At 40.2% G+C, this 72089-nt stretch overlaps 2 protein-coding genes, 2 long non-coding RNA genes and 1 gene segment (V, D, J or C); 3 read left to right on the forward strand and 2 right to left on the reverse strand.

Annotated features, from left to right (window-relative positions):
• Positions 1-835: 835 nt before the first annotated feature.
• LOC100411560 (testis-specific serine/threonine-protein kinase 1-like) lies at positions 836-3308 on the reverse strand. Its single transcript, XM_009005727.5, is given in 2 exon segments — positions 836-2081; positions 2083-3308. Coding segments are annotated over 2 exon segments (1116 nt in total). The 5' UTR covers positions 3166-3308; the 3' UTR covers positions 836-2048.
• A 4031-nt stretch (positions 3309-7339) lies between these two features.
• LOC144577550 (uncharacterized) lies at positions 7340-11322 on the reverse strand. Its single transcript, XR_013521688.1, has 2 exons — positions 11074-11322; positions 7340-8732 (listed from the first exon to the last, which is right to left on the reverse strand). It is a non-coding gene; the product is annotated as an uncharacterized LOC144577550 (long non-coding RNA).
• Positions 11323-22745: 11423 nt separating this feature from the next.
• LOC100409044 (T cell receptor alpha variable 8-6) lies at positions 22746-26312 on the forward strand. The gene is made up of 2 exons (XM_009005729.5): positions 22746-23014; positions 23141-26312. Exons 1-2 carry the CDS (start codon positions 22969-22971, stop codon positions 23485-23487), a joined length of 393 nt encoding a protein of 130 aa, XP_009003977.3. The 5' UTR covers positions 22746-22968; the 3' UTR covers positions 23488-26312.
• Positions 26313-28716: 2404 nt separating this feature from the next.
• Positions 28717-38621, forward strand: LOC118144891 (uncharacterized). Its single transcript, XR_004729755.3, has 3 exons — positions 28717-28764; positions 31447-31545; positions 33663-38621. It is a non-coding gene; the product is annotated as an uncharacterized LOC118144891 (long non-coding RNA).
• A 3597-nt stretch (positions 38622-42218) lies between these two features.
• Positions 42219-43885, forward strand: LOC100409764 (T cell receptor alpha variable 13-1-like). The segment is given in 2 exon segments: positions 42219-42324; positions 42493-43885. Coding segments are annotated over 2 exon segments (375 nt in total).
• The last annotated feature ends 28204 nt before the right edge of the window (positions 43886-72089 follow it).

The following is a 72089-nucleotide window of genomic DNA, read 5'->3' on the forward strand; positions in this document are numbered from 1 at the left end:
ACTACCACAATAGAACATTCTCATAACTTCTTCACCTAGAAATAACAAGTATTACTATTTTTCCAAATTTTCTTGTGTACATATACAACTATATTTCTCTATGAATGGGGCTGATAATGTCCCCAGTATTTATTAACATGCTTGCTTCTCTCAACATTATACTATAGATACTTCCATGCCAGCGATCATATATTGAGGATATAATTTTAAATGACTGTCTAGTTTTTGTTATATAGATATATTTTAAAAAATGGATTACCTTTGGATAATATTTCTAATTATCCAGTATTAGAGACAATGTTTGTATTAATATCATTAATGTCATAGCTTTAACAGAATGGAGTTGGGTGAATAAGGGAAAACACATAACATCACATATCTAATTTCCAGGAAGATATTTTTCACCAAATTGCAATTTCAGCAATAGCATGTAATGCTTTTTGTTTTTCATACTTTCTTTACCTGTTATGAACGTTATTACTTTAAAGAACTTTCCACTTTGCCAAGTAAAATTTTTAAATGTTTTAACTCTTCTACTCTATGAAGTTATTCATTTCTTATTAAAAATAAATAAAACAGGATTAGAAAATGTACAGAGTAAGAGTGTTTCACACAACATAAATATCTTTTCATACAATAAGATATATTAAAGAAAAAGTTTGAGGGCCGGGCGCGGTGGCTCACGCCTGTAATCCCAGCACTTTGGGAGGCCGAGGCGGGTGGATCACGAGGTCAACAGATCGAGACCATCCTGATCAACATGGTGAAACCCCGTCTCTACTAAAAATACAAAAAATTAGCTGGGCATGGTGGCGCGTGCCTGTAATCCCAGCTACTCAGGAGGCTGAGGCAGGAGAATTGCCTGAACCGAGGAGGCGGAGGTTGCGGTGAGCCAAGATGGCGCCATTGCACTCCAGCCTGGGTAACAAGAGCGAAACTCCATCTCAAAAAGAAAAAGTTTGGAAAACACTGTCGCTCCCAAGCAGGGAGCGGGCCCATGATGGCGGCCGCGGCGGCGGCAGCGGCAACACGACCAGCACCGGCGAGGAGGAGAGGATGTGGCACCTCTTCCAGACGTGCGACGGCGACGGGGACGGATACATCAGCAGGTTCTTCATGCCTGAAACATGGTACCTGACAATGCAGCAACACCTGCGTGTTGATCACAAGTGTACTCCTAGGGAACCCAGCTTAAGGCCTCCCCGTCTGAAGAACCCAATCTCAAGGAAGAATTTAAGGGGAAACCTGTCTACATAGTTTGACTTTCTGTAAAGGATTGTCATGCTACTCCAGAGGATCTAATACCGAAAGAAGCACATATGCAGTTCAAGATTTCCAGCACTTTAAAGCTTAATGCTTTAAACGTATGTTTTGAGGCTTCTTTCAAAGTTTATGGATCTTGTGTGGGGCTGGAGTCGGAGCCCGAGGCTGCCGCCGAGAGTGCCAGCGAGCCCGCGGCCCAGCCCAAGCTCTTTCCCGCCGCCTCAGGTGCCTCGTCCCCGACCAGCCCCGCCCGACCCCCGGCCCGGCCCGTCCCAGTCCCCTGACCCTCAGTCTGGCCCCGTCCAGCCTCCCAGCGGGGTCACGCAGCCGCCCCGGGGATGATGAAAGGAGGATAAATGGTGCCCAAGGCCGACAGCGGTGCCTTCCTGCTGCTTTTCCTGCTCGTGCTGTCACCGGGCCGCTGCGGCCAGTGGGGCCAGTCCGCTGAGACAGGCCCTGTGTCCAGCACCTGCTCCGGCTCACGCCCGGGGGGAGTAGGAGTCGCACAACTGTCTCAGCCTTGGATTTGACTTTGGCCTCACCCACCTAGGGGCCGCTGGAGAGCCATATGGGTTACCAAGTTCAAGGGGAGAGAGAAGAAACTGATGAAAATAGCCGCTCATCTGGGCCTGCTTTCATTCCCTGGCTCGACCCTTGACTTCAGAGCTCGGCCTTGAAGCTGTGAGCTTCATCGCATTCCCTGGGCCACAAGAAGCTCACTGGGCCCGCGTCTCTGGAAGCCGTTGGGGGAGGCCCTTCCTCTGTCTCCCTGGTCTGCAAGAAGCTCACTGGGCCCGCGTCTCTGGAAGCCGTTGGGGGAGGCCCTTCCTCTGTCTCCCTGGTCGACAGCTCGCTGGGGAAACCTGGGATCTCCGACTGCCTGGACATCGGTGTTGCCGCCCCCTCGGGTTTTGTCTCAGGCTGTGCCTGGGGTTCTGCCTGGGGCTGTGTCTCTCCCTCAGGCTCCAGCTTGTTGGCAGACCTCTTGTCAGAGTCAGGTTCGGGGGTCCTCAAGGTTTCAGTTCCCCGGGAGCTCTCCCCTTCCTTGTTGGTCGTCACAGAGGGCAGTCCCCATGCCTTGGGCTGCATCCAGCAGTGGCTGAGGATCTCGTCGATGTGGAGCCGCCGGTTGACGTCTGGCTGCAGCATGCCATAGATGAGGTCCTTGCACTCGCCTGTAAGGTGCTTGGAGCGTGGAAAGTTGACGCGGTGCTCCTTCTGGATACGCAGCATCTTCCTGATGTTGGAGTCATCGTAGGGCATGGAGCCGCAGACCATGATGTAGAGGATCACGCCCAGGCTCCAGATGTCATACACCTTGGGCTGGTAGGGGATGCCCTGCAGCACCTCAGGGGCTGCATAGGCTGCTGACCCGCAGAAGGTCTTGCTTAATGTCATTCGACCATTGTCGTCCCTCAGGCAGCGCTTGGAGAAGCTAAAGTCAGACAGCTTGATGTTGAAGTCCTTGTCGAGGAGAAGGTTGTCACACTTGAGGTCCCGGTGGACAACATCCAGGTCGTGGCAGTACTTGATGGCCAAGGAGAGCTGGTGGAACTTCTTGCGAGCCTCGTCCTCGTGCAGGGCTCCCCGGGTTTTGATTAACTCGAGGAGGTCACCCTGGACCGCGAGCTCCATGACAATGTAGACCTTACCATGTGATGTCTCAAAGATCTCATAGGTCTTGATGATGGAGCAGTGGTTTAACATGGCCAGAATCTCAATTTCCCGGGGAAGGAACTTCTCCAAGAAGTCTGCGGGGGCTTTCTTGCGGTCAATGATCTTGATCGCCACGTTGAACTTCAGGCGCTCAGAGTAAGCAGATTTTACTTTTGCATAGGAGCCCTCTCCTAAATTTATCCCCAGGAGGTAACCTCGTTGCTTGAGGACTGCAGCATCCTCCATAATGCTGGGAATGCCCAGTGCCTCTGAGGCTGCCCTCTACAGCCCCAAGGGGCATGGGCCAGCAGTATGCTCATTTACATCCTGGACAGAGTCCTTTGGGCTGGCCAGGCCTGCTGTTCCTGCTTCCTAGAGCCCAAGACTCTGGGGTGGAACTTTGGCACTGTCTCCCAGGTGACTTCAGTGGGTGAAGTCACAAAGGAAGAGTGCCCTGTGGGAATGAGGCTCTGGCCTGAGGCACTTGGACTTGGAACCCTGAAGTCTGGCTGGTGGGCTGGGGGAGACAAGACAAGCAGAGAGTGGACTCGCACCTGGCTGGGACCCAAGGTAGGAGGAGTTTGTGTGGGACACATGGGTCTGCCCATGCTTCCAAACCCAGAGCCAGGACTGCTTGTGCAGAAGTAAGGCCAGTTCTCGCAAACCAGGGCATCTAAGGAGGGTTTAATAAAGGGATGATTAATAAAGGTGCGAGCAGAGTGTAGAGAACCCTGCGGGTAACACAGGCACCCGAAGGTAGTAGCAGATCCCTGGCCTGCATGGAAAAGAGTGGGAATGGTCCCTGGAACCCAGAAAGAGTAGTGTAGACAGGGCTACCTTGAAAGAGGCAGTGCCGTTCAGTGGATAGAAAGAGCCAGCTTTAGTGACCCTACAGGCTGGCAGCGGATGGGAGGAAGTCCCATCCCTGACCTCTTTTTCTTCCCTTCAGCTCTCGATGCTGTCCACACAGGCAGCCCTCAGGGGTGCAGAGCAGGGCCAAGAAGGGTGGTGTGTTAAGACGGTAGAGAGCCTCCTGAGCATGGAGTGGCACAGTTTGAGAAGCATGGATTCTGCCCTCTTCCCATACCTCTCTTCCCTCATCTGAGCCTTTGCTGGCTTCTTACAGCAGCTCTGTGGGAGGACAGCCAGCAGGAGTTCTGCTCTTGGCTGTGAGCTCCCTCCTGGGGACCTTCCCTGTCCATGGCCCTGGCTGGTCTCCCAGGGCAGATCTGGGGCTGAGGGCTGAAGGCAGGGGCTGGATGCCACCTTGAGCACTAGCAGCTGCTCAAAGGACATTATAAGCAGCAGGGGCAGCACTGGACAGCGACATCATTTCTGCTGGCCATGGAGCCTCTGCTGTGACTGGCTCTGTCTATAGCACCTGCTCCAGGCCACGTCCTGGGGGAGTAGGAGTCACATAACTGTCCTAGCCTTGGGTTTGACTTTGGCCTCATCCACCTAGAGGGAGTGAGCACTCCTTCCTCACATGAGCCAAGAGGAACTCTGGGCCCCTCAGGATTGAGTTGGTAGGGCTGGATGTTGCTCAAACTGCATTGGGTCCCCACCAGCCATGGCCTTCCTCCCTTTTCTCTGCTCTTTCACCTTCTTTCCCATCCCTGACTGCCCATTGCCAGTCCTTTGTGCGTGGTTGGTGCTCCTTCCTCCAGACAGCCTCCTTCTCCTTCCTGCTGGGGATACCCCATCTGCTGTCTCTTGGAAACCAAAAACAAAATTCTAAAATCCCCAGCCATCTGAATGGACCCCTCCTCTCACCCAAGGGCATTCCAAAGCTAGCCTGAAAAACTAGTTCAGGACATGATAGGAAGTGGGGGTCAGGCAGGCCTCATCATCCCTCCTCCCTTTAGGTTTCAGGCACAGCTGAGCAAGGATAACATCGACACAGAGATCTGAAGACAACAGACTGGTAGTAAGAAACAGCAGGACCTGAAAGAAACTCAAGTGTTTTACTATAAAACAGATTTCTCTGATGTATTTTGAAATGGCTCTGCAAAGCTGTCTCTTGTGAGGAAAATCTACATTCTGAAAAGACTCTCCTTCCCTTTCCAGGTCTTTTCTCCTGAGAGAATTAACTAAAGTCTGTTAAGAAACATTAACGGTGTGTTCTTTCTGAAGCCTGGTACCTGGAGGCTTCATCTGCCTAAGAACCTTGGTCTCCACAACCCATTTTCCCAGAGACAGTCCCTCCTATTGATCCATTCCAGGTCTTTAGATAAACTCTTTGAGCCAATTGCCAATCAGAAAATCTTTGAATCCACCTGACCTGGAAGCCCCCCTCCCACTTTCAAGTTGTTATTCCTTGTTGGGGTCCGGCACGTCTGCTGGGGGCTACTGACCTGCAGGAGTCCCCGAGACTGCCAACGTAGATGTCTCGTTCAACCTGTGGGAGAGAGTGCGCGGAAGTGAAAGAAAAAAGAAAAGTGGAGTCTGGAGGGCTGGCTTAGGCTATGTCCAAGCAGCAATTTTATTTTTGCAATATGTTCCATTATATACTTTCCTGAAGTTAATGTTGTTTACGCCAGATCAACATACTTAAGTTACAGTAAGCAAGTTACGCCTACTAAGTTATGCCCAGTAAGTAAGTTAAGCCCAGTAAGTTGGTTACGCCCAGTAAGTTACAGTAAGTAAGCCCAGCAAGTAAGTTACACCCAGTAAGTACTTAACAATTGTAAGCAAGTTACAGTTACGCCCAGTAAGTTATGGTAAGTAAGTTACAGTTACACCCAGTAAGTTACGGTAAGTAAGTTACCAAGTGTAAATACTTAAGTTAATATTTTACAATGAAGGTAACAAGGGTCCAAAATGAACACAATCAAGCAATAAACCATAAGGAGCTGAAAGTGGACACAATGCCTCCCAAGTCCTCATATCCATAAAGTAATGTCTGTTAATTATTTTGAATAGCATAGTTCCTCTCTCGGTTCCTGCTTTCCCTCAGCTCAACTCCCCCAACTGGGGATCTGTGTCCGGGCTCAAGCTCACCGTATGGCGAGGCCCATTTCCTAGGGGCCTCACACGGGAGCGATCCCCACAGATCCCTCAGTTCCTTTTCTGACTGAACCAATGTACACCTTACATGTACTGACTGATGTCTCGTGCCTGCCTAAAATGTATAAAACCAAGTTGTAGCCTTACCCCCTTGGCACTTGTTGTCAGGATCTCCTGGGGCTGTCCCAGGCCATTGGTCACATATCGGTTCAAAAGAAACCTCTTTTAAAAAAAAAGACTTATCTCTATTGCTGTCTACGATGAAAAATATCCAAAGTTATATTTATTCTTTGTAATTAAACAGCTAAAAAATAAAAAAAAGAAAAAGAAAAACACTGTCGTGGTCCCATTTACCTTCTAATGGTCTCTTTTTTCAAGGCTCTTTATTCTCCATGTCCTTCCTACTCAAAGTGTGGACCAGCACTATCTGCGCTTGTGCAGAATCTCAGGCTGACTGAATTTGAATCTGCATTTTAACAAAACAACCAGGTGAGTCTATCCTTAAAAGTTTGAGAAGGACCCATTTGATGTGGTGCCAGAATGATTTTTTTACAATATAAAGTAAAAGCTGTCTCTACTAGCTACAAAATGCTTCAGTGGCTTTCTATTCCTTCTGGAATAAAATGCAGATTTCAGGCTGTGATACACAAAGATCTGTATCATGCGGACCTCCCCTCCAATCTCACATTTTAACTCTTTTCCTGGCTCTCTGTGTGCCAATAACACTAGTTTCCTTTCGGTATTCTGAACTTGCCATGTTCTTTCCCACATTTTGTCTAATTCATCCATTTGAAATGCTGTTCTTCCAAATATGGGCAAGCCCAACTCATTTTCACACTTCAGGTCTCAGCTCAAGTACACTGCTATAGATACAGCCTTCTGACTTCTGTTCATCTTCCTGACTAATGTAGCCATCCATGGCCCTCCCCATAGCTCTATCACAAAACCATAGTTATTTCTTTTATGGTAATAATCATAATGTCTAGTTATAATATTGATTTATGTGTCAATGTGTTCATGGCCTAAACTTCCAATTATGATACAACTTCTATAAGGTCAGGGATATTGTTTGTTTAATCACATCTTTAACTTTAGTGCCTATCTTTAGTGACTGACTCATAATAGTCAGTGAAAAAATATCTACTGCATGTGGCTGGGCATGGTGGCTCACACCTGTAATTCTAGTACTTTGAGAAGCCAACGTGCAAGGATCAGTTAAGGTCAGGAGTTCGGGACCAGCCTGGGCAATGTAGTGAGACTCTCATCTCTATAAAAAACAAAAATAAAAAATAGACGAGTGTGGTGGCTTGAGCTTGCAGTCCTAGCTACTCAGGAAATTCAGACAGAAGGTGTCCGACCTACCCTCTGCGGGAAGACTGAGCTCGTTCGGAAAAAACCGGACCGCAGGCTAGAGGAAATTCCTTAAGTTCAGGCTTTATTGAGAGGAAAGAGCCTCCGGGCGGACCAGCCGGGACGAAAAGGAAAAATGGCCGCGCCGCTCAGAGGGGCAGGGTTGTTTTATAGGGGGCTGAAGGGCTGGGGGGTGGGGAAGCCAAAAGCCGAGGTGGTGGGCAACTGTTGGTCAGTTTGAACTGCTGGGCGGGAAGCTGGGCGGCGGGAGGGCTAGGGCCGGTATGTAAAGTGAGAGATAAGGGAGCCTCTTTGTGGGGGAGGGAAAGAGAGAGAGATTTTGCGGTAGGGGCAGAGTTTTCCAAACATTCCCGACTCCTTAAAGAAAAGAAAAAGAGGGGGTCAGGGGCGTCGGTTGTCTCTCTAGCTACTTCCTGCTGACAAGGGTCGACGGGGGGGGGGCGTTCTGAAGAGGTCTCTTTTCTTAACGAGCCTGGATGGTCGGGGAGAGGTCTATTTCTTGCACTCGTTCAGGGTAGGGTTGGAGCAGCATCTGGTGGATGGTGACTCCAGTCAGTTCTTGAAAGAGCCGCTGTAGGAACTGGAGAAAGCAAGGAGCAATAAGTAAGATTAGGCAAACGGCTATTAGGGGCCCAAGCAATGGTGACAAGAGGGTATACATAGAGGAAGACCACCACGCTGTGGCTTCAGCCGAGAACATCTGACTCTAGAGGTTAGTTTTGAGTTTCTGGAGGCTCTCGATTCGGGTTTCTACTAGGCCGGATTCACTGATGTAGTAACAGCACTCTTCTTGTAGGAAGATACAGGTCCCTCCTCGTTCAGCAGTGAGCAGGTCTAGGGCTCTTCGGTTCTGCAAGGCAACTTGGGCAACTGAGGTGATCTGTCGTTGGAGTGATGCTAAAGACTCAGTAGAGTCATCAATAGCTGCTTGGAATTGCGAGGTCAGTCGGGCTATAGCCAGGTGAGAGTGGACTAGTGCCCCTCCTCCTAATCCTGAGTAAAGTAGGGGAGGTAGCTGTCTAGAGGAGTAGTCTCTGGCGGTGGGGGAGTTGAAAGCAGGAAGGGGCAACCATACAGCAGCTCAAATGGGCTAAGCTGTGATGGGCCCCGGGGGCTTGCTCTTACTCTGGTGAGGGCGATAGGAAGTAAGGTTACCCAGGATTGGCGGAGCTCAAGCATGAGCTTGGTCAGATGCTCCTTTATTAGGCCATTGGCCCGTTCCACCTTACCAGAGGACTGAGGATGGTAGGCAGCATGTAGCTTCTACTGAATTCCTAGAGAGGTAGAAACGGCATTAGTGACTTTGGAGATAAAGGCTGGGCCGTTGTCTGACTGTATGGTAGCCGGGAGTCCAAAGCGTGGGATGATGTCTTGAATGAGATGAGTGGCTACTGTCCCAGCAGACTCAGAGGCTGTGGGGTAAGCTTCAATCCAGCCTGAAAAAGTGTCAACAATGGTTAGCAGATACCGGTACTGTTTGTGCTTTGGCATATGGGTGAAATCAATTTGCCAGTCTTGGCCAGGTAGGAACCTGCGTAGCTGATGAAGCTGGCGCCGGGGATGACAGGAACTCTGGGAATTAGTTTTCACGCAGACAGTACATGAGGACTGATCTTCCTATATGGTACTGAGGAGATGGTGAGGGTGAAAAAGTGGGTTGAGGAATCGGTATAAGGCTTTAGGCCCAATGTAGAGTGAATTGTGGATGTCTTGGATTATCTGGTACCTTTGCTTTTCAGGGAGGATGAGGAGGTTATGCTTGAAGGCCCAGTCATCCTTGAACCGTACCCCGGGGGTAGACTGGAGGGTCTGGAGTTCTGAGGCAGAGTATTGAGGGCTAGGAGAAAAAGGCTGTGTGGGCTGGCGGTGGGGAAGGTTATGACGGCCTTCAGCTTTGAAAGGATGTCTCACCCCAGAAGGGGAACTGGGCAGGTGGGGATTACTAAAAAGGAGTGGGTGAAGGGAGTGGAGTTATATGAGCACATGAGTGGTGGGGTTTGATAGGGGATACTCGGGGTCCCGTCGATTCCCATGACCGAGACCTGGGAAGGAGTGAGACGGCCAGAATAAGAAGGAAGTGCGGAGTAGGTAGCCCCCATGTCTTGTGACCCTAGGCTCGGCGAGGGTAACCGGAGTCGGAAAGCCAGGGCCCCGCTAGTCATCTAGCAGCCCTAGTAGACTGGGGAACGGAGCTCCCTCGGAGGTCGGCTCCTGGCAAGCAGGCTCCTCCCTACTGAGGGTGACCGCCGGCTGCGTAACGCCAGTGTGTCTGTTTTGAGGAACCGGCACCCTGGGGAAGCTGGGGCAGTCTGACTTCCAGTGTCCCGGGAGCCGACAGACAGGGCAAGGCTTAGTTGGTGGCCGTGGTTGTGGACAGGCTCGGGACCAGTGTCCTTCCTTTCCACATTTGAAACATGCCCCTGGAGGGGCATGGGTTTCGGTCTTGGGCTTCTGGTTCCCTGCCGGCCTTAGAGCCGCCACTAGGGCTTGGGTCTGGAGGGCAGCCTTCTGCTTCATGCGAGTTTGGCGGGCAGCCTCAGCCGCATCTTCCCTGGCATTGAATACTTTAAAGGCCATTTTTACCAGGTCTTGGATGGGAGTCTCTGGCCCCTCTTCTGCTTTCTTTAGTTTCTTTCTTATGTCGGGTGCTGACTGGGAGATAAAATGGGAGGCTAATACAGTGGCCCCATTTTGGGAGGCTGGGTCTAGTCGAGTATACCAGACTAGGGCTTCTTATGCTTGAGTGAGGTATTGGAATTCTTTAATATATGTGGACGGGTTGGCTGAGAAGGATCCTAAACGTGTCTCAATTTGGGACAGGTCTTGGAGTGAGAAAGGAACATGGACCCTGATTAAACCTTCTGCGCCTGCCACTTCTCGGAGTGGGGCCAGGATAGCTGGCTGGTGGGAGCGGGTGTGGGCTGCCACCGGAGAGGCAAGAGGAAGTGCGGCCTCTGAGGGAGGGGGCTCGGAGGGAGTAGAGGGAGAGCGAGGCATGGCCTCTGAGGTAGGAGGTGCAGAGGGAGTGGGGGAAGGGCGTGCCATTGATGGCGACTGGTTGCTGAGATTGGCAGGAGAGGACAGATGTTCAGGCAGATCCTCCGGTGAGGAGTAGGGAGGGGGAGAGGTAGTGGAGGAAGATTTACGGGGGGTTCGAGATAAGAGGATTTGGTAGGTGGAGCAGGAAGAACATAGGTTGGGGTGGGTACGGAGGTCCCAAAAAGCCTGGACGTAAGGAATTTCATTGTCCTTGCCCATGCGGCGACAAAAATCGTCGAGATCTCGGAGGGTGTTGAAATCAAAAGTGCCAGTCGGGGGCCAATGTGACTGGTTACTGAGTTTGTATTGGGGCCAAGCCACCTGGGACAGGAAAATAAGCTTTTTCTTTCTGAGGGTTTGGGAATATCCCAATTTGGTAAAATTCGCAGCAAGCACCCGAGGGGGGTGCTCAGAGGTATTTTGGACTCCGAATTTCCCATGGCAGGCGCAGCTACAGACTCTCCAGTGCGGATGGGCAGATGCAACGAAAAGGCGTCCCCGTTCGTTGCAAATTCCCCGGAGTACAATTAAGTACGGAAAAGGGAAGCGGTCAGAGGGGCGTCCCCCGTCTGGCGGCTGTCCCTCGGAAGGCTCCTGGAGCCGGAACGGAAGACTACCTTGGCTCGGCCGAGACTAGGCAAGGAGTCCGTGCGGAACTCCGGAGGGAGCAACTGCACCATGCCGTAGGAAGAGGAGACGGGAAGCGGGGGAAGGCAAAGCAAGAAAAACTTGGCTTACCTTAATCGGAAAGTGGAGGTGGCAGGGCCAGTGTTGGGTAGGTCGGGGAGGGGGGCCGTGGCCGGGCCAACGGCCTCAGCTCCCGTCCCGGGTTTCAGCACCATTTGTCCGACCTACCCTCTGCGGGAAGACTGAGCTCGTTCGGAAAAAACCGGACCGCAGGCTAGAGGAAATTCCTTAAGTTCAGGCTTTATTGAGAGGAAAGAGCCTCCGGGCGGACCAGCCGGGACGAAAAGGAAAAATGGCCGCGCCGCTCAGAGGGGCAGGGTTGTTTTATAGGGGGCTGAAGGGCTGGGGGGTGGGGAAGCCAAAAGCCGAGGTGGTGGGCAACTGTTGGTCAGTTTGAACTGCTGGGCGGGAAGCTGGGCGGCGGGAGGGCTAGGGCCGGTATGTAAAGTGAGAGATAAGGGAGCCTCTTTGTGGGGGAGGGAAAGAGAGAGAGATTTTGCGGTAGGGGCAGAGTTTTCCAAACAGAAGGATTTCTTGAGGCCAAGAGTTGGAGGCTGCAGTGAGCTATGATGGCACCACTGCACTCCAGCTCTGAGTGACAGAGTAAGACCCCATCTATTAAAACATAAAATAAAAAGGAAATATCTACAGAATAAATTAAATGAATGTTGCTTGGCCTTCTTTTCTTTTTGCCTTTTCCTTTCTTTTTATTCCCATCCTAGCAAATCTGAACTTTGTGTTTGTGCTCCCTGCTCAGATAGGTGGTAGATGGCTGGCACTTACCCCTTGTCTCATGCTGGCACTTACCCCTTGTCTCAGGACCAGGCCTTCCTATGCTCAGTGAGCTCTGTCAAATAACTAGATCAACTCAGGGTCTCAGCCCGTCCTCACTCAACTGACATCAGGTGTAATCGAAATGAACTGAGTAAACTCTAAACATAACCCCACTGTAAAATATCTGAAAGAAAAAAGGATAAACCTATAAGATGTTGGAAAGTATGAAGACAACCTTCCAAATCAAATTATAATGAACATATGTCAAAGTTTAATCTCAAATTAATGCAAGAGAAAAATTGCATCAGGAAACACATTTAAATAATTGGACTAGGTACAGACATTTTATAGGAGACCAGATTTTTTTAAAAAGTCAGGTCGGCCGGGCGTGGTGGCTCACGCCTGTAATCTCAGCACTTTGGGAGGCCAAGGCAGGTGGATCACAAGGTCAAGAGATTGAGACCATCCTGGTCAACATGGTGAAACCCCGTCTCTACTAAAAATACAAAAGATTAGCTGGGCATGGTGGTGCGTGCCTGTAATCCCAGCTACTCGGGAGGATGAGGCAGGAGAATTGCCTGAACCCAGGAGGCGGAGGTTGCGGTGAGCCGAGATCGCACCATTGCACTCCAGCCTGGATAACAAGAGCAAAACTCTGTCTCAAAAAAAAAAAAAAAGGTCAGGTCATAGATAATTATTATGATTAAAGTATTGGTTCATAATGACTGTACTCTGTGTATTGATTGTTAGGTTCATCATGAGATTAACAGTCATCTGAGATTATAACTCTAATATCTCAGAAAGAGTCTTTATTTTATTAAAGTATATCAGAAAATTGATCAAACATTTGGTCTGATGTGATAGTTAATTCCTATATGGGGCTATACATTTTATGCTTTAAAAAACGTTCAATGAAGACCAGTTTTGGGAAACTTATTGTTGTCAAAAGTAATTCAAACCGAGTGTTGTGGTGTGTGCCTGTAGTCCCAGCTACTCAGAAAGCTGAGGTGGGAGGATTTCTTGAGCCCAAAAGTTCAAGTCTAGCCTGGGGAGTATAGTGAAACCTCGTCTTTCTTAAAAAAAAAAAAAAAAGGTAATTCAAGTCTTTAGTCTTTACTATAATGGATAAGAGGGATTTGTCAGGTTTTGGATATTTTCCCTTCTTTTTTTTTTTTAGATGGGGTCTCGCTCTGTTGCCAAGCTGGAGTGTGGGGTGTAGTGGCACAATCTCTGCTCACTGCAACCTCCACCTCCTGGGTTCAAGTGATTCTTCTGCCTCAGCCTCCCGAGTAGCTAGGACTACAGCCATGCGCCACAATGCCCAGCTAATTTTTGTGTTTTTAGTATAGACAGAATTTTACCATGTTGGCCAGGATGGTCTTGATCTCTTGACCTTGTGATATGCCTGCCTCGGTCTCCCAAAGTGCTGGGATTATAGGCGTGAGCCACCGTGCCTGGCCAGTTTTCCCTACTTACAAGATAATAAGGTTGTTTGATTGAGGCTGTCAGTAAAGACATGAAAACTACTTAGTTAGCGATAAAGGATTTTTTTTACTTATGACACAGCAAACAGCGTAAACATTGGTATATTCACTTCAGTTGTTCTTTTTCTTAAATCTTAACAAGATGATATGTGTACTGATGCATACTTTGGTGAGGTGGTACTGTGTTACAACTGAGGAACTCTGAGCTTGGAGAATTCATTGCTTTTATAGTAAGCAGTAAACCCACTTGCCCTTTGTCTCAGAGGGAAACAGTACCTCAGCCTTCAAGGTTGCTTGCTGCAAGCATAACTCTGGAAAGTGGTCAGGCAGAGTGATCATAGTCTTACATCATTGGAAGACCTAACATGACATTTAGGAGTATAAGCAACTAATGATGGTCTGCTTTTCAATAATACCTACTCCATATTCGTACATCATATTATTTTCTAGAAATTTTTCTCATGAGTATGCCACTCCAGAAGCCATTCTAATTAATTTGACTGACAGAGGTTCTGAGACTAAGTACATTGAATTTACCTCAAACAATTTTTAATTAAGGCTACTATCTGCAGAACTCTAAACAAAAGAATGAGACCAATCTGCAATATTAACTTCACCCATTTGGCCAACTGTGACAAAGTCCCAAAGTATAGATAGCTAGGATGTAATTTCTTATCCATTATCCATGGAAGTTAAAACTGACATGCTAGTCTTTGTTTTAATTGTCAAAAAGAGGCCCAAAACAGCTATCATTCCCAATGGAAAGATGTTCTGTCCCACCTATTTGGTCCCCAGACATAATCAACAAAAAGGTAACTGCAACCTGGCAGGAGGGATTTGTGAGAGTATAACTTTCCTTTGCTCCATCTTTCCATCACTGGCTTGAAAATAGTCTTTAAATGACATCCTGCATTCTCCATGTGGGTTTCTGGGGCTGATGGAAAAAGAGTAGACCTGTTATCAAAGAATAGTGCCTGATTATATCGATCTGTTATGTGGTTTTCTGCAGGGCTAATTCAGAGGACTTTCCTGTATTCATATAACTCAAAACACGCTCAGAGTGGAGAAGTGGCTATGGAGAGGAAATGAAAAAAAATTGATAAAGGGACTCAAAAGCAGGCAGGAGAAAGAGTCTGAAATGTGAAGGTAGGCCAATTGAAATTATTTAGTCTAAGAAGCAGAAGGGAAAAGATTGAAGAGAGCTTAAGAGACCTGCAAAACATTGTATGTAAAAAGTACAGCCATAAGTATAACAGGATTCCCAGAGTAAGAGGAAAGGAAAGAGGAGGGAGACTATTTGTGAAAATAATGACTCCAAACTTCTCAAATTTGTTGGAAGGCATGAACCTATACAACTGAGAAGCTCAACAAGGACCAGGTAGAAAAAAGGCAATAAATAAATAAATCACATTGAGACACATTATAATCAAATAAACTGTTTAAAGAAAAAGACAATTTGAGAATTTTGAAAGCTGCAAGAGATAAGTGACTAATCACATGGAAGGGATCTTTCAAAATATTAGCACTCAATTGTTCATCAGAAACCATAGAAGCCAGAAGGAAGTGGGATGGCATATTTAAAGTGTTTAAATTAAAAAAAAATTGTCAACCAACAATCTTATATCAGGCAAAACTACTGTTCTAAAACAAAGAAGAAATTCGGACAGTCCCAGATAAATAAAAACCCAGAGTATATATCACTTGTAGACCTATTCTATAAGAAAACCTAAATGGAATCTTTCAGACAGAAAAGAAATAGCACTAGACAGTAACTTGGAGTCATGCAAAAATAGTGAACAATGGTAAAGGTAGTTACATAGATAAAAATAAAGCCAATTTTTTTTGTAGTTTTTGTTTGTAACTCCCATTTTTCCTAAATTAACAAGCTAATGTACAAACAATAATTATAATTATGTTGCATATAACTATACACAATAATCTCATTGTGTATAATGAGAACACAATGAGTAAAAAGGTATTTTTCCCTGTGTATAAAAATTTCCTTTGTTGTTGTTGTTGTTAATAGTACAACTTATGTATTTCAAATAGACACAAAATTAGTAGCATTTACAGTAGTATCTTAAGATACATTGACTTTGAATAAGATCTTGCTTTCAATACTTTGAGGTTCCAAGACATATCTAGAAAATTTTATGCTATGGAAAATGAAGACTGTTTAATCTAATGGGGAAGGGGACTATGATTTCTCTTTGACTGATTGCCATAACACTGCCCTTAAGGCATGTGAAGGAGTTTCATATGTTATTTTTTTTTGTTTTGTTTTTCATATGTTATTTAGAAGTTAGTAGGCACAGATGCTTTTGCAATACAACTTTGATATATAAATTCTGTCATTTTGTTAGCACTGATATTGCTTTTGGGTCCACCACAACATTTTATCTATTGGCCCATACTATTTTTTGTTACAAGTATCAAAAAAGGTGATTGCTTCCTGAAAATACTGTGTTCAAGTACCCATTCAATTTTAGATGTTGTATTTGTTTTTTATAAATTTTCCAAGACTGTAGTGGCCACATTCTTGGGTTGCTATCACTCTTCCTTTGGTTTTTACACTTACTGAGAAGTGGCTGTTGTAATTTCTGTCATGTGCAATGTATTCTTGGATAAAGGGATTTCAATATTAGCATATTCTCCTTCATTCGATATCCTGTGCAGTTGTTGGTGGAAATGGGAAGGGCCTGCCCAGGCCATCATTGATGAATACTGACTAAATGGCTCTTGAGCAGAAAAGAGCCTGCATCGTTGCTAGCCTATAGCTGCCAGCGTCTGCAAGGACATAAAACAGATTATGAACATGAGGAGTTGTGCTTGTTTCTCTGTAGATTCAATTAAGTTTCTTGCATAGTTAACCCTCCAGAGATCCGGTTTGCTTTTTAGGTTAGAATGAAAAGGCAAAGAGAAAGACAGGTTCATGAATTTTGGATTCATTCCTAAACTTAAAACCAGAAAAGAAATAAGGGGAATTAGACAAATGAACAGAACATAAAAGTCCAGGTAGTGAAGGTAAGTCAATCTCATTTGCAACAGCCCAAATAAGTACTGTTTTGACATGCATGTGTCATTGGTGTAAGACAGAATGATGAATTCCAAGCTCTAGTCCCTGGCTTTGTTAAAAAATGTTGCCTAGGCTTTGAGGTGGAACCATGTTTGTTCAGTTAGATTTTAGGCCATTATATTTTGAAAGAATTGTTTCGAGTTACAGGAAATTTCTTTAAAAATTGGAGGTAACAGAAGGCTAAGGGGATGTGTGGCCTGACATGGAGAAGAGCTATGCAATGTGAAGTGCTCCTTGAATTGCAAGAATCTCACTCAAAGTTTTGTAATAGAATGCTTCATGACTGATTGTTCAGTGTAGGAAAGTGGCTATTAGAAACAACTGCTCTTATACAAGAGTTGCCATATGATACCAACACATACACACATAAACATCCCCTGGAGACACTGACTTGGAGCATTTGCTTCTCAAAATTTTAATTAACGAATGTGTCAGAGTTTTATATTCACCCGTTCACTTAATACAGGTCTATACTTTGAGTACATCTTTGATTACTGTCATGATTCCACAAGATGGCAGTGTGTTCTTAGGGACCCTGAGGACAGCTCTCAGGTGCTCTGTGTGTGTGTGTGTGTGTGTCTGTGTGTGTGTGTGTGTGTGTGTGTGTGTGTGTGAAGGAGAGAAAGACAGAGAGATGGGGACAGGGGATAAGAGGAGGGGTTAGTGATGTATCAGGGGTTGTGAAAAGAACCTCTTTTTTCTAATTGGTAGGACAGATTATTTTTATGATTCCTAAAGTGAAAGAGATAAAATATCTGTACTAGGTTCTTTTTTTTTTTTTTTTAATTTAAAGTTGGATTCTTCAGTGAACCAGAGCAGAAAAGAATAATGAAATCCTTGGGAGTTTTACTGGTGATCCTGTGGCTTCAGTTAAGCTGTGAGTTTGGGCATCTCTACAGGAACATAATGCACAATATTTGGAGATAATGTCTATCCTAAGCTGGTGGCTAGAAGCCTGAATTTTTTTTTTCTGTAACTAAGGGAGGGTAGAGGGCCTGTAAAAAGATGATTAAAATTCTGGGGAGTAAGTATTTACCTCCCAAATTGTCTTCTCTTTCTGACCACTGTCTTTTTCACAGGGGTTTTGAGCCAACAGAAGGAGGTGGAGCAGGATCCTGGACCCTTCAATGTTCCAGAGGGAACCACTGTTGCTTTCAACTGCACTTATAGCAACAGTGCTTCTCAGTCTTTCTTCTGGTACAGACAGGATCCCAGGAAAGGACCTAAGTTGCTGATGTCCGTATACTCCAGTGGTAACGAAGATGGAAGGTTTACAGCACAGCTCAATAGAGCCAGCCGGTATGTTTCCTTGCTCATCAGAGACTCCCAGCTCAGTGACTCAGCCACCTACCTCTGTGCAGTGAGCACACAGTGCTCCCCAGACACCTGCAGTCTGTACCCAAACCTGCTGGGCCCCAGGAATGCCTGATGTAGAGCTTAGACTGCAGGGCAGTAAAGTTCTCTTTGCTCTCTAGATTCCAGTGGAAATTAAGAGTACTAGTATGGAGGACTGATTGATTAGGGAAGTATTAATATAATTCTGAAAATAATTGAGACCCTCAAGGAAAATGAAAGATACAATCTTGATCTGTTTAAAATATTTTCCAGTATTCCCTTTCTACTTTAGTTAAAAATATATATATATATTTCGAGACAAAGTCTTGCTCTGTTACCCAGGCTGGAGTGCAGTGGTGTGATCTCAGCTCACTGCAACCTCCGCCTCCTAGGTTCAAGTGATTCGACTTCCTCAGCCTTCCAAGTATCTGGGACTACAGGCATGTGCCATTATACCCGGCTAATTTTTTCTTAATTTTTAGTAGAGACGGGGTTTCACTATGTTAGCCAGGATGGTCTTGATCTCCTGATCTCGTGATCTGCCCGCCGCAGCCTCCCAAAGTGTTGGGATTACAGGCCCGAGCCACTGCTCCTGGCAGTTTAAAAATATTTTTATCTTTCTTCTGGAGAGATTTAAAAAAAATGTTTTTTTATTGAGATAACTCACAAACCAAAAGGAGCACATACTCATTTCATACGTACATCACACTCTATGCCATAAGCATATCCATCATCTCTAAAACTTTACTTCCTCCTTTTTAAAAATTTAGGTATGATTGGTATATGGCAAGGTGCATATATTATATAATGTATACATTTTAATGCCCACTCTAGTTTTATGCCACATCTTTGCTTTATGAGATTGTTTTTATGACTCTTTTTGTTTATATCAGGAAAAGATTTTCATACAATGACAGATATTCTGTCACTGTCTACAGGACATCTTATTATCTCCCTGTTTAGTTGCCCAAGAAGTTTGAAAGCCATTGCTTTAGGAATGCAACAGAAAAACACAAATACAAAATAAAAAAAATCAGCAAACTCCTGTGAAAATCCTGTAAGTCATAAATTATTTTAGTTATAGAAAACTCACCCCATCTCCAGCCTCAGCTGCAGCGCCACTCATGATTTATATAAAGGCACATTTTATGAGTAGATGGAAGAACTAGAGGGAGAGGGTGAGAACTGGTTAAAAAAAAAGCCTACGTATTTTCAGAGATGAAAGATTAGAGAGAGTCTATGTTGCAATTTTGGGGTAAAGTCTGAATTGAACTCAAAACCTTGTGGAAGAGTATGTTGATTCCTATGTAATTGAATGTAGCATTAGCCTTACCCACAGCATGCCACATACTCACAGCCCCTGCTGGAATGGCTTAAAATTCATTGAGAAGGATCTCTAAGTATCTAAAAGAAGTCTAGACACCAAGGGGCTTTGTTACTATGAGCAAAGACCTGTATAAATCAGTTACTAGAGACCATATGGTATTGAGCATGTTCCAGCAAATGTTGGAGGAGAGTTTGAAACACTGAAGAGCATATAAATGCTTCCCTCCTCTGACTACCTGGCACTACAGATTTGCCCTGCAATGCATATTAGGATAAGGCAAAATATTTGTGCCTGATGAAAATAAGGCTTTTTAGTAGATATTAAGTTGAATTACAGGAAAAAATTTTGAACAACACTTTATTATAGAAGTGAAGTTGTAGCCTGTTGGGCATGATGTTGTTTATGTAGACCCCAAAGTGGGAAAAGTTTAGAAATGGAGAATTAAGATTTATGTCCAGGGTTGTTCCCGTAGTCACTGATGAAAAGGATGCAACTCAATCAAATTTGCTTCAAATTCTTAATCTGAAGAGCAAAAGACTGAACAAATCTTTCCAAGTCTTAGCAGAAAGATTTGAAAGGCAGTAAGGAAGGGCAGAAAGTTGAGCCAGAATCAAGATACTTACATTTTAGTTCCATATTTATTGTATCACTTCTGGTTTCCTGCCATTCTGGAAAGAATCTGTGTTGTGTTTTTTTGAATATTTATATTACTAATGGGCCATCTATTAGGCTATATATTATATATATTTTAGGATTCATTTCAGTATTAAATGAGATAATATACAGCCTTGGGATGAGTTCCTTAAAAGCAGAGACTGCACTTGGAATTCTTTCTCCATAATTGATTGAAGAAACCAGGTTGAGGCGGGGAAAGGCTAAGCATGAACATGGTCCAGCAGGCGTCTTGATCCAGACTGACCTCATAAGGAGCTCTGGATCGTGAACTACATCACAGGGTTGATCCCTCCCACCCTGAGATGAGGGAACCAGACTGTTCTGACGTACTGTGGGTAAGAATAAGGTCCTCATTGGCTGCGGTGTTTCCTGGGGTAGCAGTAAATGCTGCTGGACAGTGGTGACTCTCATTGGCTGAGGTCAACTAGGAAAAGGGGCAACTGTGAGCCAAGAGTAGCCAACACTCACAGTAGCAGGGGATGGCTACATTGTCCTGGGAAAGGGGATTGAGGCTGAGGACAGCAGTGTTCATTATTAACACGGAACTTGCCTGGGATGTGGGCAGCATTCAAGAAATAACAAACTTTAATTGTATTCCGAGTTTTAATTTCTTTCTCTATTCGAGGGGGTTTATACAGGTGGCCTTACCAGTTTTGAAGAGTTGAAATAATGTTAAAACACTTGTTAACAGAAACCATCTAAATAAATATAAAAAATAAATATAAGGAAATATTTTTCTTTCAAAGCTAAAATTCAGGAATTTTTAAAAGAATTGTAACCAGAGAACCACTCTTTTGGGAATTATGAGATGACATTCTGTTCAGCACCTTCTTTCCTGGTTGCAATGATTCTCATGATTTACAGTTCATAACTCGGGGCTTCCATGTGTAGCGAGAACAACAGAGATACCATCTGTATTTATACATGACTAATGCTATTTTGTTATTAATTTGTACTTAAGAATGGAGGACTGGGTAGCAGGATGGCATCTTCATGTCATTGTGCCCATGTTCCCCAGAAGGTTTCTTCTTGAATGGGGTGCCTGGCCGGTAGTGTGGGTATGTGAATTGACAGGCTTCTTTATAGGATGAATGAGGAGAGGGAACTGGTAATTAAGTTGCTTCTTTTTGTTCCCTGCACCTAATATCATTGAAAATGGCCTAATTCTGTCAACTACTCATAATAAAAACTGAAACGGCCCGACATGGTTCATGCAAACTCTCATGAAGATGAAATGCCCCAGGTTGGCTTCATATACTTCTGAAACACAAATACAGAAGCAGGATGATGAGAATAAAGAGAGGCTAGTGCAGCTATTCCACATGTGGGCTTTCACTATGTTCTCTTGTATTCTGTTCCTCTCACCATTTATCACCTACTCTCTTTCTCAACCCAGAATCTCTTCAGGGTCCCACCCAGTAGATTCCCTTCACTCACATTTCCACTATAATCTTCTCATAGCTCATTCTGGCCTGGACTTTTCCCCTCTCGGTTTTTGTCCATCACTTTTCATCTACCTCATGGGAATTGTGATCTCTTTCATCTTTTTATTACCTTTACTATTAATGGATTCAGGCCATTCTGTTTATGCTTTTAAATTTCATTTTAGTGGGAATTTTAGAGAGTTAAGAGGACAGCATATATGTTTAGTTAGAAGTTTTGTATCAGAAGCCCACCCTAGTAATATTTAACTTTTCAAACTGACTGTATAATTTTGTCTTACATGAGGTAAAAAAGTTATAGGCAGAATCAAGGAATAGATCAGAAGTCCAAGAGAAACCTGATTTCGGGTTGGTACAAGTCAATGGAGTATTCAGAAAGCAGCTTTTGTTCTGACCTTTTAAAATCCCATTTTACCTGAGATTTTTCTCCTTATTTGGTTATTTCATTTTTAGGATCCAATGATCTCTATGCTACAGTAAGTTGGGTGGGGAAGGTTTTTTGCTCAAAAGCTTCACTTTGTTATTGGGGGACAGAGCAGTCTGTTCTTGTTCGATATGCCTTGTCTCCCACCCACACGGCACTGCTGCTGCTTAGCTCTGCTGAGCGTCGCTCAGTACCTCTCACGATTTCCACACCTCTCACAGATTCCTCTTGTTCTGGTCTGCTGGTTGCACTCCTTTCAACTGTATTGAGTTCACGTAGTTTTACTTTTTGAAAAATGTATTTAACTATTTTGATAATCACTTATTTATATGTTACATTTTCTTCTACTTACTCTGTTCAAGTTTCTTCACAGATTTCATGGATGGAGGAACTTAATTGTGGAGATAGAGAAACTGCATTAGTTTTTTTTTTTAGTGTCGGATTCTCATAATTTGGCACATTATGTCAGTTTATTCTGAACACTGACAGCTGGAACAGGACTCTCACTTTCTCTTCTTAAATGTAAGTTACCTAAGTTATTTCCTCCTAGGTTCACAAATATTAAACTTGTTGACCTGAAATTAGGAAGTCTTTTTCTCATTTTCTACTTGAGAAAGAAAATTCTTGCTTTTAATTGTTTGCTTTGTTTAAGTAATTAATGACATATGATCCAGGTTGATTTTAAGTATGAGTCTCTGGTCTTTTTTTTTTTTTTAAAGACTCAAAGAAACAATCTCTTTCACCTACTCTAATGTTCACATGTAGCTGCACGGCCCATATGAAGCTCGGCCCCCACTGAGCCAACTGATCACCTCCCCTCTCCCTAATGAATGGCTTTACTAATACAGAGTGTCTAGATGATTTTCCAAACCCTAGAACGTTGTCTTCTGTGACTAATTTCTCAGTGAAGTAAATTACTCTTCTATTTTTACATAACTCTCATTTCTCATGTATTTAAAATTAAAACCATATACTCTGCGGAAGGTGACGTAATCACAGACTCGGGAAGAAGGAAACACTTTCTGTTGGTTTTAATATCACATCTCTCAAAGGAGAAGGAAACAGTTCACTTCCTTGGATCTGGGGTTCCGCCTGAGGCCTCTAGGGGGCGACGTTGCACTAAGGTGGCATCTGTTTTCGTCCCAGACCATCCTCATTTCACTGAGCCCCCACCCTGCAACTGGCTGATGCAGCTCGCCGATGTCTGTGTAGACAGAGAGTTGTGACTAGAGCAAGAGATCAGAACACATCCAGACTCCTTAAGGAAAGTCTTCTTTCTGTTTTTGAAACTTTTCAAAGTCAGGGACTCGTCCCGTCCAACCTCCCCACTGCTCCTAGCTCCCGAGGCTCAGTGCTCTTGGCCTCTATCCGCCCTGCTCAGGGTCCTGCAGCGTTGCCACTGCTCAGCCATGCTTCTGCTGCTCGTCCCAGTGCTCGCGGTGATTTTTGTCCTGGGTGAGTAGCATTCCATTCCTTTTCCTCCTTTTGTAAATGTGACTACGTTGTAATTGCCTCTAAATAGAGACATCTTTTCTTAGAGAAGTCTGTGCTGCTTTTACTTACACAGCATTGGTGTTGCAGGAGGAACCAGAGCCCAGTCTGTGACCCAGCTTGACGGCCAGGTCACTGTCTCTGAAGAAGCCCCTGTGCTGCTGAAGTGCAACTACTCGTCGTCTGTTACAGTGTATCTCTTCTGGTATGTGCAATACCCCAACCAAGGACTCCAGCTTCTCCTGAAGTATGTATCAGGACCCACCCTGGTTAAAGGCATCAAAGGTTTTGAGGCTGAAATTAAGAAGAGTGAAAGCTCCTTCCACCTGAGGAAATCCTCAGCCCATGTGAGCGACGCAGCTGAGTACTTCTGTGCTGTGAGTGACACAGTGCCTGAGACTGCAGGGGAGCTGAACACAAACCCCCTGAGATGCTGAGATTTTCTGTGACTCAAGAACTCAACCTTGAAGTCTGTTTTATAATGTTAAATAGCCATTCATAGTTTCTGATGCTTACTGGTGTATGCTATATTTTTTTCCATCTGTTCATTTTTTAATCATGACTTTAAATTTAAAGTGTGTTTCCTTTAGGTAGCTTAATATAGGGTCTTCCTTTCTATCCACTACGTCAATCTCTGGTCTTGCAATGGGAAGTTTAAATAATTGTAATTTAATATGTATTGATGAAATTGAATTCTAGTATACTATGTTATTATTGTGTTTCTGTTTCACCCTTATTATTTTTTTTAACTGACTTTTTTGGGATTATTTGAATATTTTAAACACTATGTTATCTATGGACTTCTTTGGTTATATTTCCATATTTTTTCAGTGGTTGCTCTGGAGATTATAGTACATATGACTAACTATCCAGGGTCTTCTGTGATATTGTACCTCTTTATGTAAAATGCAGAAAGTTCTGCAGAATGTCTCTTTATCCATCAACACTGAAGTTTGTTGTAGTAGTTCATGTATATTAAAGCTACATATATTGGAAACCTCACCATATAGTGGTACAATTTTTATTTTAAATAATTGTATGGACTGTATAAAACTTACTAGGAATAATAATAAATATGTCATGGTTAACATCTGTTTACCAGCTCTGGAATCCTTGCTTTGTTTCTAAAGTAAGTTTTCCTCTGACACCAGGAGATGTGTTTGAAATGACATTGTTCCCTTCAAACTTGAAAAACTCCCTTTAATATTTTTTTCTAGAGCAGGAGTGCTGGTAATTGTATTTCTTAGTCATATGTTATCTGAAGAGGTCTTTATTCTTAATTTGCCCTTTATTTGTGGAAGATATTTTTACTGGATCTGTAATTCTGTGCCAACCATCCCCCCTCCTCTCATTGTCTGTTGGTCTCCAGGTTTTCTGGTTAGAAATCTATGGTTATTCAAGCAATTGTTCCTAAATGATATTAATATGTTGCTTTTCTCTAGCTGCTTCATAGATATGCTATTTGTACACACACATACATGCAGGTAAAATCATATCGACTTTTGTTGCCCTTGGTTTAATTTTGATGTTTACATGTGGTTCCCTTTCATTTTATCCTGTTTGGGACTTGAATTCATAAGTTTGTCTTTCTTTGAATTTGGTATGTTTTCTGGCCCAATCTCTTTCTCTTCTCCTTCGAGGACTCCAATTAGTTACAGCTTAGAATTTAGAACATTGTCCCACTAGGCCTCCTTGGCTCTATTTTTTTTCTTTCATTTTTTTTTTTCTTGATTTTAAGGTCTGCCTCTACTCACTAGATGCCTGTAGATTATATACCCCAAGTTGTGACAACCAAATTCGTATCTAGATTTGTCAAGTGTCTCCTGAGGGGAGCAAAGTCAAAATTAATTAGGTTAGATAATCTATACTGATCTTTTTTCAAGTTTGTTATTCTTTTCTCTATCATCTTCATTTTGCTATTGAGCCCTTACAGTGAGATTTTCATTTTGGGTAGTTTCCACTTCCAAAATCTCCATTTTTAAACTTTGTGGTATATAATCAAAAGAGCTACTTTAACATCTTTTTCTATTACTTCTAGCATTTTAGTCATCTTGATCTTTCATCTGTTGATCTTTTACTTAAATATTAGCCCACTTTTCTGATCCTTTGTATGTCCAATCATTTTGAAATACATCTCAAACATTTTAAGTATATGTGTGTAGACTCTGTTTTCTTCTTCTTCTCCTTCTCATTCTTCTTTAAAAAGCATTCCTCTGAAGAATTTTGATGTTTTTGCTTTAGCAGGAAATCAAACTAGTTTGGTTCATACTGTAAGTTTTCTCCCCCCTTTTGTGGACTTTGGTAGCTCAAAATTTCAGTTCAGTTTTTTAATCATTTGCAATGTTGGTTCGGGTTTATACCTGTCCCATGTAGTTTAGGGACTAGTGTGAAACCTGTTTGGGTGGCTCAAATCTCAGGTCAGCCCTGAACTCTCTGCTACATTGGTTTTAGTTTGTCCTGCATCGGTGCCACTCAGGAGTAGCCTGAGATGGAAATGGTGGTTCAAATATCAGTTAAATAACCTCAACTTTGTTGATCTGGTTTGAGTCAGTCCCAGGGACATGGAGCTTTGGGATTAGCCTGAGACCTGAGCTGTTTTCCATCTCTTCCCTAGGGTCTCCCTTTTCTAGCCTGGCCCACAGAGGCAGAAAGATTGTGCTTCTTTCAGAGTTTTGGTCTCCTATAACATTGTTATTGCCACCCTGCCGTACACCAGAGGACTTTCTAAGTGCAAAGTCAAGAGAGAAAAAAAAATGAAATTCACATTTGCACAAGTTGCTTCTCTAACGTTTGCCCCCCCCCACATTTTGCCTGCTTTGAGTAATTTCAGAGTCCACAGATAGTTATATTTTGTGTGTTTTATTCAGTTTTCACTTGTAACCAATGGGGGAAATGGGCTGTAGGTGTCCTAAAGCTATCTTCTATTCTACTATGTTCCTGATAAACGCTGGTTCTGCACCTGGCCTCCAGAGGGCGCTGCTGCGCAAACTGGAGCTCTTGTTTCTGCTGAAGATCAATCCACTGCTCAGTTCCTCCTCCCTGCAGCTGGTTCTTTCCAGACAGAGACAAGTGACAAGAATCACAGGTTTAAAAGCAAAGAGATTCATCTCAGCAGTTTTTGCTGTTTTATATAAGCAAGGAGCGTGTACAGAAAACCTTCCTAACACTTCTTGGTCTTGGTCTCTTCAGCCACTTTTTCCTTCCTCTTCTTGGGAGATCTTGCAGAAAAGAGCCTGCAGTGTTTCCCTTGCTCAGCCATGCTCCTGGTGCTCATCACACTGCTGGGGATACATTTTGCCTTGAGTGAGTAAAATTTCTTTATGGTCTCTAGTTCCACGGGTTCTGACTAGAAATGCTTACTTTTTATACTGAGTGTGCACTGCTTTCATTGATAGTACACTGTCTTCCAGGAGATGCCAGAGCCCAGTCAGTGACCCAGCCTGACATCCACATCACTGTCTCTGAAGGAGCCTCACTGGAGTTGAGATGCAACTATTCATATGGGGCAACAGCCTATTTATTCTGGTATGTCCAGTCCCCCGGCCAAGGCCTCCAGCTGCTCCTCAGGTACTTTTCAGGAGACACTCTGGTTCAAGGCATTAAAGGCTTTGAGGCTGAATTTAAGAGGAGTCAATCTTCCTTCAACCTGAGGAAACCCTCTGTGCATTGGAGTGATGCTGCTGAGTATTTCTGTGCTGTGAGTGCCACAGTGCCTGGGTCTGCAGGGGGAGCTGAACGCAAACTGTCTATGCTAGAGGAGTTTTCAGAGACAAAATATCTCTTCTTGTGGCATTTTCAAAGATCTGTTGTTTTATGACGGTGAATGAGGCAAAGAGGGCTGAGCTGACTCAGGCATTTCTATATAATTCTGCAATTCGTGTTATGCTCCAAGTCTGATAAATTTTGCTTCAGAGGCTTTTTCTCATTGTAGAAACTACATAATGGGAAATACTATTCTAGACTGATGGAAGAGATAGTGTTCTTACAACAGGTACTCCATGACTTACCTTGATGTTGTCTGCATTAGCGTGCTGACTATGTGAGCTGTGACATGGCCTAGGAGAAACTTGGTTCTCGTTGATCATTTCATCTCTCATCTAATCTGGAAAACAAGATGATTTTCTCATGTTCTTACCTTGCAAATTTGTTTTCTTTTCAAGTTGGTCATTCATAGGCTTTTTTTTTAGAGTTTCTTTTTCTGCCTCTAACTGTGGTATATATGTGTCTAAATATTTGGTCTGAATTTATCCTTATTTAGAAAGAACTATGAGAAATTATTAGTCAATAATAAAAGAGTGATTAGAATTATAAGGGACTTGGAAAAGTGTTAGGTGATGTTGGTTCTGGCAACTATTTAAGAATAGTGCAGAAGAAAAATGAAGATGAAAAATTCACCCGTGTTTCTCCAAATAGTTTTTCACGGATAGAAAAGCAGTTTCCTATTCTTTTGGTGTCAGAAATGCTGCAAATCTGTATCAGAAATTTGTGGCTATAATCCCTTCATTTTTCTTCTAGCTACTGGCATTGGCATTTCTATTGATTGCTTTCACCCCATTGTTATATGATTTCAGCTACTGGAATATTAAAGATTGATTCTTATAACATTTTAATAATCAATCATGTGATAAGTTTAGCAATACCAAAATGTGCTGGAAACACTGATAAAAATTATGATCCATAGTAAAGGGTTACTGACCCAGAATAAATTTATGACTCTTTTTATGGTCTAGATTGGAAATAACTGTTTAAGAAGCTTTTATGCTTCTTGTTTGCTTGAAGCCTTGGAGGATAGCAAGTAGTCTGGAGAAAAAGGAGAAGGAGAAGGAAGGTTTCTAGCTTTTATTTGGCTGGCATTAGAGTGTATAAGAGGGTAAGTACATAGGAACCCTGAAATATAGAGAGAATAAGTGAATTGTGGCCTATGGTACACTTTAGCCAAATGGTGAACTAGCAGATCAGCAGCATTTTTTAGGACCTAGTGAGATGATTACATGTGACGGATGTTTCAATGATTCCTGGATGGATATAAGGAAGGTAAATGGAACACTAGAGATGTACAATTATGAATAAGAAATCTGCTCACGTAATGTCTCCTGCCTCAGCCCCTCCATTCTTTTCTATTTTTAAAGCACACTGTCTTCTATCTTTGATAAGATGGCTAACTTCAGACGGCTCACTGTTAGCAGCTCAGCCACATTGCCCAAAGGGAGTATTATGGGCATTTTGTGCAGAATCTCGAAGGAGGTAGAAATATAGAATTGTTTTGTTGTTGTATGTATTTCAAATGTGTGTAGAAAATTGCATATAGAAGTTGAGTAGTCCAAGTGGTGGATTGATTTATTGACTCTCAGCTTCAAATTCACCCCTTGCCTCTTCTGTGAATGTGGATCTGTACCCTTCAACCATGTTCCTTGCCAATTGCCACAGTGCTATACTTTGTCAGTAGAGGATCAGGAAGAAGAAGTTTTGCTTTTTGCTTTCTGTGTTCCCATGAGACAGGTTCCTGCAGTCTGGGAGGCTTCTCCAGTGTCCAGTTCTTGCAGTGCACCCACACCGGGTTCCTGCGCTGCATAGTGGCCAGCAGCGTCCTCCAGCACTTGCATTTTTGGGTGATACTGTAGAAGAGAGCCTGCAGTGAGACACCTCTCTTTGTCCATCTTTCCCCAGATTCAACCCTAGATTTGTGAACTGACACCCTAGATGATGGTTTTCTGGTAAGTACGAGAGGGTGGATTTCTCTATAGAAAGTTCACAGAACCACAGGGACTTCTTTGTCATCTAGTAAGCCACAGTTGCGCCTTTCCCAATAAGAGCTGGGTCTCAGCCCTGGGCTGTGGGGGTAGGGGGTCTCTTCTTGGGGTGTTATACCCAGCCCTAGGAGTAGAGACTGCACCTTATATCTGCTATTCCTACAGGAATAGGAATAGCAGTTTTCTTTTATTTGTATTACCTATTTCCTTGTTACTCTAACCCCTGTTAAAATTAATAATATTTTATATTAATATTAAACTTTTACTACAATTACAAAAAAGCATTTCCTGTTCAAATTATTATATGGTCTCTCTTTCCTTATTGGACCAGATTTATACATGGACCAAGGGTCTCAAGCCACTCCATCTACCCACTCACTCCTGCCTGACAAGTCAAGTTCCTTGTTTTATTTATTGCTCATGTGTTGTATTTATTTATGGTTTTATTATTTTACTTATTTATTGTTGATTATGAGAAACTTTATGCAATAAAGAATTACATTAAGAATTTGGAAATGTTATATTTTTATATTAATGAAATTAATTTTATTTTTCACATTTTGTGTGTGTTTGACACAAAATTTTATTTTAGCATTGAAGCAAATTGTAATCCCTTTTAAATGTATTTTAACTTCTGACATAAATAGTCTTGCATTCACCAATGAGACAGTGTCTGAAGATGTTAAATTCCAAGTCATTTTTCATTCATCCGACTCTCTTTATTATCCTTATTTTTGATTTCTTTAAAATGAAGGGGAAAGACCATGATAATTTTAAAACAATCTGAAGCTAGAATATTTCTATCATCCAGGAAGTTTTTGAGTGTACCTTTCTAGTCAACCCACCTTCTTGAGGCAACAGATATACTTTAACAATTTTAGAGCTTCAAATCAATGGGATTATTAGGTAGGTACTCTCTTGTGCCTGGTTTCTTTCACTCATCATGTTCTGGAGGTTAATCCATGTTCATTACTGTGATTGTTGAGAAGTTTCCTATTATATGAATAAAGCACAATTTATTTATTCATTCTCTGTGCACGCGATTGGCTGATTACAGAATCTTTTAGGGATTAAAGCCTTGTTTCCTTCCTTTTTTTTTTTTTAAATTAGATTCAGAGGTTACATGAGCAAGTTTGTTACATGCGTACATTGCGTGATGCTGAGGTTTGGGCTTCTAATGATTTGTAGTGAACATAGTACCCTCTAGAGAGTTTTTCAACACTTCCCTTTTCTCTCTTTCCCCACATTTGGAATCCCCAGTGGTTATTGTTCTCATCTTTGTGTCCATGTGTACTCAATGTTTAATTCGCCCTTATAAGTGAGAACATTTGGCTTTCTGTTTCTATGTTAATTCACTTAGGATAATGGCCTCCAGCTTCATCCATGTTGCTGCAAAGGACATGATCTCATTCTTTTTATGGCTGTGTAGTATTCCGTGGTGTACATTTTCTTCATCCAGACTGGTGGGAATTTGGTAGCATTCTTTTTTTTTTTTTTTTTTTTTTTGAGACGGAGTTTCGCTCTTGTTACCCAGGCTGGAGTGCAATGGCGTGATCTCCGCTCACCGCAACCTCCGCCTCCTGGGTTCAGGCAATTCTCCTGCCTCAGCATCCTGAGTAGCTGGGATTACAGACCCGCGCCACCATGCCCAGCTAATTTTTTGTATTCTTAGTAGAGACAGGGTTTCACCATGTTGATCAGGATAGTCTGGATCTCTTGACCTCGTTAAGGGTGCAAGGTACAGGCTGTTCTAGATTTTTATATGCTGTTCATCTAAGAGTAGCGTTAAAGTTCTATAGTTCAAATCTGTATCTTAAATGCTTTTATTTAAAAACCCATTTCTAAAATTAATTATGCTATTTAACCTGCCACTAACTTTTCTAACAAAAGCCCAATATTTGATATTTCCTGTGCTACTTATAAAAGCTTCAGGTGTCATTCAAGCTGTGGGTAACTGAACTGTAATTTTCTCTGTTGTGATCTTACATATTAATAACAATGTAGCTGACCGCCTTGGAGTTTGCTTTCTTGACTAAGTCAGTTGACTCTTTAGCGTTGAGAATTAAGTTAACTAGTTCACTTTTGATATTCTGTGGTTTCTGTTGACAAGATTTCATGTAATTATATATTCTAGCACTTTGGTGTAAATACAGTTACTTGGTAACTGATATATAGATATTATGAACAATATTTAGGTAGTTGTTCCTGCAAATCCTGAAGATCTGTAAGTCATCTAAGTATAATCCTTGCTCAACAGTCATTCCAGAGAACTTATTTAATATTTAGAGACATTTTGCTATATACAGTACATATTAAAATATTTTAAAGCTTATTGGGTAACTTATGAAGAAAATTTTCACTGTTATTTAATATGAAATATGCAGCACATCCAATACAAATTTCCAATTGTTTAAGCACATTAACAAAGTTGTCAAGATAATTAGACCCCTATCCAGAATTCTTATGGGGGTATCTAAGATAAGGGAGCACTTTTGTTTAAGAAACAAATGCACCAAAACATGAGCATAAAAGGTAGAATGTTAAGATACTGAAGTAATTTTATATGTATATTTATGACTTCAAATTGCTCTGCATATGTTTCATATAACTGAATATTAAAAGTTTGCCTTGATATTAATTTTCTAGAGCTGCTGTGACAAATACCACAGACGGGATGGCATAAACAACAGAATCTGTTTTCTCTCAATTCTGGTGGTAGAAATCCAAGATCAAGGTGTTGGCAGGGTGAGTTGTTTTTGAGGCTTGCAGGTGGTTGCCTTCTCACTGTGCCCTCAGGTGGTCTCTCCTCTCATGGTGCACATATCTGTGTCCAGATTTTGTTTCTTATAAGAACACCAATTATATTGAATTAGAACCCAGCTATGTGGTCTCATTTTACCTGGTTAAAAATGTTTTCAAACACAGTTTCATTCTGATGTACTGGGGATAAACATGTAAATTTTACATCAACATGTAAATTTTGGCTGAGTCACAGTTTAGTCCATAGCAACCCTCTAGGGAAGTAAATGTTAAATTCATAAAGAAGATAATTAAAGCCTCTCTTGACACAACACTTTTCTAATTGCTTGTGCACACGATGATCATACATAATTTTGATAATGACATTTCCCTGCTTTCTTTTGTGTGTCTAGAGCAAACAGAAATGTGCAATAACAGATACAGGTAGTTCCTAAATATTTTACATTGTAAAAGGAAGTAGAGAGACCAATGATAAAAATGTAAAAGCTATTATTTGGACTTGCCTTCTTTCTCACTGCTTCATTAGGATATGGAATTTTCTCACGTTTAGGTTTGTCTGTCCTTTTCTGCAGCTAAATCTTAATTTCGTTTTGGTTTTTCATCTCAGTTTTCCTTTCTTTCTCTACTCTCTTTTCTCTCTGAATGTTGAATTTTTTAAGCTTTTTTCCCCCTCTCTATTGTCTTACATTTCAACTTTGCCAGAGCTAATCTAGCTAACTTGCTACTCTTGTCTTGCACTGCTCCTTTACTACCTAATCAGCAGAACTGACATTAAAAAAAGAAAAGAATTGACATTCTTTGGGAAGTTGTTTATGGCAGGTGCAGTGGGTTAAGTGGATGAGGGAGGGGGCTACAGTCCTTGAACACAGGGGCAGCAGGAAGAATTTTATCCTATATGTTCAGCTTTCTTGGGGGTTGTTGTCTGTGTTTTCAAGCAGCATGTAGCAAGATTTTTAATTTTGTTTGAGTCATAGTCTTTGATAAAAATGTGTTGATTACTAATATGTTTGGATTCATTTTTAACATTTTGGCTTTGCTCAGCATGCTCTTGATCTGTTCTTTCCTTTTTTTAGTCTGTCTTCTGTTGCATTGATAAAATTTTCTTTTCTTTTTCTATTGTTTTAAAGTGTGAATTGTATTTTTGTTCCTAAAAGTATCCTTAAATTATATATACATGTATACACATATGTGGTTTTTAAATGCCCAATGTTATTTTTTTCTTTGCCTGAAGTTATTTTATAACATTTTCTTCCTTGTATGCCCCCTTCCTTCTTCTTGGGTGTGTTTTTTCTCCTTTTGACTTACTATCTTTAGAATTACTTCTGTAGCTGATTGGAAGAAACTACACACCAGCTGTATATATCAAGAGGGTAATTTTAGAGTTGATCAAATTACCCAATAAATTATAGCTCCAATGCACACTAAGAAAAGTAATAAAAAAGAAAACCATTCAACACAATAATTGGAACATTAATTCATTCCTTTCTTCCTCAGAGGCTTTGCCTGATCTTCCCTCTGCCTGGAGTGCTTTTCACTACTGGCCACATTGATGGTTCTTTCACTAGTCTGTACACCTGGAGCAAGCACATGTGAATAAAAAGAGGGATTCTTTAGAAGCTTTATTGGCATTTTATATTTTATGGTAACAAAATAACATCTTAGGAGAGAGGCTGTATAAACTGAAGTATATCCCTAATATGATGCGTATAGCAGAGGGATCCCTATGTGTTAATACAATAACAGCTAAAGATTTATTTTTGAGTTTATAAAGTGAGTTACAAAAAGGTATGCACAAGATGTATCACTTCTATTACATTTTAAAACTATAAATGAAACACTATATATTTCAGCGGTTTCATATATTTTGTATATGTACGCAAATAGCATCAACTTCAAATTGATTAGATGAAAGAATGCAGATAATAAGGAATGGAAGCACTAGAACTGGAAGTCGTGGTCAGAGGAGATTTTAGTCTATCTGGAATGCTGTATTACTTTAAATAATTTCATATATTTGTGAATTCTTCCTAGTATTAAACCAATAAAAAGTCATAAAAGCCATCACAAATATTTATCCACATTCTTTTCTATTCTTCTCATAGGAAAAAGGAAAAAAAAGAAAATGATCACCGTCTTCATTAGGTTTTGTTCAACCTTCCTAAGTATGTTTCCTGCCCCTGGGATCATGTAGCTTGTAGTTTACACTCCTCTTAGGGTCCTACTATGTGATTTATATTATAGATATGTATTTTTGTCCACTCCAGTAGACTATAAACTAATGTCACATATGCTTTTAAGTATCCTTAAAACCTAATCAATAATTCACTTGTAGTAAAACTTCAATATGTGTTTTGGGCTTATTTTGAACTAATAGAAGGAATTAAGTGAAGAGTACAAGATGACAATTGCCAAATTGAGATATTAATTTCCAAGAAATGACATTTTTAAAGTGGCAGTTGGTTCAATCTTAACCTCCATTTAATCTAGGCAGTTATATGGTTTTCTGGCCATCTCGGTTTTCTTCATAGGAAACATGAAGTGAATGGGGCTGGGTGTGTGACTACTGAAGAGTCAATTGGTCCAAAACGGTCTTCGTTGATGATTTCAGTCCACTAGGGGGCCCCTCTAAGATTTCCAGAAATGAAGACTTTTTCTGATGGTCCCAAAGGGTGGAACCGAGGATATAAGAGGGGCTGTGTGTCAGTCAAATCACAGATAACAAGTGACTGCAGTGGGGTGGGGGACAGTGTGTGTGTAAAGTTCACCTTAGGTTTTCAGCTCTGACATTCTATATAAAATCTCAGAAAGCTGGAGTTCATAGGTCTATAAATCTATTGTGAGAATGATTCTCTAAGCAGAGGTGAGGGATTTAGAGTTTTACTGGGAATCGAGAGAATGGACACTCAATAGAAAACATCTCTATTATATATTTTCGGTTTTAAAATTTTTATGACTAAAATTTCTGAAATTCAGTGACATGGAAATTATTCCAAAATACCCCTGATATCTGATTTCTTTCATATATCTTCTCCAAGACTAAAAGGACAAGAAAGAGGGGAATAGGAAGAAAATAAAGACCCAAACCAGACAGAGAATAGAGGCAATATTTAATTGACCATAAATATGTGTCTGATGGTAACAGCTGTGTGGGCCTGCAGGGTGTGTGGGGAAAGGGCTGGACAGAGTGGGAGAGGTAGAAATGAAGTCAGGGTGGATATCATACACACATCCTATTTTTCTGTTAACCAACCAAACTCTAGTTGGAAACATTTTCTAGGCAGACAATCTCCTGATTTCAAGAAATTGTATTTATTTCTAAATTCACAATACATGCTATCAAAAAGTTTTCCTTTATTAAAATTTTCATATAATTGAATTCTGCAATTTTCTATCAAGCTATGTAATATGGGCTTCCCATGATTCTTCAAGGCTCTACTTCCCCCAGCTGAGACATGAATTCCTCGGAGGTGTATCATCCTCTTTCTTCACACACGATCCTACAAATTTCTCTCATATAATGTACTTTAAGGGGGGGAAAATTGTATCTTCACACATTGGAAATAATGCTTTTTCCTCCCTTGCACTATTCACATCCACAATTTTGGAGAGATTACTGTGCAGTCTCAAGGGTCACTGCTGTTGGAGTTTCCTGTTCAGATGAATGACAGAACTCAGGTGTGATTGGTGCTCAGGGAGTCTGTGCAAAACATTGACTGGATAACAAGTTTGTTTGGATGCAAGACTTGACCCCATTCCAGAGCAGGGGTGAAGGCACCCCAGCAACCAGGCAAGGAGCCATAGAGAGGAGACTGGGAGCTCTGCTGGGCCTTTTGTGGATCCTGGTTTGCTGTGAGTCGGACCGTCCTAGATGAGGGCTGTGGGCAGTTCCTCTGCCGACAGGGAAAGGGAGGGAAGGAAAAGCTGACACAAAGCTCCTGGACTGTCCTACATCCTTGTGAGTGTTTCTAGGGACATTTCACAGGTTCAGAAACTGCATCAGTGATTCCCTACTGACACAATACATATTTGCGTTTCTCTTTCCAAGCAGGAGTGAGGGGGGTGAAAGTGGAGCAGAGTCCTTCAGCCCCAAGTTTCCAGGAAAGAACCAGCTCAACTTTGAGGTGCAGTTTTTCTACCTCTGTGAACAACGTGCAGTGGTTCCGACAGAGACTTGGGGTGGCCTCATCAATCTGTTTTTCATGGCTTCAGGGATGAAGCACAGTGGGAGGTTATGGCCAAAAAGGAATTCTAAGGAGCTCTATAGTACCCTACACATCATAGCCTCCTAACTGAAAGACTCAGGCACATACTTCTGTGCAGTGGAGGCACAGTTCTCCCAGGAAATCTGCAGCCTGGACCCAAATTGCAGCTGGGCCTGCAGCCCCAACCCTTTCCATGAGAGAGACATGTTGCCCCCACAGTATCATTTGCACAGTTTTGAGTTTTCTGATTGATGTTGCACTTTTATCTCTGCTAAAATTAGACATTTCAGGATTGTCATTTAACTTTTTTTCTACCCTTTTACTCTCAGAAATCTCTTTGGAGGAAAAAGCTTTGATATGAAACCATTGGAGCAACTTATAAAGATATGAGGACCCAATGTACTGTTAAAACAGATCCTCTAGCAGAGACCATATAAATTACTGCAATAAAAAAGTTTTGAAAAAATATATACTGGTCAACAAATAGAAAAGAGGTGACTCAGTGTTTCATCTAAATGCAGATTTTTCACTTTTCTAGTAAAAGAGAAGAGAGTATGTATGATGTATGTTACATATATTTGTTAATATTGGTATTCATATTTTTCACTTCTGGAACCAATAAAAGATAAAATTTTAAAGCATGTAATGTCATTGTCAGACATTCTCTGAATTTGCATATGTTATCTAGGTGCTGACAATACCTCTTCACTTTACACATGAGTAAACTGAGGATTATAGGGCACACATGTCTTGCCTGAGCTCGTATGGTTACTAAACTAGCAATGAAGCTGGGCTGGGATTCCCACTCTCCATGTCTGACAGCAGATTGTGTACTCTAAGCTACACACTACAGAAGACTCTTTAAAATCACAAAATAAAAGTTATTTCAACAGATAAATTTGTGCAATGTCCTCACACACATCACTGGCAAATATTTCCGTTTGGATAATATCTAAATTGCACCTAGTAAGAAAGAGTTCATTAAACCTTTCATTTTGTTACATTAAAATCCATTTGTCTTGCATTACGCATGATTTTGTGACATCATTCAAGGTCTGGAAAAGAGAGCAGAAATTTCTAGGGTTGCCCCCCCACAAAACTTACCTGCTGTAGCCACAGTTTAAGACTTCTGAGAAGCAAACCCAAAGTTTAAACCTAAATGTGGATCAGTTGCAACACATGTAGAATTTCAACCTTACAATGTCTGTTATTTGGATGTAAGTGAATGGAATAGGAAGGATTGGGTCTCTGAGAACTAAGATGAAGACAAGCTGGCAGACTCTGGTGAAGCTGGGAACAGCTTCCTGGGTATGTGACCTGTGCAACCTACAGGACCCCAGTTAATGCACTATCACTGCCTTGACATTTTCAATAGTTTTGTTTTTAAACTTGTGTGAGTAAGAGCATGTGGGTGAGCAGAGGAGATACACAGGGCAGCAGAACACAGGACAGAAACATATGCAGGTTCAGGTTCATGGGCACAGTGGGCAGCGTGTGAGCTGAGCAGCTGGATGGGCTATTTGGAATGCATGAGCGCACAGGGCTCTCTGGTGTTCGGCTATCCAAAGTGAGTGACAGTAAACTTTTCAGTAAATTATTACATAATAAAAGCATACACATGGACAGGCGATAAGGTATATTGGAGAGTTATCAGAATCCTTAAAAAAGTTTAGAGACTGGTTTTGAAAGTTGATAAAAACATTACAAGTTGAATATCTGCAGGTTTAGAAATAGAAATTACATGTAAGGATAGCAGCTTAATGGAAAAAGCAGCATTTTCTTACTTTTCCAAGCTATCTTTTTTTCTTAACATCTTTTTCCCACTTTTATTTTAGAATTGGGGGTTCATTTGTAGATTTGCTATAATGGTATATTATGTGATGCTCAAGTTTGGAGTTAGAATGAATCCATTACCCAGGTGGTGAACAAAGGACTGAAAAGGTGATTTTTTTCAACCCTTAATCCCCTCCCTCTGTCCCTTCTCTTGTATTCCCTAGGGTCTATTGGTCTCAGTTTTAAGACCATGTATGTCTAATGTTTAGCTCCTACTTATAAGTGAGAACATGTCATATTTGGCTTTATGTTTCTGGGCTAGTCCACTTAGGATAATGGTTTCCAGCCACATTCATGGCTGCATAGTATTCCAGGTGTATATGTACCATGTTTTCCTTATCAAATCCACTGTTGATGGGCACCTGGGTTAATTCCATGCCTTTGCTATTGTGAATAGTGCTGCGATGAACAGATGGGTACCTATGTGTTTTGGTAGGATGACTTATTTTCCTTTGGGTGTATACCCAGTAGTGGGATTGCTGGGTGGAATGGTAGTTGAACTCTCAGTTCTTTGAGAAATCTCCAAACTGCTCTCTACAGTTGCTGAACTGGTTTACATTCCCACCAACAGTGTGTGAGTATTGACTTTTCTTCACAGCTTCATCAACATCTCCTATTTTTTGGCTTTTTAACAGAAGTGAAACATGGTGGTTTTAGTTTGCATTTTTCTGATGATTAGTGATGAACATTTTTTTCATGTTTGTTGGCCTCTTGTATTTTTTTTTGAGAAGTGTCTGAAGAACATTATTTTCATGTGAAGTTTTGAACAGCCATGTTTTAACATAGAGGATAATTTTGAAATTAATTTTTTAATAATTGAAGATACAGTGATAAAATGAATAAACAAGCATTGTGAATTATACCTATATCATTAAGCCACTTCCAGTTTCTTACACAACTTCTACAAGTTACTACAAATTTCAGAGGAAACATTAAAATAGCACTGTATAAATTTACATTGAAAACTGAGTTCAGATGTACATAAAACTGATTTGTGGTAAGAAATAAATTGTTTTAGGAAAATTGTTTCACAGGAACCATCAACCATTAATTTACTAAAATTTATATTTCAATTAATCCATTAAATAATTATGGTAATGTTGTCACAGTATATAAAATACTCTTAAGAGGTCCAGTGTCAGTTGCGTCAGCAGAAATATCCTTCTAGCAGTTAGAAATGAAAAATTCTAGTTAAGATCTTGCATTTAATAAGAGCACTTGACATTGCTTTCATTTATATGCTTGAAAATGAAGTTGCTCCAGGCATGAATTTTGTTAACCTCATAAATTAATTTGCAGAAAATTGAGCCATAAAATTTTATTAATTAAGATACTATACTAAAGTATTATATTAATTTATGACACCAAAATTTTAAACCAATTTTATGTTTTTCTTAAATATCATTATAACCCTATTGTGTTTTATAAGTAATAAAATATTTTAAGAAAAAACCTTGACATTTTATTTCCTAATGGCACATTTTTTCCTGTCTTTTGAATAAGAAATCCTAAATTTTCATTTTGCACTGAGTCCCACAAATTGTACAGCCGGCCCAGCTGGAAATCTTGAATTCCCAAGCTAAATTTTGAAGGAAAGATTTTGAAGCCAGAAAGCAATCAGGGTGTTTGAGAAAGTGCCTTTTGCTTTACATATTAGTAAACTCCTATACTTCTTCCATGTTCTCCAAGTTGCTGAGGAGTGTGTGTGTGTGTGTGTGTGTGTGTGTATGTTTCCTTCAAGACAGATATGATACATTATAAAGATAAGAAATAGATCTCCAGAAGGGAGAATCCTGCCTCCTTATAGCTCAGCCATTGTGTCCACTCTCATATCACTGCTTGTGATGGTCTTTGTACTTAGAGAGTCAAGTCTCATTTTATTTCATTTTACTATGGATTTAGGCTCCCCTTAATCTATCTAGCACTAATGTTATAGGAAGAATGAAAATTCACATAGAAACTTATCTGAAGGATGCTGTCTTTGTTTCTAAAGGGGCCAAGGATTGATAAGGGTAACCTCAGACCCATTGCATTGTGTATAGATGTGAAAATGCTTTTGGGGTTCCATGATGCAAGACAATTTCTCCATGCATTACCATACTTTACACTGCACACAACTGATCCTCATTAAATATTTGCTCTGTTAAATAGAATAAAATAATTTTGCAGCTGGAAAAGCACTTAGAAATCCTCTAGTCCAATTTCATTTTTATAAAGACAGAAACTGTATTCAAGATACTAGTATAAAACCTTTAGACAGTAAATGAGCCAGGAATAGAAAGAAACTGTATTTCCTCCCTTCCCTCTTAGCATTGCTTCCCCTGCCTCCTTCCTGCAGGACCATATTGCCCAGCAAAGAGAAACTGATGAAAATATAGCCACTTTGATCTCTGCAGTTTGGGTCTGGGAAAGATTTGGTCCAATCAGTTTGACCATGAGAATGGAGAGTTCCAATTTGTGTAAACATTTGCCACTTTGGGCAAGAAGATACTCAGGCTGAACCACTGTTGTTCTACTAGCAGGTCAGTCCATGAATCACTGGCTTCCGTAGGAGTGAGCCGAAAGTGACAGTGCCATCCTCAACTCCTGGATGCATTTCTAAGAATTTTCCTAAAAACAGCAAGGTACATACCTTATGCTGGGTGGATATTCTTTGAAAGAAGACTGTGAACATAATAAGCATCATTTTACATTGTTTAGAAATATTCACTAAATTGGGAAGCTAAGGGGAACGTAGCCCTTCTGTAGCTGACAGTTCATGAAAGTGCTGGAAAAACTTTTCTGGGCCAACACTTTGATAATGAGTCTACGAAATTCAATGAAATAATCACCAGGCTGGGAATTTTGTCCAGGGCATGGCTGTACCCAGATACAGTTAATATACAAATGCTGTGCTCCATATGAGTGGTCATATTCAGACCATTACATTCAGTTCTGAATGCCATAACTCAAAAGGACAAATATTAACCTATGTGTCTGTCCCCAAAAAGAAAGTAATTTGCTCAATGAAGGATTTCATAATTGTATTGTATGAGGAATGGGTGAGATAACTGAAGATCCTTAGAGTGGAGAAATTTCCCATATGGAAAAACGCATTTCATATGTACAAACATATTTATGTATTGAGTTGAGATTCCTAATTACAGCTGTCTGTAACTATTTGAAGGTGTGAGATGTAAATAAATTATTAGATTTAGCCTCTATGACTCCAGGGGACTAGTGAGTACAAATCACAGGAAAGGGGCTTCTGTCCTGGAGATGAGATAGTCTTGGTTTCCTAGGTACCATTTCGCATGATCAGTATTTTACTGTCAGTTTTCTGTTTGTACACAGGAAATATTTAGGCTTCCATTAATTTATTCTTACAGAAGTAATTGGAAAATATCAAAAATTAAAGTAGATGAGAAAGATTTTTTGGCAGAAAGAAAAAAACCAGGAAACATCCAGGACTGAAGGACTTTCTCAATATCTTGGAGAAAAACATTATGGTGGGGTTTGGGAGAAAAATGATAAATATGGAATCTGTACCAGCAATGGCTGAGGCAACAGCAGTTCAGACCAGAAGAGTTGGCCCATACTTTAGAGGAAATTCCACTAAGGATATGAGGCAGTCCCTGTATTTAAGGACATACCATATTGATATCATCCATTTTGTTATCAAAAAATAAAATCATCTTAATAATAAAGTTACATATGGTTACCTTTTTTGAATCTGCAGCCTGATATTTTCTGAAAATTTCTTCTTGTTCTTTCAAGACTTTGTAGAAAACAAGACATATAGCCATAGGAAAAGACTTCTTAAAACACGCCAGATTTCTCCTTGCAAACCGGCCCAAACTGTGGGTCAAATTATTCCTACTGTTGGAGTATGAATAACTTATGGAAGTTGTCCCCCTCCTCCTTTATCTTTGCACTTAAGTTTTTGCCTTTTATTAAAGGTATTTTTATTCAAGAAATATTCTACATTTTGATTGTTGTTACTTTCAATTTTCTGGGAATAGCAAGGTCACATGCAAGACCAGGCTTGGAGAAGCAGAACCTCCAGTAATAAGTGCTTGAAATATTGAGGGGTCCTCTCTCTCTTACTCTGATCTTTGGCTTACATACTCCTTAAAGAAAGAGTTTTCCTCCATAACAAACAAGTCATGATGGTAGACTTGACCTAAATGGAAGGCATTATTTTTTCTTTGTTTATGAGCGTGAATTATGGTATTTCCCTAATTTCAAACATACAAACTCAGCACATTATTAACTAAACATCAACAGCATCTACTTCTTTCCAGTTTATAAATAATGGCTCAGTAGAGTGCATAACTATAGAATTAGATATCTACATTCTTACTAGGCATTTAATCTCTGATTGAACACCCAATTTGTTTGACTCACGGCTGCTCTTGTGCACCTGAGTGCCTCATAGGGTTAGCAAAAAACATTCAACCAGCAATTTCAGTAGTTAGGGATGTGACCACAAGATGGTAGTGCTTCTCTGCTGAGGCAGAGTAGAGGGTTCTGAATGAATAGGCTTATGGTAGCAGCAGAGGCTTTTTCTTATTGGTTGGGTACACAATGTGAGAAACCACTATGGTTGTTAGAGGAGAGAAGGGACAACCTGATGATAGGAGTGACTCTTATAACTGGAGGTTGCAGGCGTATGACTTATCTTAACTGGGAAGAACAATGATGACATCCATTCGCGCTGTATTTATATTCTTGTGGCTGCAGCTGGATTGTGAGTTGGGGGTTTTTGGGTAACAGAGTAAATTCGTGGATATTCTTTAGAAGTTCAAAGAGAAGACTTGCTTTATTTGGATTTCCTCTTGTTACTATGAAAAATACTTCTAGAGAGTAATCATCTAATAACTCCTCTTATATCTTTGATATTTTTCTTTCTGCATAGCGGTGAATGGAGAGAATGTGGAGCAGCGTCCTTCTACTCTGAGTGTCCAGGTGGGAGACAGCTCTGTTATCAACTGTACTTATTCAGACAGTGCTTCAAACTACTTCCCTTGGTATAAGCAAGAACTTGGAAAAGGACCTCGGCTCATTATAGACATTCGTTCAAATGTGGACAAAAGGAAAGACAGAAGAATGACTGTTTTATTGAATAAGACAGCCAAACATTTCTCCCTGCACATCACAGACACCCAACCTGGAGACTCAGCTCTCTACTTCTGCGCAGCTGGTACACATTGCTTCCCAGGCACCTGCTACCCGTACTGAAACCTGAGACTGGAGCTGAAGCTGCACTCCCTTTCCTTTGTCATAAACCTACAAGTATAGCATTTGTCATACAGTTTGTTTGCAACTTGAAACTAACATATTGACATTAAAAGCACATAAAAAAAGGTTAGTTAGGTTCAAGGTGACCTGGAAAGGCTTAGAACATTTTGTTGACTGATTGTTGCTTAATGAATTTTTTTCTAACATTTATATTGTTGTATACGTTTAAGGTATGCAACATGATGTTTTGACATACATATACATAGTAGAAAAATGAACAGCCAGATGAAGAGATGCATAGGGCAAGGTGCAGAAGAGGGAGTGCCGAGCTTCCATGTTTTCTCTGGCTGTGCCTCCTCCCAGGCACCTCTGTGTGCTCATTCAGTGATCAGGAGGCTCTGCTCAGTAGATTCTTAAAAGGAATTATTTTAAAATCTAGGCCTTAAAGATGAGTTTATATTTTCCTATAAATTTGGATTCCTCTGCTATAAATAACCCTTAATATCAATATCACAATCCTTGTTATGAATGTGCTTTTCACTCTTGTCATTTGAAAATTGTGTTATTTTTTTTCTGATTGTAAAGCATTATATGCCAAATACAGAAAATATGTAAAAGGCTGGGCACTGTGGCTGACGGCTGTAATCCCAGCACTTTGGGAGGCCAAGGCCGGTGGATCACAAGGTCAGGAGTTCAAGATGAGCCTATCTAAGATGGTGAAAACCCGTCTGTACTAAATATACAAAAATTAAACTGGGCGTGGTGGCTCATGCCTGTAATCCCAGGATTTTGGGAGGCTGAGGTGGGCAGATAACAAGGTCAGGAGTTCAAGAGCAGCCTGGCCAGCATGGTGAAACCCTGTCTCTACTAAAAATACAAAAATTTAGCAGGGCGTGGTGGCATGCACCTGTAATCCCAGCTACTCAGGAGGCTGAGGCAGGAGAATCGCTTGAACCCAGCAGGCAGAAGTTGCAGTGAGCCGAGATGGAGCCATTGCACTCCAGCCTGCGTGAGAGAGCGTGACTCTGTCTAAAAAAAAAAATACAGAAAATGTGAAATTCATAATCCTATACCCCAGATATTGTTTTGCTAATATTTGATTAGTCTTCATAGATTTTTTTTTATAACTAGGATCATGATTTATTTACTATTATTATATTGTGAATTGAGCATTCTTCATTTTATCATGTCCTCTCCTCAAACACTTCTTTTTTAAAAGCTCTGTGAGAAATTTTTATAAGTCACAGCAATTTTTATTTTCTTCTTCTCTCTACTTGTGGTAACATATGGCATCTCTTTCTTCCCGCCGTTTTTTGTTAAGAAAATGTCACTGGGATTTTCCTTTAGAGTCCAGTGATTATACATATTGTTTGTGTGCTTGAGGGAAATTAAGATAGGAATTTATATGAGAATTTGAGCTTCAGAATAGACTTGCCAATCAATTATTTTCAACTCTTATTAATATGCTAGCGATTACGTTCTCATAGAATTTAGAAAGGAGAGATGTGTGTTTTAATAACTGCTATATCTGCAAAGCCCAGAACAATCTTTTTCACATAGTTAATAGTCGATAAATGTTTGTTTAAAAAAAAGAAGAAAAAAGTTAATTATGCTATAGTATAGTCAAAATTTTAATTTGGTTAAATTAAATTTAAAAGTTGATTTTTGAAGTATAAAACATCTTAAAATGTATGCGTGAGTACCTGATTATTCAAGAACATAGTATTTCTTTTCATTTTCCTATGTCTTTCTCCATGAAGTTTTATTGTTTTCAGATAGTTAAATTTATTCCCACACATTTAATTTTTATTGCCACCTTTATCTTTCTTTCTATGGCACATGAGAATGTTTTTTAATACATTTTTCAGTTATCCTACTCATTTTCTTTCTTCTCCTTTTTTTTTTTTTTTTTTTTTTTTTTGAGACAGAGTATCACTCTGTCGCCCAGGCTGGAGTGCAGTGGTGTAATCCTAGCTCACTGCAAACTCTGCCTCCTGGGTTCAAGTGATTCTCCTGCATCAGCCTCCCACGTAGCTGGGAATACAGGTGCCTGCCACCACACCTGGCTAATTTTTGTATTTTTAGTAGAGATGGGGTTTCAATATGTTAGCCAGGCTGGTCTCGAACTCCTGATCTCAAGAGATCCGCCTGCCTTGGCCTCCCAAAGTGCTGGGATTACAGACGTGAGCCACTATGTCTTACAACAGGCCTTTGGACCAATGGTTAATTTACAGACAGCTTGCTACAAATCTCCCTACCTCATTTTCATGTTTGACTGAATTAAACATTACTACCACAATTTCCTTTAAAAGAGTTGTATGTTTCAGTGTTGTAGATAAATCAGTGGAAATAAAGACAGTGCATAAATAATTAATTCTCTATTTCTCCCACTTGTGGTCAAGGGTAAGCTAATTTTAAGATCTCATATTATTCCCACAGATGGATCTAATCAGCAGTTGGCATGGGGAGAATAATTCCACCTGGCTGAGTTATGGCTGTTAGTTATGATTTGTTCTTAAAGTGAAAATAATTAGATTAAATTAGGGTTAAAACAGCTGGACAAGAAAGGTCAGCTGTTCCTTGTCTCTTCCAGCTCTGATGGCTGCCTCCATTTCTTGGCTTGTGGCTCCATTACTCTGATCTCTGCCTCTATGATTGCACTGCTTCTCTTCTTTTGTCATCTCCCTCTGCCTCCCTATTAAAAGTACACACGTGATTACATTTAAGGCCCATTTAATATAGGATAACCTCTCATCCCAGGATCCTTAATTTAATCATAGCTGCAGTATCTTTTTCCCCGTGGCTACATAAGATAACTTTCATGGATTCCAGGGACTGAGGCCTAAATTTTAGAGCTCTTATTTTGCCTACCACAGTTGGCATGCCTGGGGCTATCCTTTTCACAAGGTGAGAAAGAAAATCAGAGTTCCAGATAGGAAAATGGAAACCACATCAATTGCTTTATTTTATTTTCTCAGTTTTTACAATTTTCAGTTTTTAAATTAACGTTAAAAAGGAACACATTTTGGTATCCAATTCACTGTATGAAATTTCAATTTTGCTATATTTATGGTTTCATAATTATGCATGATATGATTACCATTACATAATTATAATATAAAACAGATTGCTCACCCCAAAAACTCCCTTGTGCGACCTGTGTGAAATCACATCCTCTCCATCTCAAACTTCTTGCAAACCTTGGTCTGTTCTTTTATATTTTTATCTTTTTCAGGATGTCACATGAGTGGAATTATGCAATATACAATCTTTTGAAATTTCCAAATCTTGTTTAGACAAGGCACACACACGATCATCATCTCTGCTAGCCCTCTGTTTTTTCTATACCTGAATATTTTAAACCTTTGTCATGTGATGGGAATAACTCAACATTTCAAATACTTGAATTTCTTTGGAGGTTTAATTTATAATTTAGAGAAACACTATAGCAAGTATAGTGTTTAAGGAAACAGTATGGCAATTGATAATGAAGAGATTCAGTTGAGGATTGAACCAAACCCTATAATCAGAGTTAATCACATCAAGTTTAGTTGTACCAACTCTACCCTAAATTTTTATCAATAGATATTTTTCTGATATTTTAAGACTAAGTTTATTGATCAAAATTTATTTTAATCATATTAATTGGGTATGGTTAATACTTGGATTTTCCCAGGATTTAGCATAGAATAACGTATCTCAAAATTATTTAATTTTTTTGCACTAGCTATGGCTTTGTAGAGGTGAAAAGTGTTAGGATGGTTATTGCCTCAAGTAGGGTCTATACCTAAGCAAATTGTTTCATTAGCAAAAGAACAAAGTAGAAAAAAATTACAAATCGATGTAACATTGTGCCATTAAAGTTGAAAAATACCACTGAAAGGATGAAAAACAAAAGAATGCAAAGATAGTATAACACCCAGTGGTTCCAGTAATCTAGATAATACTCTTCCAATCTCCTTGGATGGAGCTGTCTACTTAGTTCACTTATACATGTGTTTCAAGGATCTTAGGTCTGCACTCATTTTCTGAAAAGCTCTAAAGAGTCTCTGAAGAACCTCAGTTTAAGATCTGTAATGTGAATAACTTCTCAATTCTTGTCATCTAAGGTCAGATGATGTCAAACTAATTGGTAAAAAGTAACCACAGACCAATTCCTTTATCTGTTGAACTGGTGGTAAGTAGTACCTAATAAGGTCATTTTCACAAGGTTGAAAAGCAGTCTTTATCTGGAATTTTTTTCCACATACCAATGCATCCAGGCTTAGATCATGTAAAATGAAAGGCTGATTAAATGAAGGGCTAGGAAAGAAAACTGTACCTGTTGGTATAAGAACTGAGTATAACGGGTTCATTTATCTAGTTAAGTTTGTGAAAGAATGAATTAAATATGATTCCAGACATTAGGAGTAACATGGACCTACGAGTCACCAGCTGATAGTAGAAGAACCTGTGATGTTAGAGGAAGGAATTCAGGGCCATGAGCGTGAAGGGTAATAATGCATTAGCTCATAGACGTTCAAGGATATCTGATACGGTAATTATTTTCAGTTTTAATATTTCCCATGTGTTGTTTCTCCATTTTTAGAGGATAAGGAGGTGATAAGAAAAGAGAAGTTTCTGAGTGAAGGTAAAATGTTATATAACTGCCCCAGAAAAATATGTTCCCCTATAAGTAGATAATTTGAAATGTCACAAGTGGGAACACGAATTTAAATTCATGTTCAGCCATTGTTAGTGCTGTGTATTTCTCACAGGAGAGTGGTTCAACCTATGTAGAAAATAAAACAACTCTTACTAGTGCATACTCATAACTCTCTAGGGAATATAATTGTTTAAAACCCCTTTGGAGATATTCAGCTGTTTCATTAGGACAGTATTCCAGTTCATATTCCATTTTTATGGTTTTTATGAAACCTTACAGGTGTCAAAAATGCATAAACTGGTCACATTCTGTGTTATCCTAAAAAAGTTTTTCCCCAACTACTTGTCTAATGTTGCAGCCAATATATCCCTACTATGATGGGTAGTTTCTGGAAGGTTGCTAAAACAAGTAATCATTGGAGATCATTTGGTTCCACCATGTAGCCTTTCTGGCTGATCATACAAATCCATAATTGATCTAAGATGTAGTTACTAAAATTTTCCATAGATTTTTTTTCGTGTTCTCTAGGAGATACTTGCATGAGGACATTAGTCAGAAAGGCATATTTAGTATAATTTTCTGCTCATATATTTTTTTTCTAGCATCTCTAGTGTCTTTCATGCTTTGGAACTTTGTCTTTTCTTGAGTAGTAGCAAGACACCAAATAATTTTTGTATTTGGTATTCATTTTTTTATAGGAATACATGAGATGTATGAAAAGATTAAGAAAAGTTTAAGAAGGTTAAGAAATCTCATTATCTCCATAGTATTTGAGAGCTGTGAACTATGTTAAAACATACAGACTATCACCATATATAATTTTCATAACTGGACATGGCAGTTTTCATAATTGGACATGGTTCTTTGTTTTCCCTTCAGAATCTGGTTTGCTGAGAAGTACCTCAAATTAAACCAGCTATATTGGTGCAGGAGAAGGAGGCTGTGACTCTGGACTGCAATTATGACACCAGTGCTGGAAGTTATGGTCTGTTCTGGTAGAAGTAGCCCAGGAGTAGGGAGATGATTTTCCTTATTTATCAGGACTCACGATTGGCAATATGCAACAGGTCATTACTCACTGAATTTGCAGAAGGTAAGGCAATCCATCAACTTGTCATCTCTACTTCACAACTGGAGAACTGTGATGTGTTTCTGTGCACTGAAAGAGGCTACAGTGAGAGGACTGTTGGAGGGAGGTACACAAAATCCCTAAGGGTCTGCTTGAGACATCCACCTGCTGGAGAGAACAAAGAAAGAATTCCCCATCACAGGCAGGAAGTGATTATGGTTGTGACAGCATAGATGCAGCATCGGAGGCAAACACTCACTCTAAGAAAATACCTCTCTAGGCTCCTAGACCATTTCCAGAGTTACCATTCATCAAAAATATCTGAATCCCTGAGTCTTTGGTTTGAAGTTAGACATACCAAATTTTTGACCAAAGATTGAAGAGAAAGAACTACGACAATAAACAATTTTCCATCTGGCGACTAGATTGAGCTAGAAGAATTGGCTAAGGTAATTCAGAAACATATGACTGAAAGATCAATAAAAAGAAATTCAACACTCTTTGTGAATTGTTGGATTTTCAGATCAGTTTATTCAATAAATACTAGATGTTTTTGAAAAGTTCATGGAAAAAGGAAACTGCATATTATGAAAACTATGCATGTTTTTCCATTTTTTTGTGCCAAAATGACCTTATACTAAGTTGTTATAACATATCTGAACAGGATTTAGTTTGAGGCACTAAGAAGGACAAGACCTCAGTTGACAACAGCCCCTATCAAAGCAACATGAATTCTGTTAAACTTGAAGCAAGCATAAACATCAAATTTATGGTGAAACTTGGGTAGACAGTGAAATCCTTGGATCAAGGATAGTGAAATCATTGATACTTTATGAAAAATTTATAGGGTCAATTCCCCAATAAAATCAGCCATTCTCTTGTCTGTTCATTCCTAAATAAAATGGGTATTTTGTTTAAGAACGAAAAAGAGGATGTTGATAAAGCCCCCAGTGGCAGACATTCCACAACAATTTGTGAAGAAAAAATTAATCATATGTGCCCTAATCAAATAAAACTGACAATTAACAGTAGAAATGATAGCCAATACTATAAATGTCTCAACTGGTTTAGCTCACACAATTCTGACTGCAAAATTCAACTTGAGCAAACTTTGTACTTGATCGGTGCCAAAACCATTATACTCAGATCTGCTCCAGATAAAAAAAAAAAAAAAAAGCGGAGCTTTCAATGAAATTTTTAATAAGTGGGATAATGATCCTGAACCAATCTTTTCAAATAATTGGAAAAGGAAATGAAACATGGCTTTATCCTTGTCATTCTGAAGATAAAGCACAATCAAATTGAAGACTGTCAAGAGGTGGAGGTGGTCCAGTCAAGAGCAAAAGTCATGGCAAAAGTTTTTTGCAATGCTGAAGGCATTTTGTTTATTGAATTTCTGGAGGGCCAAAGAATGATAGCATCTGCTTATTATAAAAATGTTTTGAGAAAGTTAGCCAGAGTTTTAGCAGAAAAATTCTGGGAAATCTTCACCAGAGTATGCTTTTCCACCATGACGATGCTCCGGCTTATTCCTCTCATTGACCAAGGACGGCTTTATACAAGTTTTTATGGGAAATCATTAGGCATCCACCTCACAGTGCCGATTTGGCTCCTTCTGGCTTCATTTTGTTTCTTAATCTTAAGAGCATCTCTAAAGGGCACCACTTTTCTTCAGTTAATAATGTAAAAAAGACCACATTGACATGGTTAAATTGGTGACTAATCATCTAGTAAGTTAGCATGAAAAATACATATTCACTGAAAATAAATATGAAGCCCCTATGTGTACAATCTACTGTCTTAAGATCTTTGACTAAGCTGTTAGTAGTATAAAATATTACTCTTAAGCAGCATGAGTAAGATTTACCCGAAAAATCTTACAAATTAATTGAGGAATGAGATAAAATGCATGAAAGCTTAATCAACAGATAAAATTCCAAGTATGTGGGCAATTAAGTTTTAAGGGTATTTTCAGGAGAACACTGTGGCAAAAGACAGACAAAAGTAAGCCTCATGGAGAAATAGTAAACTTAATTAGGCATTGAAGGACAGACATACATTGGATTAATTCATTATACAGTTATTTATTAAACACACAATAAACAACAGTTGTTTTTGTAGGTATGAAGAGTAGAGTAATGAACAAAACAGCCACATGCAGACACTAAAAGGCCTTCCCTCATAAGGTTTAGCTCTGCAATTGTCTATAGTGTTCACTTTCTTTCATGGGAATATTCTATGTAGGCATTTCCAATATATAAGTTCCAATATAGGCATTTCTCTTGCCCACTCTAGTGATTGGTAGGTTCCAGGTGATGATTAAAAGGTATAGTCATTGAAGCACTATTAATATATCTGTCTTTTACTAAATTATTTGACCATGGACAAAACTACTTAAACTCAGGCCACTTAGACATCATCAATTATAATAAAAATAACAGTTACCTCTCCAAATGGTTGTAAGGATTGAATTAAATTACATGAATTTAATTAAATGATTGAATTGTAGTAGTAGGGAATAATTTTTCACCAATGGTAGTTATCCTTGGATATAAATGAGATATTGCAACAAAGATAATTTGAGATAAAATAACAAGAAAATTTATGTATAGATAAGGCTTAACCCTCTACTCTTCTGCTATTGGTTATTTTATTATATTTTACTTTATTTAGGGCTGAGAGTCACTCTTTATTCACATTGGCCTGATTTCTTCCAATTATTTGAACTATTTCTTTATCTCATAGGTTTTAAGAGTAGAAAATGAAGCTTTCTTGCTTCAGGTATAACTTAGTGCAAATTCTATGATGGATCCACATGAGCTTTATGGAGTAGGGCTCAGATATAACAACATTTTATACTGAGCTTCAGTGCCAATAACTAGATCCATACCTGGGAGTTCATTTAACAGAGCTTTGCATTGGAATGGGGAGAAAATAACCTTTCCAGGTTTTCCTTGGGGGAGGAATCCTTTTTAGTTATTCAATTTATAACTTGTACATACATGGTAGATGCCCAGGAAGTATTATAGAAAAAAAGAAAAGAAAAGAGAATAATCCCAGAGACAAATGCTAGATACAGCTGACTGAGAATCAGCACCTGGTCCAGTCTGGGTCCTGCCAGAAACAAGATTTACTCCCTGTGCACAGATCGCGCAGCTCTCTCTGATCTCTCAGTGATCCCATTTCACCTCTTCAGAGATCAGAGAGAGCTGTGTGATCTGTGCTTGGGGGAGTAAATCTTGTTTTGGGTTGGCTGGGGATACTCAGCTTCCTGCAACAAAGAACTATGAATATTCACTCAGAGAAACAAGCTATTTGGCTTGATAGTGTTTGAGGGCTCCCAGACCCCAACCAGAGTCTGCAGTGAGTCTGAGGGATAAAAATGAAGAAGGCTTTGGGAGTTTCATTTTTGATTTTCTCTTGGCGGCTGTGTTGTGAGTTGCTGGGCTCTGGAGATATCATTAAAAAGAGCAGATCATTTTTAAAAGTCTGAAAGTTATACAAGGGTGGTCAGAGCCTCAGTGTTCCCCTGTGGGGGCTGTGAAAAGAGTGTATATCTTCCAAAAGTGGTCAGCCATGAATGAATGTCCTCTGTCTGTGGTTCTCTGTTTAAACAGGGGTGAAGAGCTTACATATGCCGGAGCAGGGTCCTTCAATCCTGAGTATCCAGGAGGGAACACACACCATTCTTAATTACACTTACCCGGAGAGAACGTTCTTCAACTTCCAATGGTTCCGGCAGGATCCTGGGAAAGGACCTGTGTCTTTGACCTTAATTCAATCAAGCCAGAAGAGCAAAGAGACGAACATTTTAAAGAACTGCTTGTAAAAGAGAAGTTTTACCATGTTTTGAATATCTCGACCTCTCATCCTGGAGATTCAGCCACCTACTTCTGTGCTTTGTGGCACAGTCTCCCCAGCACCTGCAGCCTGTACCACAACCTGCCCCTGGGAACCTTGACACAGGCCTAGCTTTGTAGGTGGGAGTGAAGTTTTTTTCTTTATGTGTAGGAGGAACTTTCTCCAAACAGAAGTGAAGGATAATGCACCATCTCTCTTATGTGATGAAGCTGAATTTACATGGAATTATGCTTCCTTTTGTCATGATTGAAATTTCATTCCCCAGTGTAAACTAGACAGATCCTGGGCCTGCTTGCCCACAGAGTCCCTCCACTTCTTTATTGTTTGCTCTAGGAGGGTGCAGGCTCTGAGTCCATGGGGCATATATTCCCCTGGTCGTACACTCATCAGCAGAATTTTACCTATTTTTTCATAATACTCCAATAATGTTTTCTGTATCTGTGTGCCATCTATTCGTAATTTACTTAATTTAACATTAAATTGACTTCTATATTAAATAGATGCCAAGAATATGTAAAATATTGTCATTTTAAATAGATGCGATCAGTGGAACCATATATATGTTATAAACTGTGTATTTGATATGCAAGATTTTTTTTCCTAATACAAATTAAAATAATGTCACATATATAACAATCAAAAAGACCATCTGTGTTCTGCCTAATATGACCTCCTGTATCAATCACACTTTAGAAAATACATTTCCAACTCATTCTCCTCATCTGATAGATGAAAAAAAGCAGGCTCCACAGGCATGGCATCACTTTACTCAAACATGTGTTACAGCGAAGTGGAAGCCAGGAGTAGAACCCAGGTATTCTGGCCCCTTGTCAGTTGCTTTTTCCATGAAAGATGTAAAGTGGGACTTGGTGGTTGAAAGGAGTTGTATGTTGTAATTTTAAACTAAATTACATTTTGATTACTTACACACATATATATATAAAGACATAAAAAGATATATAAAGATATAAAGAGACATATAAAGATATTAAACACCTAGAAAAAATAGAACACATCTATAATTTCATAACCAAGAAATTATAACTATTATCATGTATTTTTGGTATACATATGCAGCTATATTTTTCTATGTAAGTGGTTTGTTATATGTCCAGTATTTATTACCATGCTTGTTTTCCTCAACATTATATTTTGGTGTTTTCATCCCAGGAAGCATATATTGAGGGCATAGTTTTCTTTTCTTTTCTTTTATATTCAACCTTTATTTTAGACTCAGGGGTAGTACATGTGCAGGTTTGCAACCTGAGCATATTGCTTGATGCTGAGGTTTGAGGTATGAATCATCCTGTCACCCAGGTATGGAGCATAATATCAATAGTTATTTTCTCAACCCTTGCCCCTTCTTTCCTTTCCCCTCTAGTGCTCTAGATGTAGTCTTTATGTCCATGTGTACTCAAGGTTTAGCTCCCACATACCAATGAGGACATGTGGTTTTTGGCTTTCTGTATATGCATTCATTTGCTTAGGAAAATGACCTCTAGCTTCATCCATGTTGCTGCAAAGAACATGATGTCATTCTTTTTTATGGCTGCAAAGTATTCCATGGTATTTATGTATCACATTTTCTTTATTCAATCCACTTTTGATGGGCACCCAGAGGGCATAATTTTAAGTGATTGCCTAGTTTCCATTACATAGATAAGTTTTAAAAAATCAATCACCTTTGGTATTGCTTCTTCTTATACAGTGTTATAGATAATGCTTCTTAAAAACATAATTGTATTTGTAGTTTTAATGGAAATGGAATTGCTTGAATAACAGAAAACATATAACACTAAATGCCTAATATTCCTGAGATACATTTCACCAAAGTGTAATTTCAACAGCCGCACGTGATGATGCTGATTTTTCAATACTTTGTCAGTTATGACCATTATTATCTTAAAGTAGCTTCCATTTTATTAAATACTTTCACAATGTTTTAATTTTCTTTTAACGTGCGTGCATGTTTATATATTTTATTATGAAAAAGATGATAAAACAGAGTTCATCATGTAGAAAAATACTTTTTCATACAATAAGATATTTTTTGAAGGTCTGAAAAACAGTGCTCTGGCCCATATTACCTTCTATTAGGCTAGGGTAATTAGGCTGGTGCAAAAGTAATTGCGGTTTTGCCATTACTTTCAATGGCAAAAACCACGATTATTTTTGCACCAATCTAATAACTGTTCTCTCTTTTTTTCAAGGCAATCTATTCTCCATGTTTTTGCCACTTGATGTGTGGGCCAGCACTGTCTGGGCTTGTGCTGATTCTCAGGCTCCACCCAAGGCTGACTGAATTTGAATCTGCTTTTTATTAAGATTCCCAGGTGATTCTATCACTTCAAAGTTTGAGAAGGACCCGTCTGATGTATTGCCAGAATGATTTTTTACAGCATAAATAAAGAGATGTCTCTAATTGCCAAACATGCTTCAATAGCTTTCTATTGCTCCTGGAACAAAATGCAAATTTAGGCTGTGGGATACAAAGATCTGTATCATTCAAACCTGCCCTGTCCCTTCAGCTCTAAACTCCCTTTTCCTAGCTTTCTATGGAGCAAAAACACTGATCTCCTTTCAGTTTTCTGAACTTGCTATGTCCTTTTCCACATTTAATCTAACTCTCTCAACCATCTGAAATGTTCGTCCCCCAAATCTTGGTGATTCTGACTCATTTTCACTCCTCAGGTCTCAGCTCAAATACCACTACTATAGAGAAAAACCTACTGACTTCTGCTGACCTTCCTGACTAATGTAGCCATCTGTGGCCCTTCCCCTAACTCTGTTACAACACCCTAGTTCTTTCCATTATGGTAATAATCAAACTGTGGAGTTATATTGTTGGTCTATGTGTTTATTGTCAATGTGTTTGTTGCCTATATCTCCACCAAGGATACAAGCTTTATGAGGTCCAGGGCTATTGCTTGTTTAATTGACAGCTTTATTCTTAGTGCTTAGAATAATGGCCGGCCTATAGTAGTTAGTAAAAAAAATACCAAATGATAAATGGATGAATGTTGTTTGGCCCTCCTCTTTCTCTTTTTCCTTCCTCTCATTCTCACCCTAGCAACTTTGACCTTGTGTGTTCTCTCTGCTTCATTATGTGGGGCAGCTCAGTTCTTTCTCACCCTTGCTCCCAGACTCAAAACCTAGCTTTTCTTGCTCAGTGAACACTGGTCAAATAGTTAGATCCATTCAGGGTCTCAACCTTTCCTCACTAAACTGATCTCACTTTATCAGATGTAATCTGAAGCACTTAGTCAGCTCTTAAGACTAGTAACACATAATGAAATATCTAAATGAAAAAAAACCACATACTTAAAACATGTTGGAAAGTATGAAAGTAACTTCTCAAGTCCAACAATTATGAGCTCAAGTCAAACTACTGCAAGAGAAAAAGCTCCTCGGGAAACAAATTCAAATAAATAGCCTTGGTAGACTATAGGGTCCAGCCCTATGGGGTTCTGCTGGTGCAGAGAGGAGAAGCTTTACAAGTAAAAGACAGACACAGAGATAGAGAAAAGAGAGTTTCGGCTCGGGGGGTCCACTGCCAACAAAAGCGCGGAGACCTGCAGTGGCACCGAGTGCCTGGACACTGACGTTTATTGAGTACAAAGCAGGGGGCAGGGAAGGTAGGGTGAGGTAATGGTAGTCGCTGATAGGGTCAGGTAAATCACGTGTCTTGAAGATAGGGGGACCAAGACTTTCAAATAGCGGAGGCGAAGAGAAAAGCTAATACATCAGCGCCCTTCGCATATTTGTTAGAAATGTCAAGGACATTAATTCTTATCTTCTGAGAAAAAGAGAAACCAGGTGCAGAGCAGGGCGTCAGAGTAGACATGGAACGTGACCACTGAAGCACAGCATCACATAGAGACAGTTAAGCCCCCGGATGTCTGTGGGTTTCCCTGACAGCTGTCAGGCCTTGCCACAAGAGCCTGGAGAAGCGGAGTTTTCTCCCAACTTCCCCAGGAAGGAGACATCTTGGACATTTTGGATGTCTCCTTTCCTTGCTTGCTAAACAGCGGGCGCTTTCCCAGGGCTGGCCCTGCCACACAGCTGAGGCGCCCTCCAGCAGCCCTTCTGCGGGCGTGACAGAGGGCTTAGGGCATCTTGCCTCAGGATCACTTTGTTCACAATGTCACCTCAGTTCCATGCTTCATAAAGGTTATATTGAGTATATATCTTTATGATTATAAGTGAGTTACTATAAGATTATATGTGATTATATAAAGTAATAACTATGTGCCTACATTTCTAGTTCTTTTCTAAATCAATATTTATATGGGAACAGGCTGAGGCTTCAGACCCTTGCCACTGCATTTTCGGGGTTTCCTCCCTACAGTAGACATGTTGTAGATTAGATTTTTAAAAGTTCTGGTTTACAGATCATTATGTTCAAAGGACTGGTTCATGATTACCCTGCTTTTGATTATCTGTGTAGTGGCTATTAGGCTTCTCACAAGATTAATAGTCATTTCAGTTGGTAACACTAATTTCCCAGAAGATGTCATTTCATTAAAGTATATTAGAAAATTGCTCAAGCATTTTATTGGAAGTGATGGTTAATTACCTATGGGTCTGTATACATGGTAATCTTCAAAAAAGGTCTGTTTCAAACTAGTTTGGAGAAACTTATCTTCCTCACAAGCCTTTACTATAGTAGAGGTGGGGGTTATCAGCTCTTGGATTTTTTTCCTCTTCCTGAAAGCTAATAAGCATGTTGTTTCATTGAGGTTGTCAGTAAAGACATGAGATTCCTTAGAGACAAACAGTTTTGTTACTTATGGCACAGCAAACAGCCTAAACATTAGTATGTTCACTTTAGTTACTCTTTCCCTTAAGTCCCCAAAAGATGATATAGTCAGTGCTGATGAATACTTTGCATGCAGTGGTGCTGTATCATAGCTGAGGAACTCTGAGCTTGGGAAATTTTTAGCAACAGTAAACAGTAAGCCAGTTTTCTTTCTGTCATACAGGGAGGCATAACCTCATCCCTTAAGGCTGCTTGCTGCAAGCATAACTGAAAAGTGGTCCAGGTAGAGTGGTCATGGCCTTACAGTATTGGCATACCCAGCAGGTCATGTGGGGGTACAAGAGAGACTCTTATCCCGTAGTGGATATTCAACGATATCCACTCCATGGTTCTATATCATGTTAGTGGCTAGAAATTTTTCTTATGACTATCCCACTCCATCAGTCATTCTGATTAATTTGAGTGAAAGAGGCAGAAACTAAATGCACTGAATTTGTCTCACACAACATTTAATTATGGCTACTGTCAGTAGAACTCTAAGCATGAGGAGGAGGCCAAACCTGCAATAGCAACTCAATCATGCCTCATAGCATCCTAGATTCTGCCAGCTGTGAATAAGTTGAAATGTACAGACAGCTAGGATACAGCATATTATTTAATATGACCCACACATGGAAATTTGGACTGACATGCTGATCTTTGTTTTAATTGCCAAAAAGTAACTACTATTCCCAACATAGAGATCTCCTATGGTCCTATTCTCAGACATAAACATAACCAACGGTGCTGAGATTAATCCGGTTTGAAATTTATTGCTAAACTTTATTTGGATCAACATTAGTTCACTTTGGTTAAGCTATATGAACAGTGTCAGGGAGTATTTGCAACCTCTGTAGCCATTCATGGCGTAACCCAAGACACCAGGGGAAAAATACTCATTTGTATGAGTCAGATTGAGAAAATGTTGTGCTGATCCCTGTGTTTTCATACTTAAGAGGATGGGGAATCTGTATTGGAAAGCTGCCATTCATGTTGCAGAAATGTTCAGGAGAAGCCATATTCACAGGAGTTTTCTGTTTTCATGGAATAGTGGAAGACAACAAACCAACAAACAACCAAACTGCATGGTTGCCTTGCTAGGCTGTGTGCTTCATCTAGTATACAAGGAGAGCATTAATCCTCACCCGCTCCACCTTCAATGGTCCAAGGTTTTCCCTTCCTAGGTGCCAGTGTTGTTGCTTCTTTCCATACTCATAAAATTTGTTCATCCCATTCTGGTGGCTAAAGCTCTGTCTTTTTTTGTGGTCAGTTCCTAGTCATACTCAAATCTTTTGTCTAGAACAATAAACAGAGAAAAATATATTTTCATGACATTTATACTTTATTCATCACCTGAGCCCTCGCAGACCATTGTTCAAGAATTCATAGAGCAGAACACTCAAATTAATGATAGCTAATTTCATAATATAGGACCATGTTTTTCCAATAAAAGAATCCAGGTGGCTGAACCAGAATTCAGTTTTAATACCATTCTGATCATGTTGCTACCGGGAGAGTACACCTCCCAGGCTGTTCTAAGGTTGCTGTTAGGAGAAAAAAAGAAGCACCATGCCTTCTACTTCTAGAAAGTTAGAGAAGGTGTACTTTTTCCCATTCATCTTGTTACATACACCTAATGATTCTGGATAGTACAGATGTTCCTTGACTTACAATGGGATTGCGTCCCCACAAATGCAGTATAAGTTGAAAATACTGTAAGTAAAAAATACATTAAATACACCCAATATGCTGAACAACATAACTTAGCCTAGCTTATTTTAGATGTGCTCAGAACACTTACATTAGCCTATGGTTGGGCAAAATCATTCCTAACAAAGCCTATTTTATAATGAAGTATTGAATATCTCATGTAACTTATTGAATACTATACCTAAAGGGAGAAACAGAATAGTCGTACAGGTATACAAAGTACAGTTTCTACTGATTGCGTACTGCTTTCACACTATTGAAAAATTGTAATTCAAACCACCATTATCTGTGAATAAAAAAATTAAAAGATTCTAAGAAGTGGGGACTAAAAGCCCAATTGGTTAAGAAATTTAGGACTTGAGCAATGCTAGAGCAGTGAGTTTTATGAGTTTCCTTTTGCCTCATACAACCAGAACTAGCCACTGACCTGGAAATGTTAGTGGATATGTACAAAAAAGCCCAAAGACCAGGCTTTTGCTTTCCTTAGCCAAAAGACCAGGAAAATAGCAGACGACATGTCAAGACACAAAACTGTAAGGCCATAACCAGTTTACTCCAGCCAAACACCACAGAAAGATTGACAGCTACCAAACCCATATTTAGTTAATAAAAAAGTAATTGCAACCTGGTAGGATAATTTTGTGTTATTGTTAACTTACCTTTGCTCCATCTTCTCATCACTGGCTCTAAGACAGACTTTAAATGACATCCTCTATTCCAAGTGTGGGTTCCTAATGCTGGAAGAAGCAGAGTGGACTTTGTTATCAATGAATAGGGCTTGACTACTTTGACCTCTCAGGTGGCTCGTTGAAGGACTAATTCAAAGGGCTTCCCGGTGTTTCAACACAACTCAGAATCCCCTCAGGATGGAGAATTGGCTACAGAGAGAAGTTTTTTCTAAAACACAGTTTGCTAAAGGGACATAACAGCAGGTAGGAGAAAGAATCTACAAATGTGAAGATAAGCCAAATAAAATTATTTGGTCTAAGAAGCAGAAGGAAAAAAGAATGAAAAAATATGTATATAAGAGCTTAGATGATCTATGGGACATTAACAATAGCACAGGCATAAGTATAACAGAACTCCCAGAGGGAGGAGAGACAGAAAGATTCAGGAAATAAATTTGTGACATGATGACCCCAAATTGAATAGAATACCTGAATCTACACACCCAAGAAATTCAACAAGCACTAAGTAGAATAAAGGCAAAAAAAAAAAAAAAATCACAGTGAGACACATTATGATCAAACTGTTTAAAGAAAAAGGCAAATTGAGGATCTTGAAAGCTGCAAGAGAGAAGTGACTAGCTACGTGCAAGAGATCCTTAGTAAGATTAGCAGTCAGTTGTTAATTAGAAACCATGGAAGCCAGAAGGCAGTAGGATGGCATAAAGTGTTTAAAACATTAGCAACCAACAATTTATATCTGGCAAAACTGTTGCTCTAAAACAAAGGAGAAATTAAGACAGTCCCAGAGAAGCAAAGACTGAGAGCATTCATCACTTGTAGACTTGCTCTGCAAGAAAATCTCAAGGGAATCTTTCAGGGAGAAAGGAAATGACACTAGACAGTAACTTGGAGCCATACAAAAATAATGAGCAATGATGAAGGTAGTTACATAAATAAGAATAATGCCAATATTTTTGTAGTTTTCGTTTATAACTACCATTTTCCCCCTAAATTATTTAACAAACCAATGGTAAACAACAACTTTAGATATATATTAATGGGAACACAATGGGTAAAGCACTTGTGTTTTTGCATGCGTATGAAAGTCTCTTTTGTTGTTTTAATAGTACAACTTACATGTTTCAAGTTGACACAGAATTAGCAGCATTTGCAGTAGTCTCTTAAAATAAGTTGCCTTTGAATACGATCTTGCTTTTCAGTACTTTGAAGCCCACAAGACATTTCTAGAAAATTTCATGCTGTGGAAAATGAAGACCACTTAATCCACTGGGGAAGGGGTCTGTGATTTCTGATTGACTGCCATAACACTGTCCTTAAGGCATGTGAAGGGGAGTTTTTACACCTTAGCTAGACATTAGTAGGCACAGAAGCTTTTGCAGTACAACTTTGAGGCAGTATAAATTCTCTCATTTTGCTAGCACTGATGTCACTCTTGGGTACAACATTAGAGCTATTGACCCATACTATTTTTGTTACAAATATTCAAAGAATCTTGCCTAAATTTTTATAATAGAATACTTCATGACTGTTATTTCAGTGTAGGAAAGTGACTGTTAGAAACAACTGCCCTTACTCATATGACAGTTGCCATTTGATATCAAACACATACAAACATAAACATCCCCACAGACATGGATTTGGAACATTTGCTTCTCAAATTTTTAATTTAACTATGTCAGATTTTTAAATTCACCTGTTTGAAAATGAAACACCGCATATTCTCACTCATAGGTGGGTGATGAAAAATGAGAACACATGGACACAGAAAGGGGAGTACTAAACACTGGAGTCTATTGGGGGGAAAAGGGGAGGGCCAGTGGGAGGGGGAGGTGGGGAGGGATAGCCTGGGGAGAAATGCCAAATGTGGGTGAAGGGGAGAAGAAAAGCAAATCACACTGCCATGTGTGTACCTACGCAACTGTCTTGCATGCTCTGCTCATGTACCCCAAAACCTATAATCCAATAAAAAATTAAAAAAAAAATAATAAAATAAAATAAAAAAAAATTAAATTCACCTGTTCACACACCTTTGATCACTATTATGATTCCACAAGATGGCAGTGTATTCTTAGGGACCTTGAGGAAAGCTCTCAAGTGCTCGTGTGTGTGTGTGTGTGTGTGTGTGAGAGAGAGAGAGAGAGAGAGAGAGAGAGAGAGAGAAGAAGGAGGAGGAGGAGGAAGAAAGATAAGGGGAGGGGCTTAGTGGTGAATTAGGGGTGTTAAAAAGAGGATCACTTTTTCTAATTGGTAAAACAAATTCTTTTCATGATTTTTAAGGTAGAAAAACTGGAAACATTCATTCTAGGTTCATTTTTTTGGTAGAATTTAAAATTTGAATACTCAGTGAACCAGGGCAGAAAAGAATGATGAAATCCTTGACAGTTTTCCTAGTGATCCTGTGGCTTCAGTTAAGCTGTGAGTTTTGGGCATCTCTATACAGGAAAATAATGTACAGTATTTGGAGTTATTGTATATTCTACGTTTATAGGTAGAATCATGATTTTTTTTTTCTAACTAAGGGAGAGTGGGGGCACCAGTGAAAAGAGGATTTACATTCTGGGGAGTAAGACCCAACCAGTCTTCTCTGTCTGACCACTGTCTTTTTCACAGGGGTTTGGAGCCAACAGAAGTTGGAGCAGAATTCTGGACCCCTCAATGTCCCAGAGGGAGTCATTGCCTCTCTCAACTGCACTTACAGTGACCGTGGTTCTCAGTCCTTTTACTGGTACAGGCAATATTCTGGGAGAAGCCCTGAGTTGCTGATGTCTATATACTCCAATGGTGATGAAGAAGATGGAAGGTTTACAGCACAGCTCAATAGAGCCAGCCAGTATGTTTCCCTGTTCATCAGAGACTCCCAGCTCAGTGACTCAGCCACCTACCTCTGTGCAGTGAGCACACAGTGCTCCCCAGACACCTGCAGTCTGTACCCAAACCTGCTGTGCCCGAGGAATGCCTGATGTAGAGCTTAGACTGCAGGGTAGTGAAGTTCTCTTTGCTCTTTAGGTTCAAGTGGAAATTAAAAGTACTAGTATGGAGGATTAATTAATTAGGGAAGTATTTTCATAGTTCTGAAAATAATTGAGACCCTAAAAAATGAAAACAAAAATCTTGTTCTGGTTGAAATATTTTTTAGTTTTGTCTTTCCACTCTAGTTTTAAGTATTTTTAAATTGAAGTCTGATTGATAAAAAAAGGTAAACAAAAAGGTATGCATATTTACTTTACACGTACAGCACAGTCTATGCCATAACATCATTTAAAAAGTTTACTTCCTCTCTCCTTTTTAAAAAATTGAGGTATGATTGCTATACAAAAAGGTGCACATATTTAATGTATACATCCTGGTGCTCAGTCTAGTTTTATGCCACTTCTTTGTGAGATTGGTTTTATGATTTTTAAAATTATATGACAAGAAAATATTTTCACACAATGACAGATATTCCCTCATAGTTCCCAGGACACCTTCTATTTTTCCTTCTTTAATTACTCAAAATGTTTGACAGTCATTGATTTGGGAATGCCACAGCAAAACAGAAATGCAAAGTAGAGAAAAAGTCATAAGCAAATGATTTTGAAAATTCTATAAGTCATAAATTCTTTTAGTTATAGAACCCTCGCCTCATCTTCAGCCTCAGCTGCAGTACCACTCCTGATTTATATAAAGGTATATTTGGTGGACAGATGGAAGAACTAGAGTCAGAGTGATTTGTTTTAACCAGTCAGAACTGGTTAAAACTAGAAGTCTAGATAGCTGCAGTGACTAAATATTAGACAGGGTCTATATTGCCATTTTGGGGTAAAGTCTGAATTGAACTTAAAACTCCTGGCTTGAGCCTTGTAAAATAATATATTGATACCTATGTATTTAAGTGTGTCTTGGAGATGATAGGGAGCATTAGCCCTCACCATAGCATGCTATATCCCTAGGCAGGGCATGGGAGCATGGAACAACCTAAAATTTATTGAGGAGGATCTCTGAGTAAGTATCTAAAAGAAGTCCAGACATCAAGGGGCTTTTGGTATGATGAGCAAAGGCCTGGAAGAATCAGTTGCCAAAGACCATATGGTATTGAGAAGGTTTCAGCAAATGTTAGTCAGGAGAGCTGGAAATGCTAAAGAGCATATAAATGCCTCCCTCCTCTGACCACCTGGCACTATAGATTTGTCCTGCAAGGTATGCCAAGTCCAGGAAAAATATTTGCTTTCTAATAAAAATAATGCTGTTTAGTATTTAGTATATTGAATTATAGAAAAAAGCTTGAAAAGTCACATTTATTGTAAAACCAAATTTGTGGTCTGTTAGTCATGACATTGTTTATGTAGTACAGGAGGTAGAAAAAATTTGGAAATGAAGAATCAAGATTTCTGTTGAGCTAGTTTACGTAGTTACTAATGAAAGAGGCAAACCAGTCAACATTTGCTTCAAATTGTTAATCTGCAGAACTGAAGACTTTGAAGAAATATTGCCAAGTCATGTAAGAAAGATTTGTAAGGCAGTGAGGATGATCAGAAAGTTGTTCTGAAATCAAAATCAAAGTATTTGAATTTTAGTGCCACTTTTGTCATATGCCTTCAGGCACCCTGGCACTCTGGAAAGAACCTGGGCTGTAGTGCTCATTTGAATATCAATTATGTTCCTAATGGGCCATTTATATTAAGCTATATCATTATATATATTTCAGGATTGGACTCAGGATTAACTAAGATGAAATATTGTCTTGGGATAAGTTCATTAGAAGCAGAACCTGAATTGGAAATTCTTTATCCATAATTGATTGAGGAAACCAGGTTGAGATGGGAAAAGGCTAAGCATAAACGTGCCAACTAGTGGAGTCTTTATCCAGCCTGATCCCATGGGAACTCTGGAGCATGCATTGCATCACAAGATCGATCCTTTCCACACTGAGGCAAGGAGGCCAGACTGCTGACCTATTGTGCATGAGAATAAAGTCGTCATTGGCTGTGGTGTTTCTTGGGGTCAAGGCATACTCTATTGGACAATGGTGACTCTCATTGGCAGAGGTCCATTTTCTAGGGAAAGGGGCAACTGTGAGCCAAAAATAGCCAAAAGTTGTAATACCTTTCATCGTTTTATTATTACTTCTACCATTATGGATTCAAGTAATTCTTTTTATACTTCTAAATTTTATTTCAGTGAGAATATTGGAAAGATAGGAGGAGAATACATATGCTCAGTTAGGAATTTTGAATCAGAAGCACATCCTAGTAACATTTAAATTTTCAAACTGGCTACATAATTTTGTCTTACGCATAAAAAATCTATAGGGAGAGAGAGGACTCAAGATGGCGCTGTGAGAACAACCCAGGATTGGAGCTCTTCTCGTTGAATCCGCAAACGGTGAGTCAGAGCGGCATTTCCAGACTGATCTTTGTTGCCCACAGAATGGGGAAACTCCCAAGTATAAAAAAGACACGGGACGCCAGGCAGTAGGTCTGCCTGGCGAAGCCGGCAGCCTGGGCGGCGGCGGCCGGCCCTACCCAGCAATCCCCACAGGGCGCGCTTGTCCGGGTGCCCTGTTGAACCGGCAACCTGAGACTTGAGAGGGCTGGACTTGAGACTGAACGAGACTTGGACAGTAGGCCAGCCCAGGGGATTGCAGGGATTGGGATACCCAGTGGGACTAACAAAACCGCGATTTCAAACTATCCCGAGCAGACGGTCGGAGACGCTCTGTGGGGGAGGGGCGTCCACCACTACCGAGGCAACCCGCCCCAACTGAGATACACGCCCACTGCTGACGCAGCCAGCCGTTGCCGAGGCAACCCGCCCCAACTGAGATACACGCCCACTGCTGACGCAGCCAGCCGTTGCCGAGGCAACCCGTCCCTACTGAGATACACGCCCACTGCTGATGCAGCCTGCCGTTGCTGAGGCAACACGCTACAACGAAGAGACTCCTCCACAGGGCGTGGCAGAGACCACAGCAGAGCCGGCAGGAACAGCAGGAATCACACAACAGCAGGGTGGAGCCTCGGCAGCCAAACAGTGGCTAGTCTGCCTTCTAGCTGGGCAGGACACCTGATCGGACATCCAAAAATAAAGCCCAAACCCCTCAACACAGAGCATTTGAGAAAAAAAAAAAAAAGGGTTTTTTAATGAGCTCTGTTGCAGCAGAATAAAACATAGCAGCCTAACAGCCCTGAATGAACAACAGAGTGCACAGCTCAGCAATTAAACCCCTATAAAGTACAAACTGTCTCCTCAAGCAGCTCCCTGACCCCTCTATATCCAAAAAATTGACATTAGGCAGGCATCATCCTGGGACAAAGAGAGCAGAAAAAGAAACTGGTAGCATCCCTTGCTGTGCCACAGCTACTAGAGGTGCACCCCAGACAAGCAGGGTCTGGAGCGGACCTCAGCAGTCGTACAGCGAAGGGGCTAGACTGGTAGAAGGAAAACCAAGCAACAGAAATACTTCATCATCAACATTCTGGGTGTCCACTCAGAGACTCAAACGAAAAGTCAACAACTACGCAGACGACCAGCGGACAAATCCACAAAGATGGGAAGAAACCAGCGCAAAAACGAGGAAAACACCCGAAACCAGAACACCCCGCCTCCTAGAAAGGACCAAAACTCCTCACCAGCAAGGGAGCAAAGCTGGACGGAGAATGACTGTGATGAAATGACAGAATTAGACTTCAGAAGATGGATAATGAGAAACTTTTGTGAGCTAAAAGATCATGTATTAAATCAATGCAAAGAAACTAAGAACCTTGAAAAAAGATTCGAGGAAATGATAATAAGAATGGATACCTTAGAGAGGAATATGAATGAATTAAAGGAGCTGAAAAACACAATACGAGAACTTCGCGAAGCAAACACAAGTTTCAATAGCCGAATTGACCAAGCAGAAGAAAGAATATCTGAAGTCGAAGACCAACTCAATGAAATAAAACGAGAAACCAAGATCAGAGAAAAAAGCGCAAAAAGGAATGAACAAAGTCTCCAAGAAATGTGGGACTATGTGAAAAGACCTAACCTACGTTTGATAGGTGTACCAGAAGGGGACCAAGAGAATGAATCCAAGCTGGAAAATACTCTTCAGGCCATCATCCAGGAAAATTTCCCCCACCTAGCAAGACAAGCCAACACTCAATTGCAGGAAATTCAGAGAACACCACAAAGATATTCCGCAAGAAGAGCAACCCCAAGGCACATAATCGTCAGATTCAACAGGGTTGAAATAAAGGAGAGAATACTAAGGGCAGCCAGAGAGAAAGGTCGGGTCACCCACAAAGGGAAGCACATCAGACTCACAGCAGATCTCTCGGCAGAAACACTACAAGCCAGAAGAGAGTGGGGGCCAATATTCAACATTCTTAAAGAAAAGAACTTTCAACCCAGAATTTTATATCCAGCCAAACTGAGCTTCAGAAGTGAAGGATAAATAAAATCCTTTGCGAACAAGCAAGTACTCAGAGATTTTGTCACCACCAGGCCTGCTTTACAAGAGCTCCTAAAATATCTATGGTACTACACATAGAAAGGATCAACCAATACCAGCCATTCCAAAATCACACTGAATGCTAAAGAGCATCACATAATGAAGAATCTACAACAACTAACAGGCAAAACAGCCACTTAGCATCAAAATGGCAGTATCAAATTCACACATAACAATATTAACCCTAAATGTAAATGGACTAAATGCACCAATCAAAAGACACAGACTGGCAAATTGGATAAAAATCCAAAACCCATCAGTGTGCTGTATACAGGAAACCCATCTCACATGCAAGGATACACAAAGGCTCAAAATAAAGGGATGGAGGAAGATTTACCAGGCTAATGGAAAGCAAAAAAAAGCAGGAGTTGCAATTCTCATCTCTGATAAAATAGACTTTAAAGCAACAAAGATCAAAAGAGACAAAGAAGGCCATTACATAATGGTAAAAGGATCGATACAACAAGAAGACCTAATGATCCTAAACATATATGGACCCAACACAGGAGCACCCAGATACATAAGGCAAGTTCTTAATGACTTACAAAAGGACTTAGACTCCCACACAATACTTTAACACTCCACTGTCAATACTAGACAGATCAACCAGACAGAAAATCAACAAGGATATCCAGGGCTTGAACTCAGACCTGGAGCAAGCAAACCTGGTGGACATTTACAGAACTCTCCACCCCAAATCCACAGAATACACATTCTTCTCAGCACCACATCACACCTACTCTAAAATTGACCACATAATTGGAAGTAAAGCACTGCTCAACAAATGCAAAACAACTGAAATCATAACAAACAGCCTCTCAGACCATAGTGCAATCAAGTTAGAACTCAGAATTCAGAAACCGACCCAGAAATGCACAGCTTCATGGAAACTGAACAACTGGCTCTTGAATGTTGACTGGGTAAACAACGAAATGGAGGCAGAAATAAAGAAGTTCTTTGAAACCAATGAGAACGAAGACACAACGTGCCAGAACCTCTGGGACACATTTAAAGCAGTCTCTAGAGGAAAGTATATAGCAATAAGTGCCCATATGAGGAGAATGGAGAGATCCAAAATTGACACCCTATCGTCAAAATTGAAAGAGCAGAGGAGCAAGATCAAAAAAACTCAAAACCCAGCAGAAGACCAGAAATTACTAAGATCAGAGCTGAGCTGAAGGAGATTGAGACACGAAAAACCCTTCAAAAAATCAATAAATCCAAGAGTTGGTTTTTTGAAAAGATCAACAAAATAGACAGACCACTAGCCAGATTGATTAAAAATAAAAGAGAGAACAACCAAATAGATGCAATAAAAAATGATAAAGGGGAAATCACCACAGATTCCACAGAAATTCAAACTATCATCAGAGAATATTACAAACAACTATATGCGCATAAACTAGTAAACCTGGAAGAAATGGATAAATTCCTGGACTCCTGTGTCCTCCCAAGCCTAAACCAGGAGGAAGCTGAAACTATGAATAGACCAATAACAAGGTCTGAAGTCGAGGCAGCAATTAAGAGCCTACCTCACAAAAAAAGCACAGGTCCAGACGGGTTCACAGCCGAATTCTACCAGACACACAAGGAGGAGCTGGTACCATTCCTTCTAAAACTATTTCAAACAATCCAAAAAGAGGGAATCCTTCCCAAATCATTTTATGAGACCAACATCATCCTGATACCAAAACCTGGCAGAGACCCAACGAGAAAAGAAAACTTCAGGCCAATATCCATGATGAACATAGATGCAAAAATCTTCAATAAAATATTGGCAAGCCGATTGCAATAGCAAATCAAAAAACTTATTCATCATGATCAAGTAGGATTCATCCCGGGGATGCAAGGCTGGTTCAACATAAGGAAGTCTATCAACGTAATTCACCACATAAACAGAACCAAAAACAAAAACCACATGATTATCTCAATTGACGCAGAGAAGGCATTTGACAAAATTCAACAGCCCTTTATGCTAAAAACCCTCAATAAACTCGGTATCGATGGAACGTATCTCAAAGTAATAAAAGCTATTTATGACAAACCAACAGCCAATATCATACTGAATGGGCAAAAACTGGAAGCATTCCCTTTGAAATCTGGCACTAGACAAGGATGCCCTCTCTCACCACTCCTATTCAATATAGTACTGGAAGTTCTAGCCAGAGCAATCAGGCAAGAAAAAGAAATAAAGGGTATTCAAATAGGAAAGGTGGAAGCCAAATTGTCTCTATTTGCAGACGACATGATAGTATACCTAGAAGACCCCATCGCCTCAGCCCAAAAACTCCTGAAACTGATAAACAACTTCAGCAAAGTTTCAGGATATAAAATCAATGTGCAAAAATCACAAGCATTCGTCTACACCAATAACAGACTTAAAGAAAGCCAAATCAAGAACGAACTGCCATTCGCAATTGCTACAAAAAGAATAAAATATCTTGGAATACAACTCACAAGGAACGTAAGGGACCTCTTCAAGGAGAACTACAAACCACTGCTCAACGAAATCAGAGAGGACACAAACAGATGGAGAAACATTCCATGTTCATGGTTAGGAAGAACTAATATCGTGAAAATGGCTATACTGCCCAAAGTAATTTACAGAATCAACGCTATCCCCATCAAGCTACCATTGACTTTCTTCACAGAACTGGAAAAAACCACCATGAACTTCATATGGAACCAAAAGAGAGCCCGCATAGCCAAGTCAATTCTAAGCAAAAAGAACACAGTGGGGGGCATCACACTACCGGATTTCAAACTATACTACAAGGCTACAGTAATCAAAACAGCATGGTACTGGTACCAAAACAGAGATATAGACCAATGGAACAAAACAGAGGCACCGGAGGCAACACAACATACATACAACTATACAATCTTTGATAAACCTGACAAAAACAAGCAATGGGGCAAGGATTCCATGTTTAACAAATGGTGTTGGGAAAACTGGCTAGCCATGTGCAGAAAGCAGAAACTGGACCCCTTCCTGACACCTTACACTAAAATTAACTCCAGATGGATTAAAGACTTAAACATAAGACCTGGCACCATAAAAACCCTAGAAGGAAATCTAGGCAAAACTATCCAGGACATAGGAGTAGGCAAGGACTTCATGAACAAAACACCAAAAGCATTGGCAACAAAAGCCAAAATAGACAAATGGGACCTAATGAAACTCCACAGCTTCTGCACGGCAAAAGAAACAGTCACTAGAGTGGATCGGCAACCAACAGAATGGGAAAAAATTTTCGCAGTCTACCCATCTGACAAAGGGCTGATATCCAGAATTTACAAAGAACTCAAGCAGATTTACAGGAAAAAAACAAGCCCATTCAAAAGTGGGCAAAGGATATGAACAGATACTTTACGAAAGAAGAGATATATGAGGCCAACAATCATATGAAAAAATGCTCATCGTCACTGGTCATCAGAGAGATGCAAATCAAAACCACATTGAGATACCATCTCATGCCAGTTAGAATGGCGATCATTAAAAAATCTGGAGACAACAGATGCTGGAGAGGATGTGGAGAAAAAGGAACACTTTTACACTGTTGGTGGGAGTGTAAATTAGTTCAACCATTGTGGAAGACGGTGTGGCGATTCCTCAAGGCCTTAGAAATAGAAATTCCATTTGACCCAGCAATCCCATTACTGGGTATATATCCAAAAGACTTTAAATCGTTCTACTATAAGGACACATGTACACGAATGTTCATTGCAGCACTGTTTACAATAGCAAAGACCTGTAATCAACCCAAATGCCCATTGATAATAGACTGGATTGGAAAAATGTGGCACATATACACCATGGAATATTATGCAGCAATCAGAAATGATGAGTTCGTGTCGTTTGTAGGGACATGGATGAATCTGGAGAACATCATCCTCAGTAAACTGACACAAGAACAGAAAATGAAACACCGCATATTCTCACTCATAGGCGGGTGATGAAAAATGAGAACACATGGACACAGAAAGGGGAGTACTAAACACTGGGGTCTATTGGGGGGAAAAGGGGAGGGCCAGTGGGAGGGGGAGGTGGGGAGGGATAGCCTGGGGAGAAATGCCAAATGTGGGTGAAGGGGAGAAGAAAAGCAAAGCACACTGCCATGTGTGTACCTACGCAACTGTCTTGCATGCTCTGCTCATGTACCCCAAAACCTATAATCCAATAAAAAATTAAAAAAAAAAAAGAAAAGAAAAAAAAATCTATAGGGAGAATCGATAAATAGATCAGAAGTGCAAGGGAAAACTGATTCCAGGCTGGCACGAGTGAATGGAGTACACAGAAAAAAGAGACTTTGTTCTGACCTTGTGAAAGGAATACTTGGTGGCCAGATTCTCATTTTGCCTGAGATTTCTCTCCCCATTTGGTGTTTTCAATTTTAGGATCCAGTGATCTATATGCTAAAATAAGTTGGATGAAGACAGCTTCTTACTCAAGAGTATCATCTTATTAGGTTATAAGAGTTGACCACTCCAGTTCAATACCACCTGTATCCCACCCACATGGGACTGCTGCTTGCCTAGCTCTGTTGAGTGTCCCTGTCAGTGTCTCTCAAATCTTCTATATCTCCCACAAGGTCCTCTCGTTTCTTTTCTGCTGGTTGCACTCCTCCCAACTTTACTGAGTTTACACAGGTTTATTTTTCTTTTCTTTTCCTATTTCTTCCCAGGATTATTTATTTGTTATATTTTCTTACACTTATTCCACTCAAGTTTCTCCGTAGATGGGCGGATTAATGTTTTTAGTGTGAGATATCATAACTTGGCATAATATATCAGTCTATAGGAGCATTGACAATTGGAACAGGACTCTTTTTAAACATGAAGTACCTAAGTTGTTTTTTCCTACAGTTACAAATATCAAAGTTGTTGACCTGAAACCAAGGGGCCTCTTTCACATTTCCGTTTAACAAAAAAATTCTTGCCACATTTGTTTGCCTTGATTAATTAATTAACGACATGTGGTCCACACTGACTTTAAATATGAGTCTCTGGTCTAACTTTTTTTTTTTTTTA

The sequence above is a fragment of the Callithrix jacchus genome, chromosome 8 (assembly GCF_049354715.1).
Source record: "Callithrix jacchus isolate 240 chromosome 8, calJac240_pri, whole genome shotgun sequence".
NCBI classification, from domain to species: Eukaryota; Metazoa; Chordata; class Mammalia; order Primates; family Cebidae; genus Callithrix; species Callithrix jacchus.

Bases quoted from the DNA above. Each gene is read 5' to 3' on its own strand.
- LOC100409044 (XM_009005729.5), top strand. From the start codon at position 22,969: ATGCTTCTGCTGCTCGTCCCAGTGCTCGCGGTGATTTTTGTCCTGG. The intron at 23,015-23,140 runs GTGAGTAGCATT...TTGGTGTTGCAG, and splicing joins CGCGGTGATTTTTGTCCTGG to GAGGAACCAGAGCCCAGTCT.